At 48.2% G+C, this 67,878-nt stretch overlaps 5 protein-coding genes across 12 annotated transcripts; 2 read left to right on the top strand and 3 right to left on the bottom strand.

Moving 5' to 3' along the window:
• Positions 1-3,347: 3,347 nt before the first annotated feature.
• Positions 3,348-5,547, top strand: RNASE13 (ribonuclease A family member 13 (inactive)). The gene is made up of 2 exons (XM_036117974.2): positions 3,348-3,787; positions 4,070-5,547. The coding sequence occupies exon 2, from the start codon at positions 4,078-4,080 to the stop codon at positions 4,537-4,539; it is 462 nt and encodes a 153-aa protein (XP_035973867.1). The 5' UTR covers positions 3,348-3,787; positions 4,070-4,077; the 3' UTR covers positions 4,540-5,547.
• A 762-nt stretch (positions 5,548-6,309) lies between these two features.
• On the bottom strand, positions 6,310-7,868 carry TPPP2 (tubulin polymerization promoting protein family member 2). The gene is made up of 3 exons (XM_036117972.2): positions 7,663-7,868; positions 7,260-7,413; positions 6,310-6,498 (listed from the first exon to the last, which is right to left on the bottom strand). The coding sequence occupies exons 1-3, from the start codon at positions 7,833-7,835 to the stop codon at positions 6,310-6,312; spliced, it is 516 nt and encodes a 171-aa protein (XP_035973865.1). The 5' UTR covers positions 7,836-7,868.
• Positions 7,869-11,818: 3,950 nt separating this feature from the next.
• On the top strand, positions 11,819-21,052 carry NDRG2 (NDRG family member 2). 5 transcript variants are annotated; one of them, XM_078053433.1, is made up of 18 exons: positions 11,819-11,896; positions 12,468-12,510; positions 14,130-14,196; positions 14,920-15,000; positions 15,362-15,403; positions 15,688-15,793; positions 16,051-16,171; positions 16,355-16,417; positions 17,363-17,423; positions 17,632-17,718; positions 17,862-17,918; positions 18,101-18,204; positions 18,640-18,684; positions 18,976-19,027; positions 19,283-19,330; positions 19,581-19,616; positions 19,770-19,821; positions 20,063-21,052. In XM_078053433.1, the coding sequence occupies exons 4-18, from the start codon at positions 14,926-14,928 to the stop codon at positions 20,227-20,229; spliced, it is 1,116 nt and encodes a 371-aa protein (XP_077909559.1). In that variant the 5' UTR covers positions 11,819-11,896; positions 12,468-12,510; positions 14,130-14,196; positions 14,920-14,925; the 3' UTR covers positions 20,230-21,052. The 5 variants fall into 5 exon arrangements, with proteins under 5 accessions (XP_077909559.1, XP_035973856.1, XP_035973857.1 ...); XM_036117963.2 differs by lacking the exons at positions 11,819-11,896; positions 12,468-12,510 and adding an exon at positions 13,074-13,173; XM_078053434.1 differs by lacking the exons at positions 11,819-11,896; positions 12,468-12,510 and adding an exon at positions 13,948-13,993.
• Positions 21,053-26,957: 5,905 nt separating this feature from the next.
• On the bottom strand, positions 26,958-30,719 carry SLC39A2 (solute carrier family 39 member 2). 2 transcript variants are annotated; one of them, XM_078053432.1, is made up of 4 exons: positions 30,440-30,719; positions 28,707-28,837; positions 28,446-28,496; positions 26,958-27,883 (listed from the first exon to the last, which is right to left on the bottom strand). In XM_078053432.1, the coding sequence occupies exons 2-4, from the start codon at positions 28,767-28,769 to the stop codon at positions 27,254-27,256; spliced, it is 744 nt and encodes a 247-aa protein (XP_077909558.1). In that variant the 5' UTR covers positions 28,770-28,837; positions 30,440-30,719; the 3' UTR covers positions 26,958-27,253. The 2 variants fall into 2 exon arrangements, with proteins under 2 accessions (XP_077909558.1, XP_035973859.1); XM_036117966.2 differs by lacking the exon at positions 30,440-30,719 and adding an exon at positions 29,020-29,339.
• Positions 30,720-30,865: 146 nt separating this feature from the next.
• METTL17 (methyltransferase like 17) lies at positions 30,866-37,095 on the bottom strand. 3 transcript variants are annotated; one of them, XM_036117951.2, is made up of 14 exons: positions 36,961-37,095; positions 36,656-36,809; positions 36,435-36,569; positions 35,465-35,546; positions 35,132-35,213; positions 34,695-34,768; positions 34,147-34,241; positions 33,525-33,595; positions 33,217-33,324; positions 32,872-32,940; positions 31,949-31,999; positions 31,611-31,703; positions 31,200-31,387; positions 30,866-31,125 (listed from the first exon to the last, which is right to left on the bottom strand). In XM_036117951.2, exons 1-14 carry the CDS (start codon positions 37,039-37,041, stop codon positions 31,014-31,016), a joined length of 1,395 nt encoding a protein of 464 aa, XP_035973844.1. In that variant the 5' UTR covers positions 37,042-37,095; the 3' UTR covers positions 30,866-31,013. The 3 variants fall into 3 exon arrangements, with proteins under 3 accessions (XP_035973844.1, XP_035973846.1, XP_077909557.1); XM_078053431.1 differs by lacking the exon at positions 30,866-31,125 and having other exon boundaries at positions 31,209-31,407; XM_036117953.2 differs by lacking the exons at positions 31,611-31,703; positions 31,949-31,999.
• Positions 37,096-67,878: the final 30,783 nt, after the last annotated feature.

Here is a 67,878-nt window from a genome sequence, read left to right as displayed (position 1 = left end):
ACTGCCCATGACATGCTATGCTGGTTGGATCAATTTGGGTTGGATCGGGCAAAAAAGTGACCCCACTGAGATTGTGGTAAGCCCACTCTCGGCAAAATCTTGGGGTTCCCCTCAATCATAAGGAATCACCCCTGCACCTGCCACGCTAGCCACTTGTTCTGGGAGGAAAGGAGGGAGAGAATGTGTAGAGGACTACAGGCAGAGGGTCACCCTTACAGGAAAAACAACTCAAAAGTTTCAGTGGTGAACATTCAGTGCTCTTCTTGCTGGTAGAAAAACCATCACTACTCAAAGCAAAATCTAACACAAATATTTCTAAGTTCTGGAGATTTGCCAGCCCTTTTCAATATATAAGGCATAAGTAATTCTGCCCTTGTTAGGAAATTTGATGCACTCATTAGACCAGGGTTTCTTTTCTTTCTTTTTTTTTTTTTTAAGTGTACTTATTTTTTTTAGTAATCTCTGCACCCAACGTGGATCTTGAACTCAAGACCCTGAGATCAAGAGTTGCATGCTCTTCTGACTGAGCCAGCCAGGTGCCCCAGACCAGAGTTTCTCAACCTCAGCACTTTTTACATTTGGTCTAGATAATTCTTTGTTGTCGGAGCTGTCTTGTGCAATGTCGGATGTTTAATGGCATCCCTGGCCTCTACCCAATAGATGCCAGTAGCCCCTCCCAGTTGTGACAACCAAAATTGTCCCCAGACATGACCAAATTGCCTGCCCCTGCCCCCGTTGAGAACTACTAAATTAGACATATGACCTTGAGCAAACTACTCTCTCTCAAACTTAGTTTCTTCATCTCTAGGGTAATTCTCATGTATGTAAAGCCCAGTGTAATGAGGCAATGAATTCCACAAATCTCAGACCTTGGGACCAGATGAAACCATGACAAGGATGTCAGCGTGGAAGCAGCAATGCTGTGGATCAGCACCTTGAAGATAGGATTTTAAAGACCGGGCCACTAGAATTGCAGTCTGGAACCCGAAGGTCCATCGCACACTCAGCACCTTTCCTGGTCCTGTGCTCAGGCCTTTGTAACATGCTTATACGTGTGTCTTTCTTGCTGAATTATACATGTAATCTGGGCTGGAGCTGTTTTATTTACCTTTATACTGCCCCCAACATTTGTCCTAGTGCTTTTCAGACGGTATTTAACAACTTTAAAAAAATAAATTAAAAAAAAAATTTTAAGGTAATCGACACAGGGCATGGCTAATAATAGAAAGCTTCATGAAGATGAATTTTAAGTCAGGTGTCAGAGGGGGCTCTACGTTGGCAGAGCAGGGATGGGGGACGTCACTTGGATCATCTGGGAAATAAAAGAGGCTTTGCTGATGTTGAGTTGGGGAAAAAAGCGAGTTGGTGTAGAACCTAGTTATACGTTGTTTATACACCGTGTGATGGTTGAAATTCACGTTCATACTGACCATCTCACTTTCTTCTTGCAGCCTCATGAGGTAAGGAAGGTATTCATCCCATTTTATAGATGAGGAAGCAGAAATTCAGTAGGTTATCTGATATCAAGTCCTGAACTCTTTCCTCTATCAGGCGCTGTTTCATTTCTGTAACTGTGTGTGCAGAGCGGAGAGGTGGTAGGTGGGCATTGAATGAAGGAAAAGGAAGACCAGGAGCCTTTCATGAAAAGCCCCTACCTCTTCTCAGAGAAGCTGCAGCCTTGAGCAAATAGGGAAGAAGAGGCATGCTTTGAGGTGGGGACAACAGCCGACTTCCTCAAAACCAACACTTGAGTCAACCAGGCTTAGGCACCTCCCTGCAAGTCTCCCACTCAGTATTGGCCTATAGACCCAGCCTGAAGGATACAGATGAGCCACCGGCCTGTGTGGGCTTCACCTTCACTTGCTTGGCTGTGCACACTTCCCTGGGGGTGGTCTTCCAAGCAGAGCCTTCTTAAACAGGATTTCTGGATTGAGACTTCACATGAGCTAGCTCAGTGGAGGTCATGGGGGTAAGAGTGGAAGGAGGTGAGGAACAACATCCTGGGTAAAGGAGGTGGCATGAGCCAGGTTGAGGAGGTGGAGGGTAGCACAAAGGGGGAAACAGGCATGGATGGAGATGCAGTTGGAGACATGGCGGGGGTCAGGTCATGGAGAGTCTTCTGTCCTGCGAGGTGTAGAGCCTTACTGGAGTTGGAGAGCATGTGGTGTCCCAAAGAGGGGAGAGCCTGAGCAGGGGAAGAGACAGGGACGGAAGGGACAGCTTCAGGAACAGTCTTAGGTGTCAGGGCTGTGTGACTAATGGACTCATGCTCATATTAAGTACTCACCAGGTGCCAAGCACTGGGCTAAAAGCTCTTGATATACATCGTAATGAATTCTCATAGTGCCATGAGGTATAAAAGATTACCCCCATTACTAGATGAAGAAATTGCAACTTAGTGTGTTTTTAGCAAACTTAGATTGGTGATACACAGCCTGTAAACAGCAGAGCCAGGATTCAGCCAGGATTTCTGGTCTATTTGACTCAAAAGCCTTGCTCTTAACCACCTTGCAGCCGCTGCCTCCCCACGGTGGGGTTAGGGAGCGGGGAGGGCCTGGGATCACAGATTTCTTGCATAGGTAACTGAGGAACCAGCAGACAGACAACACAGGGGGAGAAGCAAGTTGTGGGGAGGATGGGTTCAGTGTTGGACGCCAGTTCATACCGGCAGGAAGAGCCACGCCAGTACCCCCAATGCCTCCAGTACTCTGCACCACCCCCAGACTACACATTGGCCTTGGAACCCTCGGGGCTCTGTGTTCTGACTCCTGGCTCCCATTCTCCAGGACACGGATGGAGTAGGCTGTCCTACGAGGAAGCCCACCACCCGGACAACACCCTGCAGGGAGGCCGGGCCGTGAGGCCTGTGGAGGTCAAGGGCTGCGTCTGGCAGGCTCTCTAGTTCTCATGAAGCAGCAGGTGTTGACGAAGAGAGTTAGGAGTCCGGCCCTTCCCCACATGGCAAACCACAGTAAGAATCTGATCCTCTGCACTCACGGGCCCACACTTCCTCACGTCCCGGCTCTGCTGCCTAATCCCACCTGACGATCTGGAGGTTTCCGGGAGTGCTCGGACTCTGATAGGGCCCGAGGTCGGAGGTGAGGGAGTCGGTTGATAGTGTGATTGGGACCGGCATGGAGGTGATGATGGGGACTGTGGGGGTCCACGCTGAGGTCTCTGGTTCTCGACCCAGCACTCAGTGGGAGGCCCTTGTGTGCGTGCGCGTGTGGCCTCCGGGGCGAGTGGGTGAGCAGCAGACCCTTTGTTCTCTGAGGGTCAGGACTAAGCAGCACTTTGTCCCTCAGAAACATGACAGAACTTTCCTTCTCACCTTTCCACAGGAGCACAGCCTACGGACCAGAGAAAACATCAAAGAAAACCTAAGAACTTCGAGCCTTCTGGCAAGGGGCTGGAACTAAGTGTTCTGATGACAGCAGAAAGGAGGAGACCAGACAGCAATGTCTCTATCCTCCCACCCATCCAACCCCCTCAGCACGGAGGCTCCTCAAACTCAGGGGACACTCCCTCCTCCCAGACTGGTCTTTGTCCAGAGAGCTCTCTAGCCTCTTCTCACCTTTGGGCTGTCTTTGGCCTCAGGCAAGAATTCCTGCCCCTGCTCCGGGCCCCGCTTGTCTTCCAGCCCCCGTCCTTTCTCCACAGCAGTCAGACAATCGTAGTTCAGCCTGTTCCTTCTGTCCCCTTTGCATTTTTTACCAAAAAGGTTGACCAGAGCCGGGGATAATCGGGAAGAGTCCCTCACCCAAGGACCAGTTGGACCTCTTATTCTGTAAGTGTTACAGTTCACAGACTGGGTGAAGCTGAGACCCCCGGGTGGACCAAAGGAGTGGGGGGAGTGGCTGAAGGTGGCCGGCCAGCTGAGTGACTTTGGGCAAGTGTCTCCTCTTTCTGGGACATGAGGACCTGGGTTAGATTATCTCTGAAATAGAGTCCAGCTCTTAGGGTATAGGGGAAGGCCCATGGCGAAGGCTGGGGGAATGCTGGAGGCTCTGGGAAGGGGCAGACAGCCACTCTAGACCCACCTCTGCCTCCAACCACTTAACTCTCCCAGCAGGAAGAATGGCACCAGCTGTGGCCTGGCTCCTGTTTCTCCAGCTTGTTCTAGGGCCAACTCTGGTTGTGGACATCAAGGTGCAGATTGCCATCAAGAACTTCCGCATATTACACATCGACTATCCGCGGGTTAGCTACCCAAAGGGTTTCCAGGGCTATTGTAATGGTCTCATGGCCTATGTGCGGGGCAGAAAACAGAGCTGGTATTGCCCCCAAATCCATTATATGGTGCATGCCCCCTGGAGAGAGATCAAGAGGTTCTGCAAGTACAGCGATAGCTTCTGTGAGAATTACAATGAATACTGTACACTCACAGAGGACTCCTTCCCTGTCACGATCTGCTCTCTGGCCCCTAGACAGCCGCCTACGAGCTGCCACTACAATGACACCCTAACCAACCAAAGGCTCTACCTGCTCTGTTCTGGAAAGCATGATGCTGAACCGATAGGAATCATCGGCCTCTACTAGGAAAGGCAGGCTTTCATTCTGAACTGGCCCCTACTGCCACCACACACCAGCCTGTCCCTATTCCCAAACCTCTGATCCCTGGTGTAAGGCTTCCTCCCTGACTTCAAAGGCAGGCAGGATCCCCTCCCAAGAGACCAGGGAGGTAGGACAAATGTCTCGAGCTTCAGTCACCATGCAAAGTCATACTGCCTTGTAGCCTCTTTCCAACTTGTTTACCTCCTTTCTTCCCCTACCATCCTCCCTCTCCCACAGACAGTCTTACCCACCCAAGAAGCTGACTGTGTCCAGTTGGCAGTGACTGTCCATCCACTGGGCCAGATCCTGATTCCTGGATGGAGGCCCAGAGCCTCAGCTCACACCATGGCAACCAGCACCCAGCTCCATATCTCAACTCCCCATCCCCAACACCCTTCTCTTCTCAGCCTTCCCCATCTCCCTTAGGACTCTCCACTCACTCACCTTCGCAGTAGGTACCTCTAGCTACAGGGACCTCCCTGAGACCCTTAGACTCATTCTAGCCTCACTTCTCCAGAAACCCCCTCAGTTCCCCATCTGCTCCTCTCTGTGAAATCACTGATCTTCTCTCCACATCACCTGTTCTTTCCTTTCTTCTCTACCACAGAGCCCAGGGTAGTCACTCCCTGACATTCCCAACCTCCTGTAGTCACCCTGTCTTCCTTTCTCTGACCCTTTTTCCTTCCATCCTTCTCATTGTGGCTCATTGGAGTTTCGAGTTACCTTCTCTGACCTGTTCCCTCCAAGATTACTGCATCCCTTTCCTTCCCAAAGCTCCTCCTGACACCCCCCAAACTCCAAGATCTCCTGCTGACAGGACAGGGCTGAGGTGAGCCTGGCTGTAGTCACAGAAGGTTTTAAAACCACATCTGAGTGATGTAAGATATAACCACTGGGTGAAACTGGGGTGAAGGGTATGTGGGACCTCTCTGTACTATTTTTGCATCTTCCTGTGACACTATAGTCATTTCAAAATAAAAATATAAAAACACATCCGAATCAGTTCTCATTTCATTCCTTTTTCCTCAGCGCACCAGAACTCCTACTCTTAGAGTCCTGGAGGCCACCCATCTCTGGCTGTCTTCCTGGGCTACCCTTAGCAGTGAGGGGGATCTTCTGTTCCATGTGTACCATGATGGAGGTGGGGTGGGGTAAAACTCAGTTCTGGGCTGGGTGTTAAAAATGGATCCTCTCCCCCCCTCCCCCAGCTTGAGCACAAACTCGTAATAGGAGTCAAGCCGAGTAAGTCTTTGGCCCATTCTAGCTGGTTTCTATTTCTCCAACAAAACCTGGACTACAACAGATGAGGAAGGTAGAGGGACAGGGAAGCATCTAGTTGGTGGTGTCTGGGTCATACTATGTCAAATCAGGAATTGCTACTCTCCTCTGGGAGATAAGATTGGTGGATACCAGCAACGTATGAATGCAAAGGAGCAATACTTTCGCCTCCACATCTGGTTTGTCTCTTACCCCCAAATATATTCCTCAGCTCTGTTCTTAGAACCAGTTGTTGAAGGGAATGCTAACTTCTGGCTGGGAGGCATGAGGCTAAGTAGAGAAAGGGTGCGGAACTGGAAACCCTGACTCCTCGGGCTCTCTCTTCTCTCTGCACTGGTGGGCCCATCTATCCCTCATCCTGACGGAAGACAGGGCTCATTGGCTGCTGTACACACAGATGTTTATTGTTCCCTATGCTCCCTGGTGTTTACGATGCCAGGCTGAGGACTAATTGACCCTAGTTGTTGAGGCTACTTCTTATTTGCTGCTCTTCTTGTCATAGGTGCCAGCACCCTTGTAGCCACTCACATAGCCTGAGTTGTCAGTCGTCTCTTCCCGTCCTGCGATGCCTTTGCCCTTGCCACTCTCATCAAAGCGCTCCTTGTGCGTGCCCGTGTACTTGCTGGTGTCCGTCAGCCGGCTCACCCCACCCACTGTCGTTGCTTTCTGCAAGCCAGAGGAGGACGGGTCTGATCCCTCTCTCTTCCCCTTTGCTGTCACACCCCTTCTCTAAAGATGGCCTCTGATTCTGCTAGTACGCTGTGCTCTGTTCTACCATTGGCATGGGGCTGCTTTCTCTAGGGCCCAGATGCAGCCATGGGCGGGAACTGTGGCAAAAGCCATCCACTCCTGAGAGCTGATGTATGTTTGGTGTATGGGAATGCATGGGAGTGTGTGTGGATTTTTCTATTTCCAAGGGAGTTATTGTGACCAGGCTGCAGCCAGAGGACTTCAACCCCAGACCCAATATGCAAGGTCCCTCCTACTGGGAGGGCCCTATTTGAAACCTAGAGTAGAGGGAACTTAAAATAGAGAGGGGAAAAATAGGGAACAGATGGAAGGTGAGAGGCAGGAGGTCAGAGATTACACTTTACAGAAGATCAGGAAGAGGAGTGGGAATCAGGTACCAAGTCCTCTGCACTCAGCGTTCCCCACCCAAAGCTATCTGGACACTTGGGAATAAGTCTAAATTTTGCTATTAAAATAGATGTGGACCCCTCTCTGGGCCACAAGTTCCTCATCTCTGAAATTACTAGGTGATCTCTAAAGTCTGTTCCAATACCAACAGGGCACCGGAGGCTTTCTGCCTTGTGTTACAGTATTACTAATGGCAGAGGTGAGGGACAGTGGAAGGTGGGAGGGGAGATAGGAGCAGCAGGGATCTGAGGAAGTCAGGTCAAGGGTGAGGGATGAAGCATGTCACTCACGGTAACACCAGTGGTAGCTGGATCCTTGCCTTCCATGAGTTTATAAATGTTCTCCAGAGCTTCATCTGGGTTCTTGTCCTTGAATCGTTTCTGGCCCAGTTCCTTCATTGCCTCCTGGAACTGTTGAAATGTGATGGTTCGGGCATTCTTGGCCCTGGTCAGTCAGACAGAAATCCAAAAACTCTGGAACATGAACTCATCACCTTCCAAGGTCCAACCTTCCCCTCACTCGGATTTGGCCTCTTGACACTGAGTGTCCTGAGGACAGGGAATAGCACAGGGCCAAGGACCTGGCAGGTGCTCAGTAGATCCGTTACGCATGTTCTGCTCCATGTACCCTTCCATGTCCCACTGCCTTGTTGGTTCTACTCACCATCCCTACCTCCCATCTCTGGTCCCTTACTTGACTTTGCTGAATACGATGTCCACATCAGTGGAGGTGACTGTCTTGCCATCCATGATGCCACAGTCTTTGCATAGCTTGGAGAAGTTTTTGTTGTTCATTTCAGTGCCACTGCTCGATGATTCTCCAAAGACAGCAAACCGCTGGAAAGTTTTCCCTGCTTCTGATGCCATGATCAACTGGAGGTAGGGGAGGACAGCAGGGGGGGAGACTTGGGGGTGAAGGAGGAGGGGACGGGAGGACTGAGGAGTAATAAGGATGGGGGTTAAGATAAAATCAGGATCAGTAATAGGAACAAAGCCCCTCTTCCCTGTCCCTCTCTTTCCTTTTCCCCCTCACTCCCATCCCACCTACTGTTTCCAGCATTGGGGTACTAGCGTGGATCCTACATACTGAATAATCACACTACCACCCACTTCCCCACCACTTTTGTGCACCTAAGAGTACCCGAATGGTGTCTGACCCTTCCCAGCCTTTGTTTATGTGTGTGCAGGTATGTGGGAGCCAGCTGAGCGGAGAGACTGTGTGGCAATAGGGAAACAGACAGGGGAGGAGAGGGAAGCTTCTATGACCTCAGCAGTGTTTATGTGACATCACCTCCAGCCCCAGCTACAACCCTAGTCTTGGGAGTGGAGTCCTTTCACTTCCCCACTTTGCATGCTACATTGAGCAAGTTGCCAACCTTCTGATCTCTCCAGTTGATCAAGCTCTCCCTCATCATTCCAGCCCAGCCTGACCCAGTCTTCTGGGTCCTGGTCAAATTGGTTTATGCTCTGCCCCAAAAAGCTGAGAGGAGCCCAGGGAAGGAGTTAATGAAAACAGTCTGGCATCAGCCCAACAGTGCCCTCCTTTTTAGTCTCAAGCCCAAGATAGTGACCGACATGGAGAATCCCAGTGGCTTTGGCAGACCAACCTCAGTGAGAACTGTAAATGGTTTCCAATGTTGGGCCCAACATGGAAAGAGCACAGGCCTTGGAGTATAACAGATCTGGGTGGGTCAAGGTGAGCGAGGTCAGGGTGAGGGTGAGTCTCAGACTCTGAAAATCTTCCATGTAAGTTTCTGTGCAGGTCAGGGATGTTCCTTAGGGGTTTCTCTTTGGCCTGTTCTCTGGTCAGAAGCCATATAGATGGATGAACTTCAGGGATTCTAAAACAGGGCAACTAGGTTGGTGACTTCCCTCCCCTTCCCTTCTAATCAGTCACCAATTCCTATGAATGTCACTTCCTTGTCTAACAAACCCTTTCTTTCCATTCCTATTGCTCCCACACTTAGTCAAGTCCTTGTCATCTCCTATCTAGCTGATTTTCCTGGCTTCTAAAGGATCTCTCTCCTAGGCGCACCTGGATAGCTCAGTCAGTTGATTTGAGTGTCTGACTTTTGATACCAGGTCAGGTCCTGATCTCAGGGTTGTGGGTGGGATTGAGCCTGCCTGTCGTCGGGCCCCTCACTCTGTGGGGAGTCTGCTGAAGATTCTCTCTCCGTCTGCCCCTCCCCCTAAAATAAATAAATCTTTAAAAGAAAGAACGAACGAAAGAATCTCTCTCCTAAATGGAATGCTCCCCCCATAATCCATCTTTATCACCCACCCATCAGATTAATTTTCACAAAACTATTTTTTATCCATTAATCCTGCTCAAGGGGCGCCTGGGTGGCTCAGTCGGTTGAGCGTCTGCCTTCGGCTCAGGTCATGATCCCACGGGGTCCTGGGATCGAGGCCCATGTCGGGCTCCCTGCTCAGAGGAGAGCCTGCTTCTCCCTTTCCCTCTGCCTGCCTCTCTGCCCACTTGTGCTCTCTCTCTCTCTGTCAAATAAATAAAATCTTAAAAAAAAATGTTTAAGGGCGCCTGGGTGGCTCAGTCGTTAAGCGTCTGCCTTCGGCTCAGGTCATGATCCCAGGGTCCTGGGATTGAGCCCCACATCGGGCTCCCTGCTCGATGGGAAGCCTGCTTCTCCCTCTCCCACTCCCCCTGCTTGTGTTCCTGCTGTCCCTATCTCTCTGTGAAATAAATAAATAAAATCTTAAAAAAATAAAAATAAAAAATAAAAAGATAAAAAAATAAAATAAATAAAAAAAATGTTTAAAAAAAAAATCCTGCTCAAGAACGCTGTAAGTATCTTCAGTACCAAGACTCGTTGCCTGTCATTCAAGGACATTCACACTAGGCCCACACTTTTACCAAACACACCCAGTTCTCATCAGTGTTATTCTTCATCTGGAACCATATGGCTTGATAGGCTACCTCATAGTGGCAAGAGCGTAGCCATGGAGAGGAATGAATCTGGGTGGGGATTTGAGTCCTGGATTTGTTATTTACAGCACTAGTTGGTTGGCTTTGGGCAAGTGACTAAAGCTTCTATTTAAGAAATCTCTGAGCTTCCTTGAGTCCCTCATCTGTACTGTGAGGACAATAACAGTATTACGGGATAATACATGGGAAGTACCTTGCACATAGCAGCTATTTCTGCCCTCAAACTTTCCCTCATGCTCTCTTTCTTCCTGGATAGAATGTTCCTCTCTCCCACTCAAATACACTGTGGTTGTACTCCTCACAGGGTGGTACATTGTAGAAACAAAACCCTTTTCCTCCTCTGAATTATACCAAGATAATGGTTCCTAGTCTGTAGGCTGTAGTCTCCTGGGAGAGGATTTCTGAATTATTACAAGGGCCCCTGGAATCTCTATGTACACAGAACACTGATCATCAACTAAAATAATATGCTTTGCACACGTATTACTAAAATACATAGGTGTTATGATTATCAGAATTCTATATAAACTGGGGTGCCTAGCTGGCTTGGTCAGTAGAGAATGTGGCTCTTGATCTTGGGGTTTAAGTTCGAGCTGCACGTTGGGTGTAGAGATTACTTAAAAATAAAATCTTAAAAAAAAAAAAGAATTCTCTACAAACTCATTCAAAAGTATTGCTGAATTCATGGTTTGTCTCCATCAGAAGATACTAAAACCATGAAGTGGGAATGGAGAACTCTGATCTCCCACATGAGAAGGGTGCGAAATGATTGCCATAGGATTTATTGCCCAATCTTGTATAAGCATCATTTTTCTTAACTTCTTCTATATTACTTCTCCCACCTACTCCACCACAAGCTTCTAGAGAGGGTAGGACTACCCGTCACACTTCTTTGAATTGCATGCATACAGTGGCTCGCACACAGTAGGTACTTAAAACTGTTGCTTCATTGAAGGTATAGTTTGAAGCCGCTTCTGGCCCAAGGGAAGGAAGTTAGACAGAGATTACCCTGGTTGGGTCACTTACAGCTGGGCTGCGCTTGGGACCTCCCTGACGGAGAGCCCTACCTCAGGGCTTCTGCCTCATTTCTGCCTCTGGGAGGCTGAGACCCCTAAGCCGCCGAAGCAAACAGATCCCAATGGAAATTTCCCACCTCCTGCCCGCCACACGCCCCTGCCTAGGCCCCTTATCAGGTTCCCCCTGAGTCATCCTGACCCAGAGACGAATTTAGATGCTGGAACCTCCAGGTCCCTCCCTCCCCCACTCCAAGTAAGACTACTTTAGACACATCAGAGATTGCGGCAGGCAGGCAAGGCAGAAACTCTTGCTCTGGGCGTTCTTCCTTCCCCAGCTCCAGGAGGGCTGGTGAGATCTCTCTCCTGTCCTACACAGCATCTATGATCCTAGATGAAAGCATGCCGGCAGGCTTCTCCTCGTCCAGCAGAGTGTTAAACTGGCATCCAGAGGGGAGAGGGGACTAGGCAAGCTGCCAGGGTGCCCAGCTTCTGGGCCAGTTTCTGAGGGAAACAGTTATGAAGAGAGTGGGGGAAGGGAACTGAGGAAAACTTCGGTGCTCCAAATTGGGCGAAGGTACGGGGGTCCTTTAGATGTGAGGCTGTTGAAAGCCAGGTTTAATCCTGACCAGTTCTCCTACTCTGGGTCCCCTCCTCCCTCTTGGCCCCTCCTTCTTTCCAATAGACCCTGCCAAGTGGGGATGAAAGGGGCATTGATGTTCCTTGGATGGGAGGGGGTTGTGGGTGGTGAGGGTGGTGGTGGGGGGTGGTTCCCAGGCAGGAGGGGGGAGGGCTATTTGGGGGTCTTGGGGGGGGCAGTCTGTGCTGCTGTTGCCGCTGGCAGCTCCAGTTCCATTGGCCATTGTTCCGAACTGGCCTGCCGCCCAGCCCCCGAAACGGTAACCCAGGAACCAGGCTGAAGGAAGATGGAGTGAGGACCCTGGTGGGGAGGCGGCGCTGGAAGGGTGCAGGTGGGGAGAAATTCAATCTGGTTTCCTTGTGCCTAAGACAACTTCGGAACCCCACGGGAACCCCCCCCCCAACTATCCCATTCCAGGCGGGCTTCCTCTAGGGGCACAGGGAGGGTGCATCTACCGGGGGGGGGGTAGGACAGGGTGAGTGAGGAGTCTAGGACGGCAAACCCACCCCAGGCCCTGAGAGGGACACGCAGCAGTCCCTGATGAAACCACCGCCTGGGCACTGAGATTCAGCCGGGCAGAGCTGGTCTCACCCTCCTTCTCTGGGCCGGACTAGGAGGGGTTAGCGCCGAAGCCACAGGGTCTCTTGGGTTGCAGCCCGGGACACAGCGTCCTCCCCAAGCCCCCACTCCACCCCCGCAGAGTTAACTCCGCCCCGCGCCTGTTTACCCTAGAGTCAGAGCCCCTGGGGGTCCCTGGCCCCTCCTCCGCCCCCCCCGGGGGCCTTGACCCGGGAGTCCCCGTCGGCCATCCTCTCCCCCCCGCTCTCCTGCGATCTCCCTCTATTTATAGCGGCCCCCCGCATTCCCCGCCCCCCCTCCCGCCTTGTTTTCCAACTTCTCAGGGAGCAGCCGAGAGCAGGCGTCGGGACGCAGCAGAGAGAGGAGGTACCAGGACCCTGGGCACCCCGAAGTTGAAACTCCTGCGCCCCCGACGGTCCCCCACCCCTGCCCCGCTCCTTTGGTGCTGGCACACCTGCCCCTCCCAGCCGGCGAGACCCTCGCCTCCTCAGCGGCGATCCCCGCCCACCTCCTCCTTCCTCAACCTAGCTGTGTTTACCCGCGAGCCCAGTCGAAATCATGGGGTGTCAGCACCCTGGGTTCGTCTCCCCATTACTCGTCCCCACTACTGAGTCTGGGGGCGAAGGAAGGAACCACAGTGCGATAGGCAGATCCAGGTCACGGGTGGGGGCGGTGTTGAGGGCGGGCGTGGGGATCCCCCGCAGGACTAAGGGATCCCAGCACCCCCCACTACAGCCCGGTTGCGGGGGGGATGTTGTGGGGAGCGCGAGCGGAGCGAGGAGGCGCCCCGCAGTTTGCTTCCCTTCGAGTACCCCTCGGGCCCCCAGCACAGCCCCTCCCTGAGCGGCAGACGGCCTGGGGCGGGGTAGAGGGGAGGCGTGTTTACGGGGGGTCTGGGGCGGATCTGCAGGGAGCTGTCGGCCCGTGGGCGGGCTGGGGCGGGCCGGGGGCGGGTCTGTGGGGAGCCCAAGCCGGGCGGGCCGGAGAGTCAAAGGCAAGTGAAGGTGGAAGCGGCCGCGGCGGCAGCAGGTAGGGGGAGGGGCGGGCGAGGGGCCGCAGGGCCTGGATGGCGCCAGCCGTGCCGGTGGGCGGTTGGATCCCAATCCCTCCGAGCTGACCGCTCGCGGGAAGAGGCCCGCAAGGAGGGGGCGCTGGGCTGCGGCGCACAAAGGCGGAGGATCCGCGAGCGGCAGGGCGTGTTTGGGGCGTGCGCGAGGTTGTGTCCAGGGTCCAGGGCGCTCCTCGCCGGCCGCGCGAGGGTGTCGGTCCCCACGCGGACGGACAGCGTTGGGACTTGTAGGGACAGGTCCCGGGTGCCGGGCCCGGTCGGTCCCAGCCGTCCTACCCATCCCTTCCCAGCTGGCGCTCGGCCCTTGCGGGTCGTCGGGGAGGCTGGGAGGAGACTGTGGGGGCCGCCCTCCCTCCCCTTCTCCGCTCGCGGGACCCACACCGAGACTGGGTGGAGGAGAGACGCGATGGCACGAGGCTTTTTAAATTGCGTTTTTAAAAACGTTTAACTGGGACACAGTCATGCTCAGCTATCCTCATCTCACTCGAGAGCTGTCAAAAATCTTGAGGATCTCCTAGTCCCCACTTCTAGTTTGCAAATAGGAAATCGAAGCCAAGGGAAGTAACTGAGTGGGCCAAGGTCACACCCTTAGCAGCAGAGCCGGGACTAGAATCCAGAGGTTCGGACACAAGCCACGCTCTTTCCTCCACATCAGCACTTCCTTCTCTCCTCCCCGAGCCTGGACTGATGATACCTGCTCTCCATGTTGCCCCGCAGGCCCCTCCAGCCTGTATTGATTCTAGCTGAAGCCTAGAGAAGACGTGTTCATTGGACTCAGGGGTACAGATTAGGGAGGATTAGTGACCTGGGGAGGGTTGGTGACCCAGGTAGTCTAGATCTTGGCTGAGGCTTTCTGCCCCTAAAAGACCCAGCGTCTGTCTCCCATGTCATTCACCTCATTGCCTTGTTTTCTCAGACCCCAGAGCCAGGAGAAGAGAGAACTCTGACCCCTAAGCACACTGCATCCAGCCAATAGGAGCCCAGTAAGTGACCCCACCCCCAGGCTGCAGGCTCTTAACTGCCGATCTGCACAGGTGTTCTGCTCCTCACCAGCCCCACTAAAGTTGAATGTATGCTAATTTATTCACAGTCGGGAGGGAGAGTCTTGGGAGGAAGGAAAGGAAGCACTGGGTCAGTTGGACACGGGTGCCCCTTGTTCTTTTTGTTTCCCTCTCCCCCTCTTGGTCATGGTACTCGGGTCATTTTTAGCCCCTTTCCATTTGAGCTGCTGACCTTGAGGCTTAGTTGAAGGTCACAGTTAATTGTGAACTCTGACTACTCAGCCCCTCAGTATCTTTGGAGTACCCAGTCACTGGGCCACAAGTTTCATCCCTTTCTAACTCTGGGAGTGTGGGGTGGCCCCTAAATATAGCCTGGGAAACCAGAGCTGCACTCCTGCCCCACCCTGGTATTTCCATCCAGGATAGGAGAGGGGGGTCCGAAGCTGTGGGTGTTGAGGGGCAGCCGTGGGGATGGCCAGTCGGAAGAGAAGTGGTATCCTGAGTCCTCTGCCACCAGCTCGCCTTCCCAGCGGCCTGGACATGGAGCTGGGGGCAGGAGAGGCTCTGTGTGGGTCCGGATGTGGTCTTCAGCTCTGGGGCCCTCTGCACCCTGCACTGTCCCGGGTTGAGAGAGGAGGCCAGGTGTACGAGCTGGGCGGGCATGGAGGCCCCCTCCCCAGCCGAGGTGTTTCCTCATCCTGCCAGGCCACCATGGCGGAGCTGCGGGAGGTGCAGATCACCGAGGAGAAGCCGCTGTTGCCGGGGCACACGCCCGAGGTGGCCAAGGTTATTAGTACCCCTGACTCCCAGGCCCGAATTCCAGACCTGCAGGCATCCCCCTCGCCTCCTGCCTTCCCAAACCCATAATCTCATTCTAACCCACAGCCCTGTTTTCTCCACCTATACCTATGTCTCTCCCCCATAGACCACAATGGGAGTCCAGGCCTTTGTCCTGTCACTGCACTAACCATCATCCCCTCCATGTCTCTTTTTGTCATCTCTTTCTGTCTTTTGTCTCGGTTGGTCTCTTTGCCTACCTTTCTTTATCTGTGTCTGTCTCTCCATCTGTGACTCTCCATGGCTGTGTGTCTCTGTGTGTTCGTGTGTATGTGTGTGTGTGTGTGTGTGTGTATGTGTGTCTCTCCAGGAGGCTGAGTTAGCTGCCCGAATCCTCCTGGACCAGGGACAGGTAACAACTTGGGGGCAGTCCCAGGGCGGGAGGAGGGCTTCTCCTCTCTCCCAGTAAGGAGAGGGCTGCTACCGGGCTCTTTCTCCTCTCTCTGCTCCCTTTCCTTCCATTCCAGTCCTTTCCCTTCCCCATCTCTCCTTTTCTAATTCTTTGTTTCCGTCTCCTCTCTTTGCCCCTCCCCACCCCAACTCCCCGACTTTTGTGGGACTTTTGTGGGCGTCCTTCCCCTGCCTCTTTTTCCTCTCAGCCTAACTCCTCCCTGATGGTGACCTGTTTTTCTGCAGACTCACTCTGTGGAGACACCTTATGGCTCTGTCACTTTTACTGTCTATGGCACCCCCAAACCCAAACGTCCAGCGATACTCACCTACCACGATGTGGGACTCAACTGTAAGGACCTGAGCTTCCCCTCCCACTCCTTTCTGGGAAGAGGCTGGTGGGAAGGGTAAAACCCCAAGGGAAGGGAAGGGTCAGCACGGGCGGGAAGGAAGGGTCAGCACGGGCAGGAAGGGAGCCATGTGGCATTTCAAGGGGGAGTTCTGTCCTGGTCTGACTATGGCATAATAAAAAAAAAGAGGGTGGGTTCTGACTTGGGGATGCTTTTCCCTGGCTGATTCTACTGTCGGGATGGTGGGGATTCTCTTTAGATAAATCTTGCTTCCAGCCACTGTTTCAATTCGGGGATATGCAGGAAATCATTCAGAACTTCGTGCGGGTTCATGTGGATGCCCCTGGAATGGAAGAGGGGGCTCCTGTGTTCCCTTTGGGGTGAGAATTAGCTCCCTCCCTCCTCACGAGGCTTCGCGGCACAGGGCAGGGGCAGGGAAGAGTGGACCAGGGGAGGAGGAAAGGGGGGACAGTGGAGACTCTGGTAGAGGGTGGGTAGGGCACCCTGAAGTGCGGAGCACCGGGGCAGCTTGGTGTTTTCCTTAACGTTCTTCTCTGTCCTAGATACCAGTACCCATCTCTGGACCAGCTTGCGGACATGATCCCTTGCATCCTGCAGTACTTAAAGTGAGAGGCCTGGGAACCCCTCCAAACCAAAGTCCTCTGCCCGGCACAAGGGGGCCCTTAGAACTCCTGTGTCCCCCGGGGTTCCTGGGCAAGTTGTGGTCTCTGGCCTAGATAGATCCTTCCTCCTCCATGCCTCCACCTGACTGTTGAGAAGAAGAGGGGTAGGTTTGGAAATGGACTTGAGTCAGCAGAGTAGTCCTGATGGAAAGAGGCAGGAAAAGGAAGCGGGCTCTGCGTGGCCCTGCTTCTTGGATCTGGAAGGTAGAGAGGAAGAGGAGAGGTGACAGAATCCCAAGGAGCCAGATAGACTTGTTTCTTTTCCTCCCACTTCCCCTCCTCCAGACACACACCTGGTGCCCGGGAGCCCCGGGTGTGAGGGAGAGCAGGAGGAGGAAGGGAAAGCCTGGTGAGCCTCCGTGGTATGCACGCTGCGAGCTGATGACTCCCGGGCTCTGGCCCTGGCTCGGCTTTTCCTGGGCACCCGGGCCCTGGGCAGCTCGGGTTCACCTTGTTGGCTCTGTTTCCCCCATTCTCCCTATTGTTCACTGAAGTTGTGTCTTTTTTTTTTTCCCCATCTTGCTTCAAGTTCCCTTCCTCCCGGTTCCTCACAAGGAACCAGGAACTAAAACAGAACAAGTTGAACTAGCTCCTGAGATTTGAAAATGGACACAGAGCTATGTAGGAAAACAGTGTCTGTTTGGTTGGTGGATGGGTGTTTCCTTTCAAGACACTAGCTTCCCAAGAGAGAGCTGCAGTAGATTTCGGGGACCTACACTGGCTACCAGTGGCAACGGTTAGCTCCTCGGCACCTTCCATTCTCGCACCCCTCCAGGGAGGGTTGCGTTCTGTCCTCTGTGCATGTGGCCGTGGGAGGGAGGAGGAGGATTTGGAAGGGCCCAGGTTTCGGACAGCAGGGCCCAGTAGACACACGCGTCTCTTTCACAGTTTCTCCGCGGTCATTGGAGTCGGTGCCGGAGCTGGGGCCTATGTCCTGTCACGATATGCTGTAAGAGATTAAAAGAAAAACCCAGACAAGGGAAAGGCAGGCTTAAGGCCCCTGGCAGACTGAGTAGGAGAATATTGTTTGCTAGTGTGTGTTTGTGGGGAGGACTTGGGTATAAGGGTGGGGGGCAAGCCCCACTGGCTGGAGCTCAGCGGGAAGGGAATAAGACCCTGCCCAGCCTCTGATTTCCCTTCCTTCTGTTACTCCTCAGCTTACCCACCCAGATACGGTCGAGGGTCTTGTCCTCATCAACATTGATCCCAATGCCAAGGGTTGGATGGATTGGGCAGCCCACAAGGTTCGGAGGGGCCTGTGTGTTGAGGCCTAGGTTGGGGGGCCCCCTTGGGAGGGGGAGCGGAACAGGAAAGATGGGTCACTTTTTAGCCTGGGTCTCTTCTCCTCATAGTATCCTGAGCTTGCTCATCTGTCCTTTTCTCATAGCTAACAGGTCTTACCTCTTCCATTCCGGAGATGATCCTTGGACATCTTTTCAGCCAGGTAAGTGGTTGTGGAAGGTGGAAGAAGTGGAGGGGACCGGCAGGAGCCGGCAGGGGCTTGAATGCTTAGGGTGACTTCCTTAGATGGGACGGGATCTGGGGAGGGAAGAAGGCTTGCTTCTTCTCATCCAGTAATTGGTGACTTCTTTTCTCAACCCTGTCTCTCCCTTGGCTTTCCTTCAGGAGGAGCTGTCTGGAAATTCGGAGTTGATACAAAAGTACAGAAATATCATTACACACGCACCCAACCTGGAGAACATTGAACTGTACTGGAACAGCTACAACAAGTGAGTGCGTGGCGTGTGTGCGTGCACACGGGAGAGAAAGGTGTGGGTCACGGGGAGGCGAGGAGGAGAGGGAAGTCTGGGAATCGCACAGAGCAAGGACGGCAGGGTTTGGTGTGCAACTGGGGCAGCTGCGGGCCAGATCCCCAGTGGGATGAATTGTAAGGAGCTGTTCCCCTTTTTCTTGTTTACTTCCCTTGGGTTTTTGGATTCCTTTCCTCCGCCTTCACTGCCCTCCGGCCAGGGACCTGGGGTCCAAGTGACCACAGGGATTTGAGGCCTGCCTGCCACCTTCCCCTTTGGTTCCCACTTTTAATTATTAATAATTGACTATAATTTTTGGGAGGAAGACCGCTTCCTCAGGGAGGAGATGGCTTCCATCCGGATGGATAGCATGGCCTGCCTAAAATTCCTGCTCTTCTTTGAACCCCTTTCTAGCCGCCGAGACCTGAACCTTGAGCGTGGAGGTGCTGTGACCCTCAAGTAAGACTTTAAGAGCTAAAGCTTTGCCTCTCTCCCTGGATCTTGCCTAGGTGCTTACATTCTTTAGAAGAAGGAAAGTCTTTTAATAGGGAATTTTCTCGTCACCTCCCACCCTATCCCATGAAGCAAATCCCACCTTCTAGTCTTCCCCTTTTGGGTTGTCCTGGAAGGGTCAAGGGGTTCAGAAGACTGTTTACTCTTTGGAGGCGAACATTTTCCAGCTGCTGTTCTGGGAGGCTGGTGGGAGAATAGCAGGGGCTCACCGTCTTCTCCCTGACGCTGTGCCTGTAGGTGCCCTGTGATGCTGGTGGTAGGAGATCAAGCACCCCATGAAGATGCAGTGGTCAGTAGAGAATTTTGGGGTGGGCGAAGGAGGGTTGGAGTCCTCGGGTGGTGGTCAGAGGGGTATCTTGCCAAGAGGCAAGCTCTGTTTGGAACTGGGAGAGCGACCGTGGGGCCTAAGAGGTTGATTCCTGGTAAGAACGAAATGGGTATGGGGCTGATGGGAAAGGAACTGGGATCTGGGTCCCTGGGTCCCTTGGAGGGGAGAGGTCGCAGGGAGTATAACGTCATTCATTCAGCCTCCTGCTTACACCAGGTGGAGTGTAACTCAAAGCTGGACCCCACCCAGACCTCTTTTCTCAAGGTCAGTAACCCTACTCCAGGCGCTGCCTGACTCCTGGCCCCCTGTCCGGAGCCATAGATCCTCTTTAGATTCAGCTTCTAGGCCTTCAAGGTCCTGCATAGGAAGAAGTGGGGTGGATAAAGAAAACAAACCCTTAGGGCCTGGAGTGGGGAAGCTAGGGAAGAGAGACCCTTTCCTATCTCTTGGCGTGGCTGCTTGTATTTATATCTGTATCACTTCTTCTGGATGGCTGTCTCCATCTCCTGGACAGATGGCCGACTCTGGAGGTCAGCCCCAGCTGACTCAGGTGAGTACCACTGTCCTCTATGAAATGGGATATTAATGGCACTGAACTATACACTTTTCCTCTCACCCCACCCCCAACCCGCCATGGCCTTGGGCTCCAGCTCAGCTTCGCACCTCATCTCACTGTCCCCCTCTGCTCATCTTACTTCCACAGCCAGGCAAGCTGACCGAGGCCTTCAAGTACTTCCTGCAAGGCATGGGCTACAGTGAGTATGGGGTCAGAGGCTATCATGAGAGCAAGCAAGAGATTGCTGCACAGTCGGAGGGATGGGCACTGAGGGGGAGGAACCATTTCAGGCTAGTTCTGGGACTTACCACCGTCTGCCAAATCACTGACCCCCTCCCCGCCGCCAGCCCCATTTGTCACTCTCGTCTCCCCACTCGGAGTTGCCAGCCTCTCTTTCCCACCTCTTCTCTACCTGCCTGCTTATGCTTCTGTCTCCACAGTGGCCTCATCCTGCATGACTCGCCTGTCCCGATCACGCACAGCCTCCCTGACCAGTGCAGCGTCCATTGATGGCAACCGGTCCCGCTCTCGCACCCTGTCCCAGAGCAGCGAGTCTGGGACTCTCCCTTCAGGGCCCCCGGGGCATACCATGGAGGTCTCCTGTTGAATGACCTTTGTTGCCCTGGTGTAGGACCCAGCCCTCACCTCCCCCAGCACTAACCTGGGAGGTGCATAGGGCACTGGGCCAGAGGAAGGGAAGATGGGCAGATCATGTGGGGAGATGACCTTGATCTTTGATTGCAACCCTAACCTTGACCTCTAACCTGTGATTCCCCTCAGATCCTGGGAGAGATGTTCTAATATCTCTTAGGGACCCAGACCCCTGAATTATCCCTCTCCCTCATTTTGGTGTTAAGGTGGAGAGGGCCTGTGTCCCCTCTCCCTAATCTAGGTGTCCATAGATAAGGGATAAGAGGTTGTTGTAGTTGCCCCATGGTGCCTCCATCAGACTCTCCCTACTTATCCCATTGCAAGGGTAGGGGACTTGGGGCTGGGACTCCATTCACCAAAGCTGATATGGCTTTTCATTAACCCTTCAGATCTCTGAAGAATATGGGCCTAAATGAATGTGTGTCAGAGGAGGCTTGCTGGTGGGTTAGTGGTCCTCAGGGTGGGATAGAAACATCCGGTGTGTGAAATGGAAGTTGGAATGGGAAGTGGTGGGCAATGAACAAGTACGAGGGAAGGACTGGAGCTGGGGCAATAGGAAGGGGCCTGGGGCCATTGGCTGCACTAACTTTGGTAGCTGTCTAGACAGTGTGTGTCTAGAGTGGGAGGGGGAGGGAGCTAAGCTGGGGCAGGGCTGCTTGGGGCTTGGCATAGGGGTGGGAAGGGCTATCTTGGGGCTCTGCCCACACTGTGTTATGTGTGGAGGGTGCCTTCCTGTGTCCCACAGCTTCTGCTGTAACAATAAACTGTAGAGGAACTGAGCACCAGTCTTCTTTGTCTGAGTATGCCTGCATCGGGCCCCTTTTCCCAACCTCCCCCATCCAGCTCACATTCTCTTCTCAGATATGGCCTGGATACTTCACAGAATGTGACCACATAGTCAAGGGCCCCTATTCCAATAGGATGGTATTGTCCTTGATATTGATAGTATTTCCAAGTTTGGGGAAGAGAGGAGCTACTTAGGTCTTACAAGACTTCCTTACTAGTTATGGATCCTTGAGAAATGCCGTAGGATTTCAGAGATGGCACCAACATCATGATCTTAAGAAGGAAGTATAGAATGCTGACTTAAGTGTCCAAGGACATCTTGTGATCACCTTCCTGCAGAATCCTCCCTAGGGAGCACCTAGATTCCATTTTAGATGGTTCATTGCAATGAGTAGACCAGGCCTCACACGGTGACTAGAGAGGTTGGGTTGCTCATAGTTGGTCCCAATCTGAAGACTCCTTCAGGAGAGTAACAGCACAAAGGAGGATTTCCTCTAAGGGGTCTTCCTCCCCCATGAATCCAAGAATTCAGGGTGTTCATTAGACTATGTTTGTGGTTCTCTGAGAAGCTTTTCAACAAGTATGCACAATACTCATCAAGAGGACTTCAGATACTCTGTGGCTATTGCAGGCTGATTCTTGGGCTCTTGGGGCACAAGAAGTAAAAAACGAGAAGGCACTTTAGATTGTTATTGATAAGAGTACCATGGATGGAATATTACAAGGTCACTTGCTGGATTACTTTATAGAACCTCCCCAGACAATGACATGCTTTCCTCAATGAAACTGAGCTGAGGACCAATGTGGCTTGATGTCTGGTGCTGACACACTGACATGGAAGTGAGGCATGGAATATGTTATTGACTCTTGAGCATTTCATCACTCTCATAGGACTGAGTCTATTTTAAATGCAGTAGGCCAGGATCAGAAGGGGGCAGGGGTATTAGGTGACTTGCAGAGTTCTAGAGCTAGTTATTGATGGCAAGGGTGTTGGGTGACCACATGCAGGGCAGGCAGGAAAGAGTGCTTAAATGCCACCCTAAAGAAAAGAAATAGCATAATTGGAATCACTGGACCAACTAGCTCCTAGGTAAACAAAACATGAGGAAAAGGCAAAGAACTCCAACGAGCATCAGCCTTGACCAGCAAGAGGTGTTCTTGTGAGGGGCACTTGGCTGGTTCAGTCCACAGAGCTTGAGACTTTTGATCTTGGGATTGCAAGTTCAAGCCCCATGCTGGGTATGGAGCCTACTTAAAAAAAAACAACAAACAGAGGTGGTGTTGTGCATTATGGAGGGGAAGGCAGGTCTTCTCAGCACATTTGCCTACACAGAGAACACTGTTGGCAAGGTAATCTTCAGAAGAGGGAGGGAATGATATTTATGCGTACACGTGTGAGTGTGTATGTGTATCTGTCGGGAGCTGGTGTGTGAAGTGGGTGGTGACTGTGTGTCTGTCTCTTATAGATGTGTCAGCACAAGAACCCCAAGAGTCAGGAAGAGGGAGAGATGCTCTCTGCTGGGAGCAAGGCAGAGGGGGTTTGCTGTCCTTGACTGACCTCTTTACAGTGTTGGCCCCAGACATTCCAGGCTAGCCCATGGGGATGCAGTGCCCTCCTGTGGTTGGCGTGGTTCTTCCTAACGTCCCCCAGGTCCCGCTTCCCTTCCTGTATCTCTGTGTTCTTTGTGAGTCTCTGTGGTAGCTACATAAGGAGGGAGTGGTCTGTGGCTCCTGCCTGTTCTCAAGATCAGAGCTCAGGGAGAGGTGAGCGGACTTCATAGAGGCAGAACCACAAACTCCCTACTTTTTGTCTCTGCTTCAGGCTTAGGACTCCTGTTTCTCTCTTACTCTCATTCTCAAGAGATGTATCGTTTTCCTGACTTCAGGGACAGAAGCCCAAGATAGCTAAGACAGGGTTCACTGGGAAGGAGAATAAAACTAGAAGAATACGGTGATGAGAGCCTGGTGGGGTCAGTTTGAAAATTCCGGAACTCATGAAGAGATTTTAAAGAGTGATTCTCTGAAGGTACACACAAAACAGTGAAACTGCAGCAGGAGGGATAGATGTCAGTCTTTAAGGGCGCTCCTTTACATACTCAAGGGAAATATCACAGTGGGAGACGCCACCTTTCTAGAGAGATCTGGGGACTAACAGGAAAGTGAGAATCAGTTCTAGAGGCCAGGGGTGTGGTCAGCGTAAATGGTGCCCAGAGCAATTAGGTTGTTTGCACCTTCTCTCCTCGCCCAAGTTAGAATTTTCCCCAAATGGGATACATATATAGTAAAAGTAGAATGCATTCTGTATTTGACATTCAGTACATCTAAAGGTAGTAATTCTGAACAAAATTGAAATAAAAAGGAAATCATCAACAACTGGCCTCTTTAAGCATCCTTGCAGACTGGGGCCTGAGGGTCACCCCTGTCTACACCCTTTTTGCTTCACCTTTGCTAGTGGCCACAGGCTCCTCCCTGAGATGCAGGGTCGGGGAATATGAGGGTATCTGGCCAGTTGGCACACTCACATTCACACATACCAACCCACTCCGATTCTGGCAACTGTTCTTTGTACTCCATCACCCAAAGCCAGGAGCCAGGGCACTGTTCCCTATGAGGGAGGCAAGATACTGGAAAACTGTCCTTCCGGGGAGGGGTAAAGTGGGCGAACTATCTCACAAGAGTTAGCCTGGAGCTCTGTGGTTTTGTTCCCCGGTGCCTCTTGTTCGTAGGTGCTGGTCTTTGGCTGACCTCCCACCCTGCCCCGGGATACTCACTAACCTCTATTCTCTTTGATGCTGTGCCCCATCTCCTCTCAACTACAAAAACCCAAGCCTGCGCTTGTATACAAAGGAAGGTGGGGGAATTCCAAAGGTTTACTTCAGGGAACCATTTATTGGTGCAAGAATGGAAAGCTGGTTCTAGGTGAGAGGGCAGTTGGAGGTCTCATTCTTCTGGGGTTTTTTTCTATTTAAATATATAAAAAATACATGTGTGGGGATGGGGAAAGGGCACAGGGCTTCAGGAGACTTGAAAACTGCTCCACATAAATTCTCTTGTGACTATTCCAAATAGCTTCTTCTCTTATCCTTTTTCCTAACCTGCGTCTCTCCTCATATTTTTTTCAATTCTCATGATTCTAAATGTTTTCATTTACAACCTATCTCTCGAGGCTGAGTGAGTAAAGGTTCGCTCCTGACTCTGGCTTCCAGTTGCCATGGCCCAGCTACCTTAGCTCTCCCTCCTGTCCATGGCTCTCATGCCCGTCCTCATTCCATCCTTCCTCACTTGAAGTCACATCCGTCTGCTCCCTTACAGCCCTCTCCGACTCCTGGCTGGGGATTCAGAGCTTTGGAAAATGCTCCGATGGTTCCTTTTTCTGACTCTGATGTGTTTTTTATTGTATTGTATTGTATTTATTTGAGAGAGAGACAGAGAGAGAGCATGAGCAGGTGGGAGGGGCAGTGGAGAGGGAAAAGCAGGCTCCCCACTGAGCAGGGAGCCTGACCCCAGGACGCTGGAGGACGCTGGGATCATGACCCGAGCCAAAGGCAGACGCTTAACCGACTGAGCCACCCGGGCGCCCTGATCCTGATGTCCTAAGGAGCCATTCTCTAGCTTTATTGCATCTCTTGCTACGAAATGGTTTGAACTACAGATGGTTCCTGCTGGGGTTGGTAAGGTGCTGGGAAAAGGAAAGGAAGTGCTTGCTCATGGGAAGGAGAGAAAGCACTGATGGCTGAAAGCAGAGGTGGCTGAAGGCCAATGTAAGGGCTCCCGGGATGGGAGGAGGCAAAAAGTGCATGACTCACCCATGCTTGCAGTCTCCTGCCCTCTGCTCATTCCCCTCGGGTGCTGATAGCATCGGTGACCCAGAAACATATGAAGAGCCCCAGAGTCTGATGTCCTTCTCCTCAAGTCTCCTTTCTGTAGTCCTACCAATCCTCTGTACCGGAAATAGCCAATGTCTGTATGATTGTGTCCCTTCCAATTCACCCTTCCAAAGTCCTGACGGGAAGCAGCAGAGAGGGGATGGCAGGCTGGATTTGCCCCTCTGGATTTCTTGATGTGCCTCATGAGGCTGACCTATCTGCCATGCACCGTCAGACGTTTTTGTCCTTTGGCTTCAGTTAGCATGACCAACGGGAGACGCCGGCGGTAGGGGCCAGAGCAGAAGGAGAAGGAGCGTAATCCTCTGGCTTCCTCCTGGTCGAGTCCCTGCGGGCTGGTGGTATCCCTGCACCTAAGGCCACAGTTCTTACTGGGCGGCCCTCTCCAGTTTCTGCTCCCTGCTCCCTCCTCTTCAGCCGGGGTAGCAGCATTGTTCCTGCTCACTGTTCCCGGAGCCAGCGGGCGGCGCGTTGCTGCACCTCCGACCCAGCATTGTTGTTGCTCAGCCCCCGGGGATTGCGCCACGGGCTGTAGCTCTGCCAAAACCCTGCCCACACCTCCCCATAGACTCCCTTTATCCAACTTGCCTCAGTTCTCCAATGTGCTGCCCGCTTCTTCTGAGCCCCTGACTCATAAGATGGGGAGGTAGAGGTAAGGTAAGGGAGGAGAGAATCCGTGTATTTGAGCTTTTCTTAAAATCAGAGAAACATGGGTTTGAGGGCCAGCTAGCTATGTGATCTAGTGATTTACCCCCTCCGCATGTGCTTCCCCGACTCCCGACGGGGCCAGCATCTCCGTGGCAGGCCCGGGGAGGCGAGTAGTGTCTGTGACGGCCGCAGCGCCTGCCTGGCGCCGAGCGGGTGCTCCGCGGGGAGCCTCGGCTAGGATTATGACACACGAGCCACTGTTTGGAGAACGTGGCCCCTTACTTCATGCTGAAGGGAAAAGAGAAGAGGATGGTGCTTCAGGGAACTTGTTTCCCGTATCAGATATTTTGATTTAGCTTTGCCTAAAGCTTGCCTTCTCACTCGTGCCCGGGTGCGTTGGCTGGGCTTGTGAGGAGGTCTGCGTATCTTAGTTTGTGGGGAGGGGAAAGGGATGGACAGGGGACAACTGCGACAAGAGGGACACTCAGGAGACCTCGTCCATGTGAAGGTGACTTGGGCTTCTGCACTGAGAAGATCAGAAGGGGCAAAGTGGGAAGAGTGATGGAGCTCGTGGGGCGCACCTTCTCTCTCCCTCCTTCTCCACTAAGTCTGAGATACTCCTCCATTTCATGGGTCAGGGGGCTGGGCAACAGCCAGAAAATCAGCTTTGGATTTGTCCTTAGTAGTGTTTAAGAGAAGCAACCATTGTGGGGGTTACTCACACTGAAAGACAGAGGGCCTAGTGGGGAGGGGCTGGAGGCAGAGGGGCAGCTAAGCAGGCAGAACAAAGGCCACTGAGCTGTGCCAGAGCCAGGAACCACCCTAGGCATTTCTCTGGCGCCTTTCTCCCTCTCCCAACACTCCGATTCTTAATCCCTCAGCACAAGGCAGCTGGATGGAGACAGAGGCTCAAAGAAGAGCCACAGCATCCTCGAGCCTACACAGGGCTCAGTGTGAAAAATAGGAACCAGATGGCAGGAAGCTCTATTTAGCCTGATCTCAAGAGTCTGCTGGACACACCGTGGTTGGCTGATAATAGGCACTGGGAGTGGGGTGGGTGTGGTTACTGTAGGAAAAAATCTAGATCGCGTGGTTTCTGTTTTTACACCTCTTCTCTCTAAATGCTGGGAACTCTGGCTCAGTTTCTCAACACCTGTGGGCAAGGCAGGAGTAGTTTGTTGGAATTTCAGCAATGCTCCCTTTTGTGGAGGGCATGGCCTGCAACTGACAGAATGGCTAGGGGCCTGGATTCCAGAAGAAAATACAATATCCAGTATTCAGCCTTTCCACTCCCCACTCCACCACTTCCTGTACCAGGCAGCTCCTAGGCAACCTGGAGAAATGAAGTATAGCATGGCTGAAGGGGAAGGGTAAAAGGGACATTTTATTATACACAGTAGCACAAATGGGACAAGAGTCAAATCTAGAGTGATGGTCTTCATATCAGTTCTCCAATTTATAGGCACTCAACGCAAATGCCCTTTTCTCAGTCCCGGAGGAGAAATGGATTCTCATGTAGGAGAAGGCTGTGGTCCAGTTCATGAGGATGATGCCCAGTGAATGTCGCTTAGTCTCAGTGGAGGGCCAAAGCCATCTGGGAAAGTGTCTCCCAAGGGCAGGAAGGCCATCCTAGATAGGTCCATCAGAAAACCCAGCAATCTCTTAGGCCCACAAGGCAATAAAGGCCATGAAGGCAAAACCAGCGGCTACGCAGCCCCACTTGGCCAGAGGGTCCTCAGGGCCAGCTAGCTCCCGGGGCAGGATTTCCAGGAAGGTGACAAACAGAAAGGTGCCGGCTGCCACACCTTCTAACACAACCTGGGCTAAGCCCTGCCCCCCTTTCAAGTCCCCTTGGGTCACAGCCAGCCCCAGGACCACGCCCATGGGGGACATGAGAGCTAGTGACAGTATGGACAACATGGCCCACCGTGAGCCAGTGCCTACCTGCACCAGCCGCAGTCCTACCCCAAACACTACGAGCCCCTTGTGAGCCAGGACAGCAAGACAGAGCTGCACGGTAGTTGCTATTGTTGGCTGCAGCCCCACGGCCAGCCCTTCAAACACCGAGTGGAAGGAGAGTGAGAGCAAGAGGACGAGGGCCCGGAGGGGACCCTTTGAGGGTGAGGGTGGAGGCCCATGGCTGTGGAGTTCTAGGACATGAGTCCCGCCCGACTCCTCCTGCACTGTGGTTCCTCCAGCGGCCCGAGGACAGCACTGCAATGCCAGCGACTCCAAAAAGAAGATTAAGAAGAAGCCCAGGGAGATGATGAGCTCTCCGTAGGGATACTCCATCTAGGAACAGAAAGAGGGGCTGTGAGGTGGGAAGCGAAGAGAAGCGAGTACACAGGGTGGCCATGGGAGTGGGAGACTGAAGAGAATGGGAAACATGGGACTCTGCCCAATTCCTAGGACTTGGCCGCCTGTTTGCCCTGCTGGCACTCACTCTGGTCTGTGACCTTATTCCCATCTGCTTCAGATGCTTCCAGATTGATGCAGCATATTGGGCATAAAGAAGGGCAGGGGAATGAAGCCAAGAGCAGGCATGGACAGCAACAAGAAGAATCCCTGAGGGACTAAGGGACACCAGAGTGACAGGGTTAGAAATATGGGAAAAGAATGTTAGGCCTGTCAAAGGGCCAGAGAAAGAGTGAAAGAGTAAAGCAGAGATTTTTCTGGGGTTCCACAGACCCAAGAGGATGGGGTGGGCTCCTCCTTTCCTCGGTGCTGTCTGAGCTGAGGAGCAGAGGGGATCCCTGGTTTCATCCCTCACATACTCCCCTCAAAAGGGTCTGGCAGTGAAAGGAGTCTCTGGTTCTCCTCCCCCTCCAGGGAGGGACTGGCGGGAGATACTTACCTGAGCTGAATCAGCATCATCAGAAGCATTTCCCTCCTTTTCTGTCCGGTTCTAGGGAGAGAAAAGCAGAAATCAGGCAGGGGATGGAGCAGCTCAGCTTCCTGTCCTGCCCCTTCAGCTCCATCGCTTTCCTTAAAGTCCAACGTGACCGGTTTTCACCACGCCACGAAAGAGCTGTCCTCTTCCCTGTCCTTCCACCCTTGTCCTCGGCTCTGTCATTTTTCCCCCTCATCATTCTGGCCTCACAGCCCTGCTGCTCACCTGCATCTTAAACTTCTGGATCTCTGAGTCAATTCCCTCCAGGGCTTCAGCGGTCATGTGCATGAGCCCCGCTCCCAGGAAAACACCAGCAGAGGTGCAGCCCAGGAGGCTGAGGACCCGGCGGTGACGACCTGAAACAAGGAGGAGTTACAATCCAGTTGGCAATGAGATAGAAAAGGTGACAAAAGAGCAAACAGGTAGCACCCGATGTCCCCAGCTTGGGGACGGTGAGAGCCTCGGAGCAAGGCATCGGGATAGGTGAGAGGGCCATAGTCAGGCTGAGGTTATGCGGCCGGAGGCGGCAGGGCTGTACCTGTGGCAGCATCAATCTGGAACCACTTGAAGCAGACGGGAATAAGGCCACAGACCAGGGTGAGAACCAGCAGGGCAAACAGGCAGCCAATTTTCACTCCTAGGAGTGTTTCCATCCTTGGGGCACAGGCTAAGCAGATGCCTCAGAATAGTAAATGGGAGTTACAACCTTTGGAGCGGGAGTGTGGAAGCAGGTGGTCAGAGCTGGAGTAGCTACCCTCCTGAGCTCCAGGAGGCCGCTGGGATCCTCCTTCTGTTCTGTGCTGCCTCCGCCTGCACAGCCTTGCACAGCTGCCTGCGGCCCTGCCCCAGAGTCCCCCCCTCCCCCTCCCAGGAGGCCCCTCCCCTGGCTCACGCCTTCCAGAATTGGGAAACCAGAAACTCCAGACTCCCTGCCAGGCACAGCCTGTGCTGTGTGTCTTCTCCTCTTCACTGCCGTGACTAATCCAAATGCTGTGGACAGTCTTCGTTCATGCCTGGCGCTGGTCTGATCCAAAATGGGGGAGTCTATGGTAGGTCTTCCCCAGCTGTTTTGTACGGGGGACACTTGGTCCTGCCTTCAAGACATTTGATCTAAGGTTCCCATACCCTCTCCACCCCACCCCATGTCTCACAGGTTGTTACGCTGATACCTGAACCCTACCTTTTCAGAGGGGATTTGGGGCCCCCTTCGGGTAGGAGGTAGGGCTGAGAGGTGGTGCTGCCACCTGGCACTCTGGGGAACCCAGTAGATGAGGGGCCTCCCTTCTCCTGTAACCCCAGAGAAATAGCTCCAGGCATGGCAATTTCTAGTGGGGAGTTGAGATTTCTAGTATTACAGTATTGATGCTGTTCCAGTTTTTGACTGTGCCTGTTTCCGGATATATACAGATCTTCCTCAACTTATGATGGGGTGAGGTCCCAATGGACCCAGCCTAAACTGAAAACCTCCTAGGTTGAAATGCCATTTAATACACCTAAGCTACCAATCCTAGCTTTGACTAGCTTTGAATGTGCTCAGAACGCTTACATTAGCCCATGGTTGCGCAAAATCATCTAACCAAAGTCTATTTTATAATAAAGTGTTGAAGTCTCATGTAATTTACCACATACTGTCCTGGAAGTGAAAACCAGAATGGTTTTAAGTGTACCAGCCATTTACCGTCGTGATGGTGTGACTGGGAGCTGCGGCTGCCCAGCACCACGAGAGACTATCATACCACATACTGCTGACCCGAGAAAAGATCCAAATTCAAAATTCAAAGTCCGGCTTCTACTCAGTGTGCCTCACTTTCACATCATCTTAAAGTTGAAAATTTGAAAATCGAGCCACGGTAAGTCAGGACCGTGTGTACTGGGGGAGAGGGCCTAAGAATTTTAAGACAAAGAAAGGTTCTTTAGCTCTGAAACAGCGAGGCCTAGGAAAAAACTGAGAAACGAACCAAGCAAACTGAAGGATCCTGCCTGGATCTACAGGGGTGGAGATGGAAAAATTCAGTCTTGATGGGGATCGGCTCTTGAGGAAAATGTATCAGGCAAACTCCGGGGGAGCTGATGAACCCTGAGAAAGACAGAAGAAAAGGAGGGAGAAAAACACAGAGGCTAGGCAGCCTGGATCCCCCATTTAGGTGGCCCACCTAACAACCGTGACACCTGCTGAGCCAGTGCTCAGAGACTGGGGGCGGCTTTCCCTACCGGCCCGGATTACTTCCCTGGTCGTGGTCTCTGGTAGAAGAAGCAGTACTCTTACAGGAGGTGAGCTTGAGATCTCTGTGGGAAGACAGGCACTGAATATCTGAGGATTCTCTCTGCTACAGGATTGAACATGACAACTGACCTCTGTACCTTTTAAGAATCACAAGATCCACTTATTCTTTGAAAACTTTTTATTATTATTAAAGCCTCAAACAAACAGATACTTAGGGCTACCAGCACTCCCACCCTGGATACCAGGGAGCTTCAGCCTTGGCAGGCCTAAAATAAGAAAATACTTATTTTCTTATTAACGCCTCCTTGTCAACTCCCAGGGGGGTCTTCAGCAGGGGACAGAGGAAGCTCGGACTCTGAAGGCGTGATCACAGGTAAAAGATCTCCCCAGGAGCTGACACGAGCACAGCGATACAAATCCCTATGGAAAACAGAGGTCAACATGGGCTGCAGGTTCTTGCCACCTCTCCCTAATTTTGGTCACACCCTTTATACCTGCCATGCTGGCGGGCTGTGATGACAGCATGCTGCATATGCCCATCTGGACAGCACAGGTGACAATGCACATGGCGTGGCCGTTTAAGGACAGGCTGAGTGATACGGGGCCAGCGATTAGCCTCCTCTGGAGACCCCCGGGCAAGAATTACCATCGAGAACTTTTCCTCTTTTTGCTTCTTCTTGTTCTAAGATAAGGATATAGAGACTATTTGGAGAAAAAAGAGATGGGAAAAAAACTTGTGACCCCCATCCCTGCAGCCCTTTTCATATTCTATAAGCCCTGGACACTCAGGCCCCGCAAACCTCCAGACTCTTCTCTGACTTCTCCAACTCTTCCCACCTCGACTCTTTATCATCCCGTTCCCCTAGGCTATTTTCTCCCTGCCATAACTTTCTCAGGATACATACCCAGCTGAAGGGGATGCAGTGGTAAGCCTGAGAAAAGCTACAGGCCAGGGGCTTAGAGGCTGTCAACTGGGGACAAGGAAGTTCATGTGGACACTGCGAACACACAAGACAAAAGAACCACAGAATCAGACAACTGAAAAACAAAGAGTGCTAGAATTAAGGGCTAGGGCAATGGCAGCATAGGAGCCGGAGGTAGGGAGAGCCAGGGGAACAACTGAGAAAGAAATTGGATAGGGACACAAAATAGTAGAGGGTGGCTTAGCTTTGCCCTCTCACTTTTCCTGGCCACAGCTGAGTTTACATCTTTGCACGCTGGGAAAGCTAGAAGTGATACTCACTGGGGCAAAGACAAAGCCAGGTCGAGGGTCCAAAGGTGACTTCTCTTTTCCCTGAAATCAAAAAAATTAAGCTGGGTCTGAGGGGTCTATTCTCATAACTCAATCTCTGCACTCAGTAAATTGAGGACTCCTTTAATATTCAATTCTGATAATTATTAACTAGGCTCCTTGGGTTAAGCTGGCTGCTTCTCTAATACTCCAAACAAAGAACTTTCTCTCTGCAGTAGAAAAGCAGGAACTTGGCACATAGTACGGTGCTCTCCCTTGTCAGCAACCTCTACTCTCAAAAAGATCCCACTCCAGGACAATTAAATTTATGATTATACACTGGCTCATACTGTCCCCAAAAGGTAAGGTTCTTGGCTTAGCAATGCCCTAGATCAGGGGTTGGTGCACTTTTTCTTTTTTAAAGGCCCAGAGAGTAGGCAAAATCTATTTCTGTCCCAACTATTCAACTCTGCTGTTTATAGTATGAAAGCAGCCACAGACAGGATGGCTGGGTGGCTCAGTTGGTTGAGCATCTGCCTTTGGCTCAGGTCATGATCCCAGGGTGCTGGGATCGAGTCCCGCATCACACTCCTTGCTCAGCAGGGAGCCTGCTTCTCCATCTGCCTGCAGCTCCCCCTGCTTGTGCTCACTCTCTCTCTGACAAATAAATAAAATCTTAAAAAATAAAAAAAAAGCAGCCATAGACAAGACGCACACCAATAAGCATGGCACATATAAAAACAGGTGGCAGGCCAAATTTAATCCACAGGTCCTAGTTTGCTAATCACTACCCTATATCATAACGACTTTATATGCCTAATATCCTGAGAGTCACCCCTACCATTGTATGACAGAGTCCCTTCAGTTCTTAAGGGAGTAGAAGTGACTGGTGACAGATGGTGGGGCAGGGGTGAAAGAAAGAGAAAGAATCTTACCTTAAGGACCAGGTCCCTGGCATCCATGAGAAGGCAGTGTCCAGCTTTTGTTCCACTCTCTACCAATATCTGTTCACAAAAAAGGAAAATAAGCATAAGCCCTGAATTACACGAAAACATAAATGCTAGCAGCTCTGTAAGAACATTCACAGATGGCGTAGAGGGCCCTAAAGGAAAGGGCCATCCCCATATAAGATGGGAATGAAGAGCCTAAAAGAGGGACAAAGGGATCTATGCATGAGAAAAACAGTCAAGAATGAACACAAGTTCCAACGGAGAGAAGGAAATGCATGAAACCCATGACACTGCTTTAAAACTAGAAGGGAAAAAGGGATTTCAACTCACCAGAAAATGACTCGTCTTGCGCCACAGGGTCTGAACTAGCTCAGTGCGGTCAGCCTTGCTGGGAAGCTCACTTAGGGAGAAGGCTGATACCACCACATCGAACTGTACCTGAGAACCAGGACAAGGAATGTGACAGACCTGACATTACCCACCGGCCCCCCTTCCAAGAGTATAACAAAGTTCTATCCCCTTGTATTTCTTCTGTTCTCTTTTATTTTCTAACACTCAAGGCTGGGTTGCAAAGCTGAAGCCACGGTTTTCCATCTGCCAAATTCCACATTTAACACACTCTGAACATTGTCACTTGCCTTGGGTGATACAGGTAGAAACTGTCTGAAGAAGACACCTGGAACATAAGGCTCCCCAGATTCTGAACCACCTGTGGAGTAAAGCAGAGGTGCGGCAACTATAAGTGTATAGGTATAAACTGAAGTGATATCTCCATAAGAACTATGGTCCCAAGGCTAAAGCAAACCACCAGGTGCGGCACCTGGGTGGCTCAGATGAGTAAGCACCCATCTTTGACTCAGGTCATGATCCCGGGGGTCCTGGGATCGAGCCCTGTGCCGTGCGTCAGGCTCCCTGGTCGGGCTCCCTGCTCAGTGGGAAGTCAGCTTCTCCCTCTGCCCCTCCCCCCACTCATGTTCTCTCTCTCTCTCTCTCTCTCTCAAATAAATAAAATCTTAAACAAAAACCAAAACCAAAACAAAGGGCAGGGAAACACTGGGTTACCTCTCCTGTTTCTCTTACCCAACCCACCCACAGTCCAGCAAAGGCCTCTACCACCCTCCACTTGACCATAACACTGGAAAGAAATCAGACTCATCTTTAACTTTTAGCCCTCTTCTACTCCCCAATAAAACACCCTTTCTAGTTCTCTGCTTAACTCCTTCAACTTTGAAGCAGCCCCTCCTTACCCCTTGTCCTCACCTTTCAGTAGCTTTTCTGCCAAAACCAACATAGCAGCTGAGCTGTCCACACACACATATTCACGTAGGCTCTGGCCCCAAGCACTATGAGCAGCCCTAAGACGGCAAAATATAAATCACCATTTCTCATGACAAAGAGTCATCCCTACAAGGATCTCATCCTACAGAGATCCCTCTGCCCCCAACCCCACCCCTGGGAAACAGTATTATCTTAAAATAGTTGGAAAAACTAACAGTGTTATTTTCTGATTTCATTTACTACTGCTTAAAAAAAGGGCAGACTCAAAAAAACTATAGGTAAAAAAAAAATCTTGGTGATATGCCCTAGACTAAATTCCTTTCCTTTTTTATCTTTCTAAACATGGGTCTTTTTTCACTTGAAGTTTCTTTAAGTTCTGGCCCTAATCCATATACTTTCTTTACCTAATCTGAGAGCAGAAACATTCTAGTTCCCAACTTTCCTATTCTCCCTCTGGTTCCCTAGTCTGTTGGAGTGTTATACACATGGCTCTCTAGAGCTAGAATTGACAGAGACAGAAAGATACTTACCAAGTGACAGAACCAGTACCCGAGCCAAAGTCCATTAAGGTTTGGGGCTGGAACTCTGGAACTCGAGCCCGGATCTGAGGAAATACGTAATACCCCACAGTAGGGTAAGTAGACCCTTATTTAGGGCCCCTATGAATTAGGCAACCATGAGAAAGCAGATGAGATGTGAATGTTTTTTTGAGATTCAGTGTAAATACCTTACAGAATGGGAACCTCCTAAAACAGTGATTTTAAACCTTTCTTGGGTCATGAACCCTTTCAGAGAATAAAGAGAGCCTCTCAAAAAAAAAGACAGATAAAGAGATAAAGGAGGATAAAGAGAGCCTCTCAAAAAAAAAAAAAAAAGCACATACAATGTCCCAAGAACTGTACCCTAGAAGACTACTTTATGAATAAGGGAACTGATGGTAAAAGGTTGGAAGCTGAGGGGCTTTCACCTCATGGAATGCCCTGGAGACTGCTGCAAAGCCACCATCCAGTCTTGCTGCCATATACACCAGGCTTAGGCTCTCATTGTAGCTGCCAGAAAAACCAAAGAGTCACACCCACCAGGAAATAACCTCCATCCCATAGTTAAACTTCTAGATTTTTAGGAATGAAATCTCTGGAAAGGGCTCTTCCAGCTCAGTGTTTTTACTCCTTAAAAGAGAAGAGTCCTGAGTACAAACCAGGTAGGCTTTTCAAATAGGAATTGTGTAACAGTACTTCCCCAGTCTCCTCCTAGAGACAAGATTTTTTTTTCTTTTGCAGCCCTTCTAGCCCCCCCTTACCTCAGTTCTTGCCAATGGTATGTAGTTTTGCGCAGGGTTCGCAGCACTGCTTCACGAAGTTTCTCCTCCACCTGAAATAAGTCTGTGGTGAGAACAAGAACTGAGAGTGAGGACCTAGGAAGAACAGGGCTCAGATCCAATATTTGAATATGCTGCTTGCTCATTCCCCTGCAACTCTCATCCTAGGCAAAATCTCAGAGCTTAAGAGAGAAGCCAAATCTAGAGAAAAATTTCGGGTAAAAATAACAGCAACCACCACCATCACGACCAGAATGTATCAGATAGTATTTTGCCTCTAACGGCAGTTTATTCAACAAGACCAAACCTATCCCACAGGTTTTGCTCTCTATTAAAGGGAAGTGTCTCAAAGATTTAAACAGATAGGATAAGGACAATATTTTGTGGATTTTCTTCAGTACCCCAAAACTGCAGACTGTGACATTTCCAATGTTCCTAGAGGGAAGAAAGGGGCTTGAAAATCTCCTCTCAGGCTTGTGTTCAGTTCAGTACTATTTTATCTACACAGCACCTACTATGAACTAGGTCCTGTGGGAAGTGCAGGGAATACAAGATGAATAAAAGGCAGGTCTGTAATATTAAGGAGCTCACACCCATGAAAATAACTTGATGAGTTATACTCATTCTCCTGTCCCTGAAGAGCGTTTCAGTACTGGACAGCGAGCCATACAAGGATTTTATTTCACTTGAATAAAAACTTAGACCGTCCTAATCCAGTGGATTTGCAGGAAAAAAACCAAAGACCTAGATTTTGACAGGATACTGAGCACCCTTGGAAACCATCTTCTTTTAGCAAGGCACCACTGTAACAAGCAGCTCTGGCCAGAAAATCAAACAAGAAACCGCAGTATCTATTTGAGACAGATACTCAAGTAGATGTGTAAAATTATTTCTTGCTTTTAATTTCCCACCGATATTTCAATTTGGCCTACTCTTCATTCTTAGGCCCTACCTGGGTTCTCCAGGAATTTTTCCTCAAGATGTACAGCCCGTCTTTGCAACTCCTCCGGCTCTACAGGTAAACGCCGGCTCCACAGGTAATTGGCCAGTGCTTGCGCCTGCTTCTCCACATTGGGCATCGAGCTCTCTACGGGCCAAAGATGAAACGCGACATCACTTAATGCAGACCCAGTCTCGCTTCTTCTCGGGCTTCCGCTTCCCACCGTTACTCACCGAGCAGCAGGAACTGCGCAGCGGCAGCCAGGGCAGGCGGCACCTCTACGCATGGCAGCTGCAAGACGCCGGGGTGCCGGCGATGGGGCCTCTTCCCCAGAAAATCGGAATTGTTATCGACCTGGGATACGCCCGGCACGACGGCGGCGAGCGCCTGCAGGCCGAGAAAGAAAAGCTGATTGCGGGGCAGAAGGGAAGGCTCTGGCGTTTCGTCAAGGAAGGGGCTGCCGAGGGCGCTCTTCCTCGGAGCGGAGCTATTCCTGAGATCCAGAGTCTTTCCGAGAGCAGGGAAAGCAGACACTCACGCGAGACTGGGGAGCTTCTCCACGGCCGCGGCGCCATCTGCTACATGTCAGCAGATGCCTCAGTCCTCTCGCGGTCGCCATGGCACCGGAGGCGAGCAGGAAACGGAAATGATGAGGCCTGTGACCCTCACGGAGCAGTGTCAGCCAATGAGAAGAGCGAGTGCTTCTAGTAGCCAATAAACAATCGATATGTAAATCACCTCGGAGGGGAAAGGTACGTGGGTGGGATCAGGAGCTCGGGTCCTCCGTAACCAGCAGAAGACGAGGTGCCCTCAAGGCTGTGCGGCGACTGGTCTCCGCGTCCGGAAGCCGAGGGGCGGGCCGGGGTGGGGCGGGGCCGGGCCGGGGGCGGGGCGGGGCGGGGCCGGGGCGGGCCCTTTCCTGGACGCTCTAGAGAAGCGCCATAGACAGCAAAAGACTATTTCTGGATGTATTACCTACCTGTGTTCCTTGCTTTTCTCTGTGGAGAACTCTGAAGTCTTGGGATTTTTTCCCCCCTGTGTGAAAACGGGAGAATGCAGTAAGGGAAAGATAAGAAAAACCCAAATTTAGGCAACCCAAGATAACAGAAATTAATAGTTAATAGATTCAATGGTTTTTGTTTTGTTTTTACATATTATTCTCCTATTAAATTGTCCTCTTAGATAAATAGCTAACACTTAGAACGTGCCCGATACTGTAGCAAGCACATTTACGTAATATTACCGCATTTAGTCCCTGCTATCTGTGAGATACATTCTGTTAACCCCATTTTGCAGCTGAAGAAAGTGAGTATTCAGATGTTTAAATATCACGCCCAAGATCACAAACCTTGTTAGATGATAATTAGATTTAAACCTAGGCAGTTTAGGGGCCCCTGGGTGGCTCAGTTGGTTGAGGGAGGGACTCTTGATTCCAGCTCAGGTCATGATCTCAGGGTTGTGAAACTGGGCTCCGCGCTCAGCGGGGAGTCGCTTGAGATTCTCTCTCTCCTCTCCCTCTGCCTCTCCCCCCACTCACGGACTCTCAATAAATAAATAAATAAAATCTTCTAAAAATAAAAAAATAAACGTGGCAGTCTAAGTCTGAGCTTCACCTTTAAACATAGGCTCTACCGGATATTCTTGGCACTTGGAATGCAAATTAGCAAGTTAACTGGGAACAGTATGCTAAATGTCCTGAAGTGTTAAACCGACATGTAGCATTAAAATGAACTCACTGCGCTGTGTGCCCTCTTGATTCTGTTAGCAAAGGTATTAGTCAACTATGCAATATCTTAACGTTTTGATATCTGCTGACTGGATGGGTGAAAGTAGTGCATTTGCTGCAACTGCAAGAGTCCAAATATGACAATTATGGGGTAAAATATGGGGAACTACATCCGTCAGAGAGTTAAATGTCTGGTTTGCATTTAGGTTAGTAAACTTTGATTCCATTAAAGGAGACTTTGACTTTATAAACTGAATGCTCTGGAAGGAGTCTTGAAGGTTGCTTAAGACGGGTGTTGTAAATTCTATAGTCACTGCTCTCCTTCTTTTTGGGTTCACCTTCTTTTTTACCACTCACTTTAATTCACACTGACACACTTAGCCTCATCTCTTGTGACACTTCACTTTTACTTTATGATTTTGTTTATTTATTTGTGAGAGAGAGAGAGCAAGAGAGCACGCACAAGGTGGGGGTGGCAGGCAGAGGGAGAAGAGGCTCCCCGCTAAATAGGGAGCCCAATGTGGGACTTGATCCCAGGACGCTGGGATCATGACCTGAGCCCAAGGCAGACAATGACTGAGCCACCCAGGCATCTCAACTTCACTTTTACTTTAAATTGTTGGCTCAAGTATTAGCAAAATAAAATATCCTTGTCACTGTAGGTTAGCTCTAACATAAATTAGCTATATTATTTTTTGTCATAGGAAGGTAACAGAACATAGGGATAAAATGCTTGCCATCTGGAATCTGGCAGTCTGAATTTGAATTCTAGAAAAGCAAGATAGTAAGAGTTGCTATCTCACAGGGTTACTAGAGTGAGAGGTTTAGTGAGATAATGTCTGGCCCAAGTAAACTCTCAATATGTTGATATTATTATCATATGTGTTACCATATGTATTTTGGGAACTTGAAGAGACATAATCACATTTTTATTTTTATTATAATTTCATGTCTTATTTCCAAGACAGACTTGAAAGTGGAGATATTTGGGGCTAAGTAAGACTGAGCACTGGAGACTTAGAAGTAAGGAGCAGGAGAACTTGGTGGTACCTCTAGATGTCCCTCCTGTTTTTCCTGTTGAACTACCAACATAGATATGTCTTCCTTTATTCTGACATTGACGTAATTGGGATTGTTTCCTTCCTTCAGTAACGCAATTTCTCAAAATCTGACTTAGACCTAAATTTTATGTGTCTTTGTTCTTAATCCAAAGTATTGTTCATAAAAACAAAACAAAACAAAAACCTCCACACCACCCTCCTCGTGGATTGAGGATGTCTTTAAGACATCTAAAACAGTGAACACAGTTCTTTATTCATTGAAAATGCTTAATCGATATTTATTGATGACGTTGATAAAGTCACCACTCTTTGTTTCCATGCTTGGAAAAGCTTAACAGGGTAGACTAGGTTGACCATCTGAGTCTAATCATTTGACCAACTCACAATCCCCCAAAGCATAGATGAGCCCATTTCATAACTAATCCATGAATTCTGCTATATTAATGCTGGTTTCATACCTTGACTGGAGTAGTATTTCCAATTAGTAACTTTGAATTACATTAAAAAAAAAAAGACATAAATGTGGAGAAACTAGGAAACATTAAAAAGAAATACCCCCCACTTCCTACCCCCAAAGTAAGTAAACGGACAAAAAAATTATCTGAGGGCGCCTGGGTGGCTCAGTTGGTTAAGTGACTGCATTCAGCTCGGGTCATGATCCTGCAGTCCCAGGATCAAGTCCCACCTCGGGCTCCCTGCTCGGTGGGGAGTCTGCTTCTCCCTCTCACCCTCCCCCCCTCATGCTCTCTTTCTCTTCATTCTCTCTCTCTCAAATAAATAAATAAAAATCTTTAAAAAAAAGTTCTCTGAGGAAGGTTTGGATAATTTGGTTAGAGATGGATGATGACTATCTGGTTTTCTCCACAAGTTTATGAAAAAGGGAAATGGCTAATAATTAGGTTTAGAGAAACTCTCAACAATGAAGGTTTGAAGCAACTGAAATAAGTTTCTTGGGAAATTAAAGAAATTCTGTCATCAAAGTTCCCAAGTAGTGCCATTTTTTATCTCTCTCATGTCTTTGTATAAAGTTTTCCTTTTAAAAAAAATCTTCTATTCTCTTAAAGCATTATTTGTTGTGTTTATTTGCATTTGTTGTCTTCTAGATTAGTCTTTATCTTTTTAAATGGCTTTAACTTTTTTTAAAAGATTTCATTTATTTGAGAGAGAGAAAGCACAGCAAGGGGAGGGGCAAGGGGGGAGGGGCAAAGGGGAAGGGGCAAGGGAAGGGGGCAAGGGGAGGGGCAGAGGGAGAAGCACAGGCTCCCCACCAAGCAGGGAGTCTGACTCAGGGCTTGATCCCCTGAGCCAAAGGCAGACTCTTAACTGACTGAGCCACCCAAGAGCCCCAATTTTTACTTTTATTTGTAATTCTTCCTGAATATGTCACCTTTTTTCCTGAAATTTTTTCTAATTTTGATGCATGTTGTTCTTTCATGTCTTGGATTATTTTCTTTTGAAACCATGGGTTGCATTTTTTTAAAAAAGATTTTATTTATTTATTTGAGAGAGAACAAGTTGGGGGAGGGGCAGAGGGAGAAGTAGACTCTGTGTGAAGCAGGGTGCCTGATGCAGGACTTGATCCCTGAACCCTGGGATCATGACCTGAGCCAAGGGCAGATGCTTAACCGACTGAGCCACACAGGCACCCTCATGGGTTGCAGTTTTAATCTGTTTTGTGAACATGTCTTTGTTATTTTAGTTCTCAGTGGAGTGGACATTAAGATGGGATTAGGTTTATAAGAGATTTATTGGGAGCAATTCCTGTGAAGGGGAAAGGGAGAGGAAGCCAGAGGAGGCAGGAAGAACTGTCAGAGTGGGAATCAAGTCTGACCTCTGTGGAAAAGGAAGGGAAGAAAAACAGGCTGGATATGCACAGTTCTAACAGAGTTTCAGCCAGGCTGATGGAGAATCTTTGAGCCCAAGGTCATGGTTAGAGGCGTCCTGCATCTGGCAGAAATGGGGCTGACTTAGTATCCTTGCCGCACTGATTGGTTGAGGGCAGCCCATGGGGAGTGTAGCAGATTCAGTGTGGCAGTTGGGGCAACAGGTCAATTATGATCCGCATAGCAGGAGATCTGAGGAGTTGCATTTTCATAGCTGCCTAGAGCCACACAGATCTACTTCTCCAGATGGGTTCAAGGGACAATTCCTTCAACCTTCACATGGGCTTCTGTTCCTAAAGAGAAACTTAGAAGGAGGTTAGTGGGGCAAATTATAGCCACTGTCACTGCTGTTGATCTCAGGGGTGCAAATGGCCCCCATCCACTCCCTCCGTTACTATCCATTCTAATTTCCCCTCACCCTCCACTATCATGTCCTCAGGTCTTAGTGGCTTACCTGGTATTATGACCCAAACCTTCATTCCTGAGGGGCCCAAATCCTTGATAGTCATATCTTTCTCTGGCTGAGATTGCTGAACATGCATATTCACAGTTACAATGGAGCATAGGACTTCTAGGAAGCACCCAAATAGATCACTTGGGTTCTACACGAATTCCAGTCTGTCTCCATTGTGTAAAAGCAGCCCTATACCCTTCCTCCTGCTAATCAGGGCTATTTAACCCTGACAGTCTGGTAACTCCATCTTTTTTTTTTTTTTTTTTTTAGATTTTATTTGTTTATTTGACAGAGAGAGAGAGCACAAGCACGGGGAGAGTCAGGGAAAGGGAGAAGGAGAAGCAGGCCCCCCGCTGAGCAGGGACCCCCCCCAGTGTGGGGCTGGATCCCAGGACCCTGGGATCATGACCTGAGCCGAAGGCAGACACTTAACCAACTGAGCCACCCAGGGGCCTCTCCACATTTTTTTTTTTTTAAGATTTTATTTTTAAGTAATCTCTATATCCAACGTGGCACTCGAACTCACAACCCCGAGATCTCATGTTCTATGGACTGAGCCAGCCAGGCACTCCTGGTAACTCCTCTTCTTTTTTTTTTTTTGTGCTTAATATATTTTATTTTATTTTTAATTTTTTATTGTTATGTTAATCCCCATACATTACATCATTAGTTTTAGATATAGTGTTCCATGATTCATTGTTTGTGCATAACACCCAGTGCTCCATGCAGAACGTGCCCTCCTCAATACCCATCACCAGGCTAACCCATCCTCCCACCCCCCTCCCCTCTAGAACCCTCAGTTTGTTTTTCAGAGTCCATCGTCTCTCATGGTTCTTCTCCCCCTCCGATTTCCCCCCCTTCATTCTTCCCCTCCTGCTACATTCTTCTTCTTCTTTTTTTCTTTCTTAACATATATTGCATTATTTGTTTCAGAGGTACAGATCTGAGATTCAACAGTCTTGCACAGTTCACAGCGCTTACCAGAGCACATACCCTCCCCAGTGTCCATCACCCAGTCACCCCATCCCTCCCACCCCACCCCCCACTCCAGCAACCCTCAGTTTGTTTCCTGAGATTAAGAATTCCTCATATCAGTGAGGTCATATGATACATGTCTTTCTCTGTTTGACTTATTTCGCTCAGCATAATACCCTCCAGTTCCACTGGTAACTCCTCTTCTTATCTGCTGGTGCCTGGACCCAAGAAGTGTCCCGGCAGCAGCTGTAGTTTGCAGTTCAATAGGAACTGTGATGTGTCACTTGGCAAGAGTGCATCCACTTTGGGGACCTGGACCTTTGGCCCTGCAGAGCCCAGAGTTACAGAGATGAAAGTACAAAATTTCCCAGTGGGTCAGTGGGCATGATGGTAAGTGGAGTCACTTCTGCTTCTGCTCTTTGGTTGCTGGAACTGTGTATTCTTCCTATTTGGGACACAGTATCATTTAGAGGTCTCTGGTTTAGTAAGTACACTGGGTCCTGAAGAACAGTACCCATCCTTTCAGAATGTTGCCTTTGAGCTGTTGCTTTAGCTGTGCCGTTAGAAGGCCAGTCTTCCCCTTCTTCTTCCCTCTCTCCTTTGTCTTCCTCTCTCTCTCTCTTGCTCTCTCTCCCTTCTCTCCCCCTCCACCTCTCTCCCTTGGAGCTGGAGTGTGCTGTGTCTTTTCTTTTGTTCTGAAGTAAACACCAATCAACTCTTCTCATTAGTCCTCTACTTTCTTTCAGAGGTAAGTGATATTACTGAAGTATCTTCAGCAGAAATTAGGGGAGCTGTTCTGAACTGTGATAAAATAGAATGTCATAGTTTAGCTAATTCTTGGTTATAGCTCTCTGTGACTTTGATTTTACTTATCAAGCTAGCAGAGCCATCTGGTGATGACCTGCACTACCTTTTCATCTTTGATGTTTGTCTTTTACCTTTCTCAGATTTGATAAATGATTTGTCCTCACTTGATCCACTGATGCAGGATACAAAAGAGGTCCCAAGTCATAGTCTTGATGCCAAATGTGACATGTGCCTGGTTATGACGGGCTCTTACTGAGGGTAATTAACCAATGCGTTCGAAAGATTTTCTCTTCTTAGTTCAAATGCACCCCTCCGAGCTAGTCTGAGAAATATCTGTTCCTCATTTGTAAGGCACATGGATACTGACATTACTGGTTATCACTTGGATAAATAGGCAACATCCTCTTTCAAGCCTTTCTTCACAGATATACAGCTCAATATTTGACGTATACTTTATAATTATTATCACAAGCAAGGTATGTGGGGAGAGGATTTTTAAAATGCAGGTGCATGTCTATTTTCTTCACCACTCTACATACACAGCACTTAGCATAGTGCTTGCCACATCAAGGGCACTCAGGAATATCACTTAAGGGACACCTGGGTGGCTCAGTCGGTTAAGTGTCTGCCTTCGGCTCAGGTCATGATCCCAGGGTCCTGGGATGGAGCCCCGCATCGGGATCCCAGCTCAGCGGGAAGCCTGCTTCTCCTTCTCCCACTCCCCCTGCTTGTGTTCCCTCTCTCGCTGTCTCTCTGTCAAATAAATAAATAAAATCTAAAAAAAAAGAAATGTCACTTAAGTAAATATTAATGATCTAAAAATGTCTCTCTGCTGTATTCACATAAGAATACAATATATGTAAAAAGGATCAAATATCCTTTGTTTCTTGGTGTCCGTAGGGTAGTTTTTATTTCTTCAATGGAATTCCACGGACTACTATAATCTGTATTCCTCTCTTGTGGTCCTCTTTTCCTATTTAGGAACTTCCAGAATGCCTTCACTTTTGTTATGTTTTAGACATTTTTCAGAAGGCAATGTTTTTGTATTACTTCTGCTTAGGATGGGACTCTATGATCTCTATCTATTTCTATAATTAGCTCCCCACCTTCTGCCAAAGAATGTTTCTTCTATTTTTGATTATTGATTCTGCGTCTTGTGTTTTATGTTCATTTTTGGGATCTCAGTATATTTTAGGTTGATTGAGAATCAAGTGAGATGCTTTCTCCTCCCCGCCCTCCTGTAATTAAGGGGAAAATGTCATTATCAACTGAATTACCAAACTCATTCTAATGTCAGATGTTTAGGCTCCTGTCATTTGACTGAGCTTTGTAAACTATACTTGGTACAGTGTAGAAATGGGGGGCTTATACAGATGCTAATATATTCCAAAATAGGAATTCAGCTTAGTAGGTCCTGTTAATAATTTGGGGACCAAGTTACATATTCAGCAAGTAGACATTGTGCATTTCTACCGGCTGGACTTCTTTGTTGCTGGAATGCAATTCAACATGATTCTGGTAGGGCGCCTGGGTGGCTCAGTCGGTTAAGCATCTGCCTTCGGCTGAAGTCATGATCCCAGAGTCCTGGGATCAAGCCCTGTCCTGGACTCCCTACTCAGCGAGGAGCTTGCTTCTCCCTCTCCCTCTGCTGCTCTGCCCCCCCTCACCCGCCCCGCTTGTGCTCTCTCACTCTCGCTCTCTCTCAAATAAATAAATAAAACCTTAAAAAAAAAAATGACCCTGGTCTCAGGGTGATGGTTGTCCAAGAGAGGAGGATGAGGCTAGGAAAATTCTCTTAGAGTGACAGAGACTCATTAGATTGGCCAAGTTGAATGAAAGGGGTTGCTATATATCTCTCTTACGCCTTTCAAGGATTCAGCAGGCTAAGAACTACAAGAAGAAAGGATATGTGTTTTATTTTGTGTAATAACTCAAGGTTACATGTAAAACTCTTAGGTTCAGGATTTCAAAATGTAGGCAATACTGAGAGAAAATATTTATGACATACACCCACACATTTGACTAATACAACGTTTACATTTATATCTGTCAATGAGCTAAGCAGGGAGCAAGGGAATGTGTGGGGTAGGACAATAGGGAGACACGCCAACTTAAGAGGAACGGTGTCTCAGTGCCAGGCTGCAAGATTTTCTTCCTCATTTTTGCCCAAGGAGGCTGGAGTAGCCTTAGAGACTGGGGGTCATGGTCTGCAAAAAACCTGAGGCATGGGGTGCCTGGGTGGCTCACTCGTTAATCTTCTGCCTTCGGCTTGGGTCATGATGATCCCAGGGTCCTGGGATCGAGCCCCGCATCGGGCTCCCTGCTCAGCAGGGAGTCTGTTTCTTCCTCTTCCTCTGCCTCTCCCCACTGCTCCTGCTCTCTCTCTCTCTCTCTCTCTCTTTCGCTCTGTATCTCTCTGTCTCAAATGAAAAATAATAATAAAAAAAATTCTTTTAAAAAAAACCCCCCAAAACCCCGATGCAACTTTCCCCATTAGAAGTGCAAAAAAGTGTTAAAAAAAAAAACAAACTTAAAAAAAAAAAGAGAGAAGGGCAAGATATTGGTGCCTAATGCTCAGTGTTCACTGATAGTATATAGCTGCACAGGCTTTTACGCTAGAACTCTTACCAGGGACTGGGGCTTCCTGCAGCCAGGGCTCTGGCCCTAGACTCTCATCCATTCTTCCATAATCTTTCTCTCAAAAGCAGACAACATGTACACATTACTCATTTTCAGATATAAACACGTTTTCTTTAAAAAATTTCTCAAGGGGCACCTGGCTGGCTTAGTCGGAAGAGCATGGGACTTTTAATCTTGGGGTTGTGGGTTTGAGCCCCCTGTTGGGTGTAGAGATTACTAAAAAAGTAAAATAAAATAAAATAAAATAAAATAAAATAAAATAAAATAATTTCTCTCAAAAACGACAAGTTTAAAAACAAGATTACATAAACGTGGTGGTCAAACTCACGACCCCAAGATCGAGAGTCACATGCTCCACTGAATGAGCCAGCCAGGCGCCCCTGTGATGTGAGAAATAAAGGCAGAAGAAAAAATATTAAATTTCCTTACCACCTACAGCCCACTGATAAGTCCTTGAAACAGGCCGAGTGACATTCCTCTAGGGACTCAGCTGTCTTGTCGTTGATACTTTGCTAAGGGCAAAAGGCAATCTTAGCCCAACCCCCAGGATCCTCTAAGCCTACTTTAACCTATAAAAATTCCTTTGGAAACTTCCTTTATCTCCACCCCTCAAGATACATGTTGGCAGTCATCCCCCAAGCATATGATCCACTGATACACATCTGAAGGGTCTCATGACTAAGGTTTTATTAGACAGTAATAAATGACCTCATCCCAACAATAGCTAGCCCCCCTCAAGGTCCTGGAAACCTTGCTTCCAAAATTCCTTAGAGACTTACGCTATCCCTAACCCCCTCCCAACTTGAAAGTATATCATGGGGCACTCCTCATGACCCTGTGCGACTCTTTCTGCCCACGGGTCCTGTCCCCATGCTTTAATAAAACGACCTTTTTGCACCAAAGACGTCTCAAGAATTCTTTCTTGGTTGTTGGCTTTGAACCCTAATGTCTTTCCTACATCACCCTGTTTATGAGATTTCTTAAGAACAATAGAATTGTATAATTTGTATAATTTGTATAATTTGACAAGATGAGGTGAAAACCCTCTGTCAAAACAAGCTCACTTCAGTGGAGGATGAGGCATCTTCTACAAATACTTAAACAAATCACACAATATGTGTCCAATATTAGTTGACGGACAGCCTTCTGATTCATTTCTATGTATCTTAGAGCTATACTGCAGTCTCTTCTTGTTACTCACTTTCCATTGTTGGAGAAAACAATTCAACCGAGTAAATTAGAAGATCTAATTAAGACAGGGAAACTGAAGGGACCCCATAAAAAAAAAAAAGCTGGGTTTTTTTTTTTCCCTCCTCTTCCTGCTTCTATTCTTGCTAGGACCCGCACCCCTATCTTACACATGCCTTAGTGTATGTCCTCCTTGTAAGGGACAAGGAGTTAATTTCTTTGGAGCCTTCCAGCACAATAGATAACATCTAGGGAGCAACCCAGCGAGAATAACTGGGCGAGGCCACATGTGTGTATTCCAGACCACTGGTGCTGGACATCTGGATGCCAAGACCCCCTGGCTCCAGGGAATAAGTGATTTAATTAGTTTCAATCTATTCCACGAATGCCATGTTTTAACGGTCAATATGAAATTTCCTGATCAGCACTAGTGTAGTAATATACATGATAAAAACCCTGCAGTTCTCCCTGCCCCAAGATGTCCTGGCTTGATACAATCCTTTCTTTTCCTTTGCTAATAATTTCTTTTTTTTTTTAAATAATAATTTCTTGTTCTACCCTCTTTCCTATGAAAACTTTCCATTTTGACAATTCCTAGGAGCTCCCCTCTACTTGCTAGATGGGGTGCTTTCTGATTCATGCATTGATTAATAAAGTCAATTAGATATTCAGATTTACTCGGTGGAGTTTTGTCTTACAACAGCCCTCTAAACTGAAACAAAGAACAAGAACTTCAAGGAGAACAGGTCCCCACCCTGGTGATCACATACACTTGAAACACCTCGAGGGGCAAGGCCACCAGCACTGAGGCAAAATTTCAGACACGGTTATCACTTGGCCTGTTTGTCCCTCTCCCACTCCCCCTGCTTGTGTTCTCTCTCTCGCTGTGTCTCTCTCTGTCAAATAAATAAAATCTTTAAAATAAATAAATAAAAATTGAATATATTTGACATGTAACATTGTGTAAATTTAAGATGTACAATGTGCTAACTTGATATATTTTTATATATATATATATATATATATTTATATATTGTAATATGATTGCCTTTGCGGCTAAATTTAGCACCTTTTTTTTTTTTTAAAGATTTTTATTTATTCATTTGCGAGAGAGACAGAGAGAGAACAAGCAGAGGGAGAGGCAGAGGCAGAGGGAGAGGGAGAAGCAGGCTCCCTGCTGAGCAAGGAGCCCGATGCGGGACTCGATCCCAGGACCCTGGGATCATGACCTGAGCCGAAGGCAGACACTTAACCATCTGAGCCACCCAGGCGCCCTAAATTTAGCACCTTTACCACATTACATAATTATCCATTCCTTTTAGTTTTTGGGATAATTTTAGTCTCTTAGTAAGTTTGATAATGTAGTACAGTATTGTCTATATTCATTATACTGTGAGTTAGATCTCTATGACTTATTTACTACTCACTGTAAGTTTGTGCCCTTAAACAACATCAGTCTTATCCCCTCACCCCCTGTCCCCTGGTGTTACAGTACTTTTTTTCTCTGTCAGTGCCCGCGGTTCTCCGCGGTTCTCTGTAATGCGGCTTTGAAGAATAAAGAGGTAGGCCAGACAGAGTGGTAGGCGGCAGAACAAGTTTATTGAGGGATAGCTAAGCCATGGTACAAAGTTCCTGAGGAGGGAGGAGACCCGAGAGGGTTGTCACTGGAGTTTCCAAGTCTAGGGATTTTTATGGGCCTGTTGGCAGGCTGTTTTAATCTGATTAACCCTCCCTGCGCCTGTCACCCAATCAGATTTTTGTCACATGGGAAAGGGTGGAGGGTTCCTTCCAGGGTGGTATAAAATCCTTTTAAGGGTGGTTTCCTCTTAGGGTGGGGGCCCTTACCCCTGCCTGCCTGCCTTCCAACTACCCTTCATCACTGGTAACCACCATTTTACCCTTTGGTTTTTATAAGTCTGACTTTTTTAGATCCCATTTCTTTTCTTTTCTTTATTTATTTTTTAAGATTTTATTTATTTATTTGACAGAGAGAGAGACAGCGAGAGCAGGAACACAAGCAGGGGGAGTGGGAGAGGGAGAAGCAGGCTTCCTGCTGAGCAGGGACCCCGATGTGGGACTCAGTCCCAGGACCCTGGGATCATGACCTGAGCCGAAGGCAGATGCTTAATGACTGAGCCACCCAGGCGCCCTAGATCCCATTTATAAGTGATATCATCTAATACTTGTCTTTTCTGTCTGAGTTATCTCATTTAGCATAATGTGCTCAAGGTCCATCCATGTTGTTGCAAATATCAGGATATCTTCCTTTCTCACGGCTGAATAATCCATTGTGTGGATTTTTTTTTTTTTTTACCTATTCACCCGTATATGGGCATTTAGGCTACTTCTATATGTTGAAGTCCTGATATTTTTAAACTGTGGCAAAACATAAGGAAAAGGCAAAGAACTCCAACGAGCATCAGCCTTGACCAGCAAGAGGTGCTGTTGTGAGGGGCACTTGGCTGGTTCAGTCCACAGAGCTTGAGACTTTTGATCTTGGGGTTGCAAGTTCGAGCCCCATGCTGGGTATGGAGCCTACTTAAAAAAAAACAACAAACAGAGGTGTTGTTGTGAATTATGGAAGGGAAGGCAGGTCTTCTCAGCACATTTGCCTACACAGAGAACACTGTTGGCAAGGTAATCTTCAGAAGAGGGAGGGAATGATATTTATGCGTACACGTGTGAGTGTGTGTGTATCTGTCGGGAGCTGGTGTGTGAAGTGGGTGGTGACTGTGTGTCTGTCTCTTATAGATGTGTCAGCACAAGAACCCCAAGAGTCAGGAAGAGGGAGAGATGCTCTCTGCTGGGAGCAAGGCAGAGGGGGTTTGCTGTCCTTGACTGACCTCTTTACAGTGTTGGCCCCAGACATTCCAGGCTAGCCCATGGGGATGCAGTGCCCTCCTGTGGATGGCGTGGTTCTTCCTAACGTCCCCCAGGTCCCGCTTCCCTTCCTACGTTACTCCTGACTCTGGCTTCCAGTTGCCATGGCCCAGCTACCTTAGCTCTCCCTCCTGTCCGTGGCTCTCATGCCCGTCCTCATTCCATCCTTCCTCGCTGCAGGCTCACTTGAAATCACATCTGTCTGCTCCCTTACAGCCCTCTCCGACTCCTGGCTGGGGATTCAGAGCTTTGGAAAATGCTCCGATGGTTCCTTTTTCTGACTCTGATGTGTTTTTTATTGTATTGTATTGTATTTATTTGAGAGAGAGACAGAGAGCATGAGCAGGTGGGAGGGGCAGTGGGAGAGGGAGAAGCAGGCTCCCCGCTGAGCAGGGAGCCCGACCCCAGGATGCTGGGATCATAACCCGGGCCAAAGGCAGCTGCTTAACCAACTAAGCCTCCCTGGCGCCCTGATCCTGATGTTCTAGGAGCCATTCTCTAGCTTTATTGCATCTCTTGCTACGAAATGGTTTGAACTACAGATGGTTCCTGCTGGGGTTGGTAAGGTGCTGGGAAAAGGAAAGGAAGTGCTTGCTCATGGGAAGGAGAGAAAGCACTGATGGCTGAAAGCAGAGGTGGCTGAAGGCCAATGTAAGGGCTCCCGGGATGGGAGGAGGCAAAAAGTGCATGACTCACCCATGCTTGCAGTCTCCTGCCCTCTGCTCATTCCCCTCAGGTGCTGATAGCATCGGTGACCCAGAAACATATGAAGAGCCCCAGAGTCTGATGTCCTTCTCCTCAAGTCTCCTTTCTGTAGTCCTACCAATCCTCTGTACTGGAAATAGCCAATGTCTGTATGATTGTGTCCCTTCCAATTCACCCTTCCAAAGTCCTGGCAAGACCACTCCAGCGGAAAGCAGCAGAGAGGGGATGGCAGGCTGGATGTCTTCTGTTGGAAGGAAGAAAGGAAGACAGATTGGCATTCTAAAGGCACAGCTGAAAATTTATTTTTTGCCTTTGTTTCAGTAAAATCACTGCTGTTACAGTCTAGATTTTTACACAATTTATGTTCTTATGACAGCAATGGATGTCAAAGTAGCTAATTTTTCTTGGATCATTGTAAGTTATTAAAAATTAATTTCTGTTTGAAGATATTTTGCTCTGTTAAAAGGTTATGGTAACATATTATCAATACAGTTCTTAAAGCAATATTTGGGGCGCCTGGGTGGCTCAGTTGGTTAAGCATCGGACTCTTGATTTGGGTTCAGGTCATGATCTCAGGGTCCTGAGATTGAGCCCCGAGTTGGGCTCTGTGCTCAGCATGGAATCTGCTTGAGATTCTCTCTCTTCCCCTCACTCTGCTCCTCCCCTTTGCCCCTCCCACTGCATGCTTTTTCTCTCTCTCTCTCTCTCAAATTTCTCAAACTCTCTCAAATTCTCTCAAAAGAAAATAAAGCAATATTTAGATTTGGAAATGAGTTGAGTTTTACATAGCATGTTGTAACACTGAAATGGGGTTGCATACGTTAAATTAAGATTATCACAGTAAGTGTTATGGATTATTTTCATTTTATTATATAAAGTTCTGTGACTTCTATTGCTATTTTTACCACTTCTTAAAGGAATATCTAGATATATATGGTCTTGTAAAGAATTAGTACAAAGTGTCACACTACATACGTACAAATTTACGGGTAAAGAAATTGAATATTGCAAAACATGCCTCAGCTGCCATGTACAACTGTGGGGGGGAAATTGTGTTAACTTGTGAGTACCTTCAGAACTGTGCATTGGAACATGAAGGAAAAGAAGGAAAGAGATGCTTGGCACCATGATACATCACAATATAAAAATGCACTGCAGTCATGCCATCTGAAAGGAAGAATTTGACAAGTCAGCCCTTTGTTTTTACTGACGGGCTTCTGCTGCTCAGATCCTTCCAGTACTTGGAAGCAGCGCCTGTCTCCTACCCTGGCAGAGGGACAATCTACAAGCAGTCTCGTCACTCATAGTTCCCTTTTAAGGCTGTTGGGAAAGAGAATATTTCCCTTGGATCAGAGCCGTGTCAGTCATGAAAGCAGAGGTTTAGGATTATTGGTCACGCTGGATCTCAAGTCACAGAAGCACCTCTGTGTTCCTTAATACATTTATTATTTTATATATTTGTGTTAGTTACCTGTTGGCCTTTCTTAAATGTGAGGCCCAGGGAACAGCCTTGGTGCAGGGTTGTTCTGGCCGTATCTTCAGTACTGAGGCAAAGTCAAGTACATAGTAGTAATAGGTGATTCCTAATAACATCTGATCAAATTTTTTTTTAAAGATTTTTTATTTATTTATTTGACAGAGAGAGACAGACACAGAGAAAGCACAAGCAGGGGGAGCAGCAGAGGGAGAAGGAGAAGCAGGCTCTCTGCTGAGCAGGGAGCCTGATGTGGAGCTCAATCCCAGGACCCTGAGATGCTTAACAACGGAGCCACCCAGGTGCCCCCTGATCAAGTTTTTTTTTTTTTTTAAAGATTTTATTTATTTATTTGAGAGGGGGAGAGAGAGAGCACACATGAGCAGGGGGAGGGAGAAGCAGACTCCCCGCTGAGCAGGGAGCCCGATGTGGGGCTCCATCCCAGGACCCTGGGATCATGACCTGAGCCGAAGGCAGACACTTAACGACTGAGCCACCCAGGCATCCCCTGACCAAGTATTTTTTTAGTGAAGGCAATGAGTGCCTGAAAGAGATGTGTTGCTGGCTTTCTGGAAGCCCCATAGTTAGTGAATTTTAAGCAAAGAAGAGTTTCTTTAGAGTACAGATAAGAGGGAGAAAGCCTTCAGGGCAGGAGAAGTTTAGAATTGTTGGCCAAAAAGAGATTAGTTTAGAAATGTTTGCTCCAAGCAAAGTACAAACCCAGACAAACTCTTGAGTTGGCTTTGTATGGACATTAGGAGAGTAGTTTCTATTTGAGCCACGAAGGCTGAACCCATAATTCAGACTGAAAGAACGCTTCTGCTTCAGAGATGAAGGGATAAAATGGCTCTGACCTAAAATGGGGACCGGCAGTACAGAACTGTGAAATAAACTGGAGCAGGCTTCAAAGCCTCCATAGTGGGTGAGACTGTGCCAAGCCAAATTGTGTGGCACGAGATAGTATCTACAAATCTTCCCTAGTGCTATCTAGAGAAGCACTGACTGTGAAAAGTCATTGGTGGGGCGCCTGGGTGGCTCAGTCATTAAGCGTCTGCCTTCGGCTCAGGTCATGATCCCAGGGTCCTGGGATCGAGTCCCACATCGGGCTCCCTGCTTGGGAGGAAGCCTGCTTCTCCTTCTTCCACTCCCCCTGCTTGTGTTCCCTCTCTCGCTGTCTCTCTCTCTGTCAAATAAATAAATAAAATCTTAAAAAAAAAAAGAGAAGTCATTGTTACCATGGAAAAATAATATTTGCTCTTTATGTACCTGTCAATCAGAGGAAACAGGGGGAGGTCCATACCAAGGAGGTGTAAGGCTAGGATAGAACCTCAGGCTACACTTTCTAAAGAAAAAGACATTTTCTCTCAAATTTATATCACAACAACTAACCAACTGACCACAAACCCGGCTTAGAAGTTCTCAGTGTGGACATGTCCTTGAGCTACACTCTGTCAATACCACTTGCCACCTACTTCTGTTTTCCCTTTCCATCTAGAGGTTTAAGGAGAGACATGCTAGAGAACAGACTTGGAAACTTTTAATGGATAAAAAGAAAGGGCCATTTTCACAGACTTGCACTTCTCCAGAAATTTTAGGGACCTGCTGAAAACTGTCAGACTATATTTCTTACCTATAGCTCCTCCTAAGAAAAGAGTCTATAATGCAGAGAATCTTCACTGCCTTGGGCCTTGTTGCAAACTGAGGTTGTAAGCTGCCTTCTGGGGCACACTCATATGGATCTACATAGCTTAGGGAAAGTCTTCCATTCAACTGCCACGTCAGGCCTATGGCTTCTTGCTCAGGGGGAGAAAGAAATTTGGCTGTAGCCTTGGCAAACTCTCAGAAAGGGATTACTGGGATATAAAGAGATAATTCACAATAGAGGATTACGATTAGTGAAATGAACATTGGGGAAGATATCTAACCTCACTAGTAAAGAAAGACATGTCGAAACATTAGGACACAATTTGTCCTAATAAAATGGCAGGTTGCAGTGAACCCTATACTCTATGCATAGCAGATGGCATTGTAAATAGGTACAAATGTTTTGGAGGGCGATTTGGAGTATGTTAAGAGCCAAAAGGATGGGGCACCTGGGTGGCTCAGTCGTTAAGTGTCTGCCTTTGGTTCAGGTCATGATCCCAGGGTCCTGGGATCGAGCCCCGCGTTGGGCTCCCTGCTCAGCGGGAAGCCTGCTTCTCCCTCTCCCACTCCCCCTGCTTCTCCCTCTCCCACTCCCCCTGCTTGTGTTCCCTCTCTCGCTGTGTCTCTCTCTGTCAAATAAATAAATAAAATCTAAAAAAGAAAAAAAAAAAAGAGCCAAAGATGTCCTTTGATCCATTGATCCCAGTTTTGTTATACTGTAAACCTTTATAGAGTCCCTTCCATATGACAACATTCTGAGCAGAGACATCAGAGATCGATGTTGTAGGTTGTGCCCTTCAGGAACTGACATTGTGCAGGGGGAAAGCATACCAATAATCTTTTCTTTCCAGCTGACTTTGAGGGGCTCCCTCCTCACCGGAGCGAAATGGGTCAAGTAGAAGAGGGTGTGACCAAGTGTGTTTCTGAGATGTGCAGAAAAGGCCGTGTAGAAAAAGTGGAGTGGAGAGTGGAGGGAATTTGCAACACTATGTTTCTTGACTAGGAAAGGGGGAAGACACGGTGTCCCAGGCAGGGACTGATGTCTACTTCATGTCTTTCACAGAAAAAGTGGTTCTGAGGTGGACTCTCCTGCTTCTGCCACTAGATCAGACTGTTTTTTTCCCAGGCCTAGCGCTTCTTCTTCTTTTTTAAAAAATTTTATTATTATTATTATTATTTTTAAAAATATTTTATTTTTTTATTGACAGAGAGAGACACAGCAAGAGGGAACACAAGCAGGGGGAGTGGGAGAGGGAGAAGCAGGCTTCCTGCTGAGCAGGGAGCCCGATGCAGGGCTCAATCCCAGGACCCCGGGATCATGACCTGAGCCGAAGGCAGACGCTTAATGACTGAGCCACCCAGACGCCCCTAAATTTTATTTTTAAGTAATCTCTACACCCAAGGTGGGGCTGGAACTCACAACCCCGAGATCAAGAGTCACATGCTCCACTGACTGAGCCAGCCAGGCACCCCCAGGCCGAGCACTTCTGGTGTCATCCAGGCTCCCAGAGGTCCAGGACACCTTGTGGGTCCAGTCAGTATGGCCTGGTGAGGAAGCAGCTGAGGGGAATGGTCTCCAGGGTCTGCAAGTCCATCAGTACCTTCATTCATTAGCGCTTCTGAAGGATAAATGACATATGCAGTGCCATACCTAGAAGGTGACAGAATCCTGCAATGGACAACTGTTACCTCAGCCTCTGAAAACTCAAGATCACCAAGTGTGTGGCCTCCCAGGAGTCCCAGTCCCACGACTGTCCTTCCAGATCTAGGATCTGGTCCCTGCATTCCTCATGGCCTGTGTGCAGAACTAACCGGTTCATCTGGAGGGCTGGCCTCCAGGACAACCGTGCGTGGGTAGTTTGGGGGTCTCAGCGCCGCGGAGCCCTGGTTGGATTGCCTTCTATGGTTCTCTCCCTCCTTCCTTCCCCAGAAGCTGCACCCTTTACTGGCCCCAGCCAGCCAGCTCTCGCAGGCTCCTCATGTGCAGGGGGCGGGGTGAGGAGACATGGGTGGACAACGGGAGAAGGGCCACTTTGTTTCCTCTGTGGGTAATTGCCCTTCTGGGCACGACATCCTAGGCTGACACTTGCTTTTGCTCCAAGTTTCCTTAGTCCTCCTTTCACCCCAGGGAATCTTTGCTAGATGCATAGTGTGAGGGGTGGGAGTGGGGGAAGCATCTGCTGCGGGAAGCCTTGATCCCACCCTAAGGTGATGTTCTCTGAGTCTTGGGTCCACTTTGTTCCCGAGCTGCTCTAATAAAACGCCCGCAGGCAAGGACTCTGACCCTGGCTGGCAGCTTCTTTCTTCCGCAGCCGGGGCATCCTCTCTCCCTCTTCTGTCCGCACTGGCCCGCAGGGGGCGCTCTGCTGCCTGCTTCCCGAGAGCCAAGAGAGCAACTTCTTTTCCTCTTGGTTCTGCTTAGCAAAGGCTGACACCAGCTTTATCTTTTAAAAGGCGTTTTGAGCCCTGCAGAGAACAATGGAGAAATACACACACAGGATATTTAAATATCCCAAAGCAAATCGGCTTCCAAAGCACAGGTTTCAACCTTTCTGCTGTGAACTGGCCCCCAAGCTCAGTCTCTGTCACACTTTCCCAAAGAGAGAAGGGCAGCAACTGACACATCTAATGAGCATCCATTGTGTGCCATGAGGCTCTAAGTAGAGTGAGGATGGAGGAGGACCAGGGTTGGAGAGAGAGTATCAGCAGAGCTCTTGGCTTTTCTGTTCCAGGCCCAAGGTTCTTTTCTAAAAGCAGCAAGCATTCAGTTTCCTTGTATCTTTTCACGGTCTGTACACATATCTAAACTTATTGGTGTGTATTCAGGTTTGTGTGTGTTTGTGTGTATCTCCTCCATTCTACTCCAGGTACAGTAGCATCCTATACACAGTGTTCTGCATCTGATTTTTTTGGTCACTAACAATATATTTTGGTAAAGGATGTACCTCACTCTAGTTAATGACTGCATGATATTCTATTCTGTTCTATAGCTATTTAATCATTTCTTTAATCAATCTGTTATTCAGGGTGTACACTTTGTTCTAACCTTTTACTACTATGAACAAGCTGGAATATATATCCTGGAACAAAATAGCAACAAAAAGCCCTGTGTATTTAGCTATTGACAAGCTCACTCGTATGCACTATCAGTGTTCCTAGGACCTGGCCTAGGTTCCTGCACAGTGCGGGGCAGAAGGAGCTGTGGGTTGGCAACACAAAATCGTCCAGATGCATGTGTGGGTCACTGGCCCCAAGGAATCCTAGCAAAGTATTATTTTTCAGAATATAACAACATGACCAGAGAACTGTTTTCCTTGAAATGAGAGCCCAGTAACATCTCAGCACATGAAGTCAGCGTTACTGTTTTAACCTTCTGGTCTTTTAATAGTGGAGAGAGTGAAAGTAATACCTGTTGATATGTGTTAGATAAACTTGGACACAAGTAAAGGCAACTAATTTAGTTTCTAATCACATATGGAAAATTTTAGGCCAAATTGCAAGCTCTCATTTTCAAGCAACTTCTATGAGGTGAGTACTTTATTTAAATTGACTCATTTCACTCTCAAAACAGCCCACAAGATAGATACTACTCTCCTCATTTTAAGATTTTGTTCATTTATTTTATTTTATTTTTTTTAAAGATTTTATTTATTTATTTGAGAGAGAGAGAATGAGAGACAGAGAGCATGAGAGGGAGGAGGGTCAGAGGGAGAAGCAGACTCCCTGCCAAGCAGGGAGCCCGATGCGGGACTCGATCCAGGGACTCCAGGATCATGACCAGAGCCGAAGGCAGTTGCTTAACCAACTGAGCCACCCAGGCGCCCTTGTTCATTTATTTTAGAGAGAGAGTGAGAGTGCGCCCACAAGGGGAGTGGGGGTGGGTGGGAGGGGGGGGAGAATATGAAGCAGACTCCCAGCTGAGTTTGGAGCCCGAAGCAGGGCTCGATTTCATGACTTTGAGATCATGACCTGAGCTGAAACCAAGAGTTGGTCGCCTAACCAACTGCACCACCCAGGCGCCCCTATTATCCTCATTTTAAAGATGAGCAAGCAGAGACCCACATAGTTAATAGATAGTAGTGACAGAACCAGGAGTATCTCCCTCAAAAGCCAGAGTGTTCCTATTTATTCTGGGTTGCCTCTTGGAGGGATCTGGGGTGCATAGTATCTTTAGGGTAAATCATTTCTTTCTTCTTGCCTCTGTTTCTTCATCTCTAAAATAGGGACAATCATCCAGGATAACTTATCTGTATTATCTGGTTTATTTTCTAGGTAATAATGTTTCCATAACAAAATATGCATTCTAAATGTAAGAGATAGAGGGCATCTCCATTCTGGTGGTTCTCACCCTTTACATCCCTAAGGACCTCTGTCATTATTCCTGCCTGTGAAACACATGTTTTTATTTATTTATTTTTAATATTTTATTTATCTGAGAGAGAGAGAGAGAGAGAGAAAACACAAGCTGGGGAGGGGTAGGGGGAGAGGGAGAAGCAGACTCCCTGCTGAACAGGGAGCCCGATGTGGGACTTGATCCCAGGGCCCCGGGATCATGATCTGAGCCGAAGGCAGACGCTTAACTGACTGAGCCACCCAGGCGCCCAAAACACATGTTTTTAGAACATACTATGTTCTAAACTGGTATGTTTATTCTGGGCCATTTTTATTTATTTATTTTTAAAGATTTTATTTATTTATTTGACAGAGAGAGACAGCGAGAAAGGGAACACAAGCAGGGGGAGCGGGAGAGGGAGAAGCAGGCTTCCCACGGAGCAGGGAGCCCGACGCGGGGCTCGATCCCAGGACACCGGGATCATGACCTGAGCTGAAGGCAGACACTTAACGACTGAGCCACCCAGGCGCCCTCTTTCTGTATTCTTACCTGAAAATGCAATCATGTTACCGTTGATGTCCTTTTATAAATATGAACACAAATTTTGACCTGGACGGGACAGAACGCACAGCTAGTAGCACTCTGCTTTGTCATCTTGTTTTGTCAAATTCCTTGATTCCTCTGATTATTAAGCAAGTTTATTCATACACATGGTGTGTGAAGCATTTCTATAGGTGATGAGGATGTAAAAATGCATTAGGTATAGTGTAATGCTGTCATGCTTATAGTCTCTGTAATGCTTATAGCAATGCTTCTAGTCTCAACAGGTAAAGAGCTGCACTCGAGTGTTTATAATATGAGGCAGAACTCACACACTGCAGCCATAGGGCGGATAGCCGGCTCAAGAGCCGCTCTGATTTGCTTATTCAGTGGGTTTTTTGTTGTTGCTTGTTATTTTTAGAATAGGAGTTTTGAAGTTAGTGGTAACTTAACCAAATGGAAATTTTCACATAGAAAATTTGGATTCCGGTTTGCCTTAAAGTAGCCAAATGTATGGCCACCATCACCTCAATGTAACTATCAGCTAGAGACCCTTTCTAAAAGTGAGACAGACAGAAAGAATCAGCCTTTAAAATGCTACTTTACTCTTGGAATCAGAGCAAACAGAAATAAATGGTCACAAGAATTAGTTCTTTTATTAACTCCATGAAAAATATGAGGAACAGCTCTAATGAGCAATTAGAAACATTTCCATAATAATGAGAATATAAAGCCCACTTGGTTTTGAACAGAATTGGATAAACATGACCAAATCTTTGACCTTGGGCTTCATTTTTTTCTGTATTGTCCTTGGGTCTTTTATTCTTCTGTGAAAATGTTTTCCAGGTAAAATTTTTTGAGTTAAAGCTTGAGATAAAACTGTTTATAGAAGGGGCACCTGGGTGGCTCAGTCGTTAAACGTCTGCCTTCGGCTCAGGTCATGATCCCAGGGTCCTGGGATCGAGCCCCGCATGGAGCTCCCCGCTCCGCGGGAAGCCTGCTTCTCCCTCTCCCACTCCCCCTGCTTGTGTTCCTTCTCTCGCTGTGTCTCTCTCTGTCAAATAAATAAATAAATAAAATCTTTAAAACAAAACAAAAAACTGTTTGTAGAAGGATGAAATGGTGACTGACTGGTAGGAAGTGAGATGATTGATATAAGGCAGGACACATAAATATTTAAAGCATGAATTGTCATGTGTTTATTTCAATGCGAATGAATAATCAATACACGAAATCTCTGGCTTCATATGTATCATTGCTTAGAATCAAACTGTGTGAAAACGTGAATTGATAAAAAAGGAAATGTTAATTAATAATACAGAAGGGACGGAGCCATGGTGTAGGTTGCCTGACGTCTGGGAAACTCTGAGATAAACAAGCTAACCTGGGTCTACGCCCTAATTGTCTGGCTTCTCAATTTGAACTTGTTTCCCAACAATGTTGTTTTCCAGGAATAGTCATTACTGCTCATATATTTAGTGGTTGGGTCTTTCCCTTTGATGCCTTTTCTGGGGAATTTTTGGCCCCTTAACTGTTAAGATATGTTCTTCCTTCAAAGCCAGAGTATTTTCCTGCATGGAGCGTCATGCCCTACTCTCTCCTACTTGCCTCATATCTTCCCTTAAGAGGGACAAGCCTGGTTCTCTGCTAAAGTGTGTGGGCTCTTTAAAAAGACAGCTCAGGGCGCCTGGGTGGCTCAGTCGTTAAGCGTCTGCCTTGGCTCAGGTCGTGGGATCGAGCCCCGCATTGGGCTCCCTGCTCCGCGGGAAGCCTGCTTCTCCCTCTCCTGCTCCCCCTGCTTGTGTTCCCTCTCTCGCTGTGTCTCCCTCTGTCAAATAAATAAAATCTTTTAAAAAAAATAAAAAATAAAAAAATAAAAAGACAGCTCAGAGTTTGACTCACAGCTCTGCTATTTACCTACCACATCCTGACCTCAAAGTGCTTGTCCTCCCCTTTCTGCTAGGGAAACAGTAAAATTCTTTCCAGATACACAGATATACTAAGTCTGATGGTGGGTTACTCTAGATCCTGAGCACAGGTGAAAACACTAGGAGGTGTAGAGAGTGTTACCTCCTGGACAGCATTATTGTAAGGCTTAATCCCAATTGCCCGGTATGAAACAGGTGTGCCAAAGAGGTGGTGGTTTCCTGGTTTATTTTCAATACTCCACAAGGCATACAAGTCGTGAATGATGCTGAGACATTTAGGCTGTATAGCGCCCTCTCAGGTTTAATGAGTTCTAGGCCTCTTGTTCTCCTACTAGACCAGAGGTCGAACCCTCCTGGAGTTAGCCAAGGACAGGAGCTATTCCACTGATGTTTGTGGACCGTCTGACCGGTATCCTCCAGGGCATTAGCCAATTAGCACTCTTCACACCTGGATAGTCCCAGTGGTGCAAGATCACCCTGTAGTCTTCTTTTTTTTTTATGAAGATTTTATTTATTTATTTGAAGAGAGAGACACAGCGAGAGAGCGAACACAAGCAAGGGGGGTGGGAGAGGGAGAAGCAGGCTTCCCGCTGAGCAGGGAGCCCGATGTGAGGCTCCATCCCAGGACCCCGGGATCGTGACCTGAGCTGAAGGCAGACGCTTAACGACTGAGCCACCCAGGCGCCCCCACCCTGTAGTCTTCTGTGTTGAACTTTTCTCTTGCTCAATTGAAAAACAGCTCTGAGGGATAGGGATTTGCATGTTGCCTTCCATGTAATACTTAGATGTTTTTCTTGGTAATCTTAAAGCAACAATAACAAAGTAACAATAATAAATATACATGTTGCATTAATCAGGTTTCTCCAGAGAAACAGAGCCGAGAGGATATACATAAGAGGTTTATTATAAGGAATTGGTTCATGCAGTTATGAAGGCTGGCAATTTCCAGGATCTTTAAGGTGATGCGGCAAGCTGGAAACACAGGAGAACGGATGGCGTAGTTCCAGTCTGAAGGCAGGCAGGCTTGAGACCCAGGAAAAGCTGATGTTTCGGTGCAAGTCAGAAGGCAGAAAAAAGCCGATGTCCCAGTTGAAGGCCATCAAGCAGGAGAATTCTCTTTCATTTGGGGAAGGGTCTATCATTTTGTTCTTTTCAGACTTTCAAGTGATTGGATGAGGTCCACCCAAATTAGGGAGAGCGCTCTGCTTTACTCAGTTTACCAACTTAAATATTAATCTCACCCAAAGTTAAAAAAAAGAAAAGAGGGCATCTGGCTGGCTCAGTCAGGGGAACATGCGGCTCTTGATCTCGGGGTTGTGAGTTCGAGCCCCACTTGGGTGTAGGGATTGCTTAAATAAATAAACTTTTAAAAAATATATTAATCTCACCCCAAACCATCCTCACAGAAATATGCAGAATAACGTTTGATCGAATATCCAGGCACCCCGTGGCCCAGTCAAGTTAACACATAAAGGGTGACTGGGTGGCTCAGTGATTGGGCGTCTGCCTTTGGCTCAGGTCATGATCCTGTGGTCCTGGGATCTAGTCCCATGAGCGCAAGAGCCCCACGGGTCCTGGAATTGAGCCCCACATCAGGCTCCCTGCTCACTGGGGAGCCTGCTTCTCCCTCTGCCTGCCACTCCCCCTGCTTGTGCTCTCTCTCTCTGTCAAATGAATAAAATCTTTTCAAAAAAAGTTGACACATAAAATTAACCATCGCATATGTATAATACAATAAGTTTTATTTCAAGTAGTCAGGCTATTTCTTCTGGATTTAGGTATAATCTTTTAAGAAAATCATATATTAGTAAAAAAATTCAGAAATGTGAATTGCATTTTCTGTAGACATTCTTTACACACATACGTACCTCCTCCTTTATTTTATCAGGGATTCAGAGAACTAGAGTCTGATCTGGAAGAAATTTGTCAGGTCTTTCGTTACAAGTCTTTCATTTAGCAGCTGAGGAGCAGAATGGTGGGGTGATTTGTCTAGCTGACACAGAAAATTTGTCTAGCTGATAGAACTGGGAATTAAATATATGGCTCCTTGATATGAGGATTCCATTAGGACTATGTGGCAATTTAACAAATGAGGTGGGTCTATGTGCAACCTGTAGAGGTCTCCAGGTAGTGGGATGAAGGGAAGGAAGGGGGCGGGAGCAAGGGCTGGGTGTGCAAGAAGAAGGAGGATATAACTAAGTGAGCTCCTCAGCAGAGTTCGTAGAGTGAGGAGAGAGGAGAAAGGGAGAGAACGTGAAGGGCTGAGGGTCTGAGGTCTGGTAAACCAGGGGAAGTGAGACAGAGGTGCCCTACTCTGCCTCTTCGTTCCCTCTTCTGAGACAGAAAGCACGACTCAGATGTGGATCCTCTCCCTACTCACTCCTGGAAAAGACTGTCTTCTTCTAGGCCAAGAACTTTGTATAAATATATTTTTTTAAAGATTTTATGTATGTATGTATGTATGTATGTATGTGTGTGAGAGAGTGCACAAGCAGGGGGAGAGGCAGGCTGAGGCAGAAGCAGACTCCCCGTTGAGCAGGGAGCCTGATGCAGGGCTCCATCCCAGGACACTGGGATCATGGCCTGAGCCGAAGGCAGACGCTTAACCAACTGAGCCACCCAGACGTCCCAAGGCTAAGAACTTGGTAATCAATTCCTCAGACTCCTCAGCTCTACCTCCGTGGGTATGAATGTGAAACAAGACCTTCCCTCTCCAATAGAGTTGATTCTCGGTGCTCAGCAGCGTTTGGCACAGTTGACCACTCCTCCTCCTTGGTGAGACTGACCTAGGAATGCAGCTTCTTATGAGAGAAGCAAGGATGAAAAGCATCGTGAGATCAGTCCTGCTGCCCTCAAGGCAGATAGTCAAGCTGCAGACTGGTCTCTAGGACGCCACTGTCTCCTGGCTCTTCTGTGACCTCACAGAGCATTTGTTCTCTTGCCCCCTCTGCAAGTTCCTCTTCTTCTCCCTGGTACTTGGATTGGGGAGAGCCCCAGGGTCAGTGTGTCCTTTTCTCTATCTACACACACTCTTGGTGATCTTACCCAGTCTCAAGGCTTTTAAGTGCCATTGATATTCCAACAATTCCCAGATTTATACCTCTAGTCCAGCTCTCTCTCCTGAACTTCAGACTCATATATCCAAGTGTCCACTTGACATCTTCAGTGGATGTTTAATAGACATATCAAACTTACCATGTCCCAAGTGGAAAGACTGATCCTCTCTTCTCCTCCTCCCCTAAAACTGCTCCTCCATTTATATTCCCCTCCTCAGTCGAAGGTAATGTCACCCTTTCCATTTTGAGGCCAACAACTTTGGTGGTGTTCTTGATTCCTTTCTTTTTCTTTTGTCCCCCTTCCAACCTGTCAGTAAAGTCCGTTGTTTTCACCTTCAAAACTCATCCAGCATCGAACATCCAACCATCTCTCACTGCCTCCACTGCTACCACCTAGTCTGAGAGACCATTACTCCCACCAGGATCATTATAAAAGTCTGGGACCTGGACTCCCTGCTTCTACCCTTAACTTCACAGAGCAGCTCGAGTAAATCCTTTCAAAATATAACTCGGATCATACAACTCTGCTCAGAATCCTCTAATGCCTCATTTTACTCTGAGTAAAAATTAAAATCCTTACAAAAGTCCTTATGCTCTGAAGTAATCTGTCCTCCCACACCCTTATAGAACAAATCCCCTACTGTTTATCTTCCCTCTTACTCACTCTTCCTAATGCCTGGTCTCTTTGCTGTTCCTAAAAGACAGGCATACTCGCTTTAAGAAATCACCTCCCCTCCCCCAGATATTCTGCAAGGCTAACGACGGACCATACCACCTTTAAGCCTTTGCTTAAATATCACCTTATCAAGGATGCTTAACTACCCCATTTAAAAATGCTATTCTTAGCTTCCCCCCATTCTCCTTCCTATTATATTTTTCCCACAGACCTTATCACCTTAACTGTCTATATAATTTACACATTTATTATACTTTTATTTTTTATTTTTATTTTTATTTATTTTTAAAGATTTTATTTATTTATTTGACAGAGAGAGACACAGCGAGAGAGGGAACACAAGCAGGGGGAGTGGAAGAGGGAGAAGCAGGCTCCCCGCAGAGCAGGGAGCCTGATGTGGGGCTCGATCCCAGGACCCTGGGATCATGACCTGAGCCGAAGGCAGTCGCTTAACCGACTGAGCCACCCAGGCGCCCTATTATACTTTTAGTCTCTCTTTTTCTTTCTTACCTTTTTTTTTTTGGTCTGCTGTATTCTCTGATGAGTCCCACATTCCTCTAAGAGTGTCTAGCACATAAGTACTCAAGAAATGATTGCTGAATAAGGCTCCCCAAACGAAAGGCCCAACTGCCATTACACAATATTCCTGAGATGTCAAGGTCACGGACTTATTTGCTAGCTCAACTGAATCTCCACTCCATCCATGAGGCCTAACGAGGTGGGGGGCGCCTGGCGTAGACACCCCCTTTCCCTATGTGGCGAGTTCACGTGATCCAACCCCTCTTTATCTGTGGGAACCTCAGTCCTTCTTTCTAATGTCTCCTCTCCGAAATCCGCACCCCTCACTGACCCCCCGCCCGCCGCCTTTCTCATAGCCTCTCCAGAGGCTGAGGCCCTTGACCACAAAGGCGCTGGTCGCCCTCGCCAACCCTCAATGACCGCAGGTGTAAATGCGCCTTTCCGCCAGCAGGGGGCAGGCGCTGCATAGTATTCTGTTGTAAGGATATACATATTTTAACCAATCCCGTGTTCAGGACATTCTGTTTGTTTCCCAACTTTTACTAGTATAAACCACTTAGGACGAGTATACTGGAACAAAACAGCAACATGAAGCCCCATGTATTTATCTGTAGCGCAGGTGCGGTCCACAAGTCCCTCCGTGTACTACCGGTCTTCCCTGGAGATAAGTTTCTGAAGTTCCTGCCTGGGTGTGGGGTCTGGGAGCTGTGGGTTGACAACAGAAAACCCTTCCAGATGCACTTGCTGTTACCGGACCTAATGAAGCCTAGGAAAAGTGAACATTCTGGGCACAACTGAGTTATTAGTTTTATTATGACTATTATTTATTTATTTATTTTTTGTAATGGGTATCTGAGAAGTCAGTATCAATTGGATTAAACTTTGGTCTTTTAATGCTGGAGAGAGTTAAAATAATAGCCATTTTAATATAGGGCGGATGAACTAAGATACTAGGATGGACAACTAACTTATTTTTACATTCACTTGGAGCATATTCTGGAGCAAATTGAGAGTTCCCATTTGTAAGACAATTTATCTAAATTGCCTCATTGAACCCTCACAATAGACTACAAGGTAGGTCTGATTGTCCTCATGTTAGAGATTGTCCTGAGGCCCAGACAGGAAGGTAATAGCAGGGAGCAGCAGAATCCTGAGCGTCTACCCCCAAGCTTGAGTGTTCTTCCTTGTGCGCTGCTTCTCAGAGGCAGGCAGGGTGCGCGGTAGGGTTAAGGTCAGTTCTGCCCCTTCAGGCTGCCTCTGATTCTCATCTCTAAGAAGGGCCTATCATCCAGACTGAAACACCTGCCTTGTCAGGGTTTTGTTTCCGAGGTAGTCATGTTTCCTTAATAAAATGTATTTGTAGAATGTGACAGATGGAACTAGTCTCCGTTTCAATGGTTTTCTCACCTTTCACACCCCTGTCGTTCTCCAAGTGCAAGCTGTGTTTATTTTTCTTTCTATATTTTATTTTTTAAGATTTTATTTATTTGTCAGAGAGAGAGAGAGCGAGCACAAAGCAGGGGGAGCGGCAGGCAGAGGGAGAGGGAGAAGCAGACTCCCCGCTGAGCAGGGACCACAATGAGGGGCTCCATCTCAGAACCCTGGGATCATGACCTGAGCCAAAGGCAGACGCTTAACCAACTGAGCCACCCAGGCATCCCGCAAGCTGTGTTTGTGAACACAAGTAACACAATTATGTTTGCTCTTTTAATTGATCGTACATGCATGTATATAATATATATTATTTATATAAATGTTATGTGATGCTTTTCGGTCCCTGAGTTAAATGGTTTCACCACAGCAGAGACATTTGGTATTCAGCTCTTTTGTTAGCCCCCCTGCATTGATCATTAATACAGATAAATATGTGTTTCCCTTTGGGTGTTTGCAATATTATGTAGGAAGCTGCTGGTACTCTGGTAAAGCAGTTGTCAAAGTGTGGTCCAAGGACCTTGATGGTCCCCCAGACTCTGTTGAGGTGTCTGTGAAGTCCTAACCCATATAACTATCTATCTGTGGGAGGCTGGATTTTCTTTGTATAATTCCAACAAAACAACACTGTGCCATAGATTGAATGGAAAAGCAGATATGACAATCCAGCTGTCTACTTTTAAGCCAGGCCTTAAAGGAATATTCAGAAATGTGAAGCAATGCCATTGTTCGTATTAATTTTTTGTTTTGGAAAATGGAATTATTTTTCATAAAAATATATCAATGTCATATGATGGATTCACTATCATTATTTTAAAATGAGTTAATGAGTAAATCTTAGGAAATTTTCTCCATGTTAAATTTATAATGTGGTATATATGAATAGATAAACCCAAAACCCCTTTTTGGAATCCTCACTAATTTTTCAGACTATAAAGGTGAATCACGCAATGGGGCCTGGCTAGGGCATTGCCCGTTCCCTCTCTAAGAGATCATGATAGAATGGCACCAATCTATAACCCTTCCCTGCATTCACCCCCTTGTGCAGTGTCTTCCCCCCTCCCCCAATGCTGACTCTGGGCTGGGTTTGTGCCTGACTTGGACAGACAGAGTGTGGCAGGAATCACTGCATGAGGTGTGTGTCGAGGCCTTGCTGCCTCTGTTTTCACCGTGTTGGAAACCTGAGCATCCTGGAAAGAGCAGCTCCCCTGCTGTCGAGTTCATGGTGGAGGTTGTGGGGGAGAAGCCCTGGAAGGTGGATGGCCATGAGGAGAGAGAAGCCCTGTGTCCCAGCTGACCCAGACGATGGACTAGACAGGAGAGTGATGTCGCCCGGAATTCTGTAGCCTGAGTTAGAGTTGCAGTAGCAAGCCCAGCTGGTACGAGATGGAGGCCACACAAGCCATCCCCACTGAGCCTCAGACAAGGAGCTCACTCTTTCTTATCTACCAGGAAAATGGTAAAATTCTCTATGATATGGACATAATCAGTTTGATGGTAGGTCACCCTGGATTCTGAGCACAGGTAAGAGTCAAT

This window comes from Halichoerus grypus, chromosome 8 (assembly GCF_964656455.1).
Source record: "Halichoerus grypus chromosome 8, mHalGry1.hap1.1, whole genome shotgun sequence".
NCBI lineage: Eukaryota > Metazoa > Chordata > Mammalia > Carnivora > Phocidae > Halichoerus > Halichoerus grypus.
The sequence above is the reverse complement of the archived record's forward strand: the minus strand, read 5'-3'. Positions and strand labels throughout refer to the sequence as shown.

Excerpts from the sequence above, each read along its gene's own strand:
- RNASE13 (XM_036117974.2), top strand. The coding sequence starts at position 4,078 with ATGGCACCAGCTGTGGCCTGGCTCCTGTTTCTCCAGCTTGTTCTAGGG.
- TPPP2 (XM_036117972.2), bottom strand. The coding sequence starts at position 7,835 with ATGGCATCAGAAGCAGGGAAAACTTTCCAGCGGTTTGCTGTCTTTGGA. Across the intron at positions 7,414-7,662 it reads ATCGTATTCAGCAAAGTCAA|GGCCAAGAATGCCCGAACCA; the intron begins GTAAGGGACCAG and ends CTGACTGACCAG. Across the intron at positions 6,499-7,259 it reads CAGCTACCACTGGTGTTACC|AAAGCAACGACAGTGGGTGG; the intron begins GTGAGTGACATG and ends TCTGGCTTGCAG.
- NDRG2 (XM_078053433.1), top strand. The coding sequence starts at position 14,926 with ATGGCGGAGCTGCGGGAGGTGCAGATCACCGAGGAGAAGCCGCTGTTG. Across the intron at positions 18,205-18,639 it reads TACTGGAACAGCTACAACAA|CCGCCGAGACCTGAACCTTG; the intron begins GTGAGTGCGTGG and ends ACCCCTTTCTAG. Across the intron at positions 19,822-20,062 it reads CCTGCAAGGCATGGGCTACA|TGGCCTCATCCTGCATGACT; the intron begins GTGAGTATGGGG and ends CTGTCTCCACAG.
- SLC39A2 (XM_036117966.2), bottom strand. The coding sequence starts at position 29,134 with ATGGAAACACTCCTAGGAGTGAAAATTGGCTGCCTGTTTGCCCTGCTG. Across the intron at positions 28,838-29,019 it reads CCAGATTGATGCTGCCACAG|GTCGTCACCGCCGGGTCCTC; the intron begins GTACAGCCCTGC and ends TCCTTGTTTCAG. Across the intron at positions 28,497-28,706 it reads TCCAGAAGTTTAAGATGCAG|AACCGGACAGAAAAGGAGGG; the intron begins GTGAGCAGCAGG and ends TTCTCTCCCTAG.
- METTL17 (XM_036117951.2), bottom strand. The coding sequence starts at position 37,041 with ATGGCGACCGCGAGAGGACTGAGGCATCTGCTGACATGTAGCAGATGG. Across the intron at positions 34,242-34,694 it reads GGTACTGGTTCTGTCACTTG|GGCTGCTCATAGTGCTTGGG; the intron begins GTAAGTATCTTT and ends TTGCCGTCTTAG. Across the intron at positions 33,325-33,524 it reads TTCTACCTGTATCACCCAAG|GTACAGTTCGATGTGGTGGT; the intron begins GCAAGTGACAAT and ends CCTGGTTCTCAG.